General features: G+C 58.1%; 5 protein-coding genes across 7 annotated transcripts; 1 reads left to right on the top strand and 4 right to left on the bottom strand.

Moving 5' to 3' along the window:
* Positions 1 to 3992: 3992 nt before the first annotated feature.
* Positions 3993 to 21902, top strand: ERFL (ETS repressor factor like; the record flags this gene model as incomplete). Its single annotated transcript, XM_081216928.1, has 6 exons — positions 3993 to 4037; positions 17038 to 17117; positions 19949 to 20183; positions 20591 to 20786; positions 20894 to 21011; positions 21457 to 21902. Exons 2-6 carry the CDS (start codon positions 17051 to 17053, stop codon positions 21900 to 21902), a joined length of 1062 nt encoding a protein of 353 aa, XP_081073054.1. The 5' UTR covers positions 3993 to 4037; positions 17038 to 17050.
* A 770-nt stretch (positions 21903 to 22672) lies between these two features.
* Positions 22673 to 41727, bottom strand: ARHGEF1 (Rho guanine nucleotide exchange factor 1). 3 transcript variants are annotated; one of them, XM_081216926.1, is made up of 30 exons: positions 41592 to 41727; positions 37143 to 37185; positions 36962 to 37045; positions 36361 to 36474; positions 33998 to 34096; positions 33690 to 33732; positions 33224 to 33470; positions 32739 to 32768; positions 32361 to 32460; positions 32118 to 32214; positions 32008 to 32043; positions 31635 to 31772; positions 30784 to 30889; positions 29361 to 29528; positions 28943 to 29088; positions 27381 to 27527; positions 26979 to 27061; positions 26622 to 26747; positions 26403 to 26517; positions 26182 to 26282; positions 25964 to 26041; positions 25691 to 25766; positions 25426 to 25593; positions 24815 to 24902; positions 24584 to 24670; positions 24170 to 24237; positions 23991 to 24077; positions 23460 to 23623; positions 23276 to 23378; positions 22673 to 23009 (listed from the first exon to the last, which is right to left on the bottom strand). In XM_081216926.1, exons 2-29 carry the CDS (start codon positions 37170 to 37172, stop codon positions 23295 to 23297), a joined length of 2910 nt encoding a protein of 969 aa, XP_081073052.1. In that variant the 5' UTR covers positions 37173 to 37185; positions 41592 to 41727; the 3' UTR covers positions 22673 to 23009; positions 23276 to 23294. The 3 variants fall into 3 exon arrangements, with proteins under 3 accessions (XP_081073052.1, XP_081073053.1, XP_081073051.1); XM_081216925.1 differs by lacking the exon at positions 22673 to 23009 and adding an exon at positions 23016 to 23149 and having other exon boundaries at positions 41592 to 41702; XM_081216927.1 differs by lacking the exon at positions 29361 to 29528.
* A 1226-nt stretch (positions 41728 to 42953) lies between these two features.
* On the bottom strand, positions 42954 to 46179 carry CD79A (CD79a molecule). Its single transcript, XM_081216350.1, has 5 exons — positions 46090 to 46179; positions 44423 to 44713; positions 44057 to 44175; positions 43431 to 43499; positions 42954 to 43302 (listed from the first exon to the last, which is right to left on the bottom strand). The coding sequence occupies exons 1-5, from the start codon at positions 46163 to 46165 to the stop codon at positions 43189 to 43191; spliced, it is 669 nt and encodes a 222-aa protein (XP_081072476.1). The 5' UTR covers positions 46166 to 46179; the 3' UTR covers positions 42954 to 43188.
* Positions 46180 to 50040: 3861 nt separating this feature from the next.
* Positions 50041 to 57433, bottom strand: RPS19 (ribosomal protein S19). Its single transcript, XM_081217585.1, has 6 exons — positions 57352 to 57433; positions 56814 to 56884; positions 56440 to 56540; positions 51582 to 51765; positions 50984 to 51038; positions 50041 to 50106 (listed from the first exon to the last, which is right to left on the bottom strand). Exons 2-6 carry the CDS (start codon positions 56882 to 56884, stop codon positions 50080 to 50082), a joined length of 438 nt encoding a protein of 145 aa, XP_081073711.1. The 5' UTR covers positions 57352 to 57433; the 3' UTR covers positions 50041 to 50079.
* Positions 57434 to 62244: 4811 nt separating this feature from the next.
* On the bottom strand, positions 62245 to 65985 carry DMRTC2 (DMRT like family C2; the record flags this gene model as incomplete). Its single annotated transcript, XM_081216362.1, has 8 exons — positions 65758 to 65985; positions 65513 to 65670; positions 65154 to 65230; positions 64696 to 64891; positions 64421 to 64547; positions 63558 to 63618; positions 63227 to 63401; positions 62245 to 62291 (listed from the first exon to the last, which is right to left on the bottom strand). Exons 1-8 carry the CDS (start codon positions 65979 to 65981, stop codon positions 62245 to 62247), a joined length of 1065 nt encoding a protein of 354 aa, XP_081072488.1. The 5' UTR covers positions 65982 to 65985.
* Between the last annotated feature and the right edge of the window lie 783 nt (positions 65986 to 66768).

A 66768-nucleotide genomic window follows, 5' to 3' on the forward strand; every position in this document is an offset into this window, starting at 1 on the left:
CACAGACCCTGCCCTCGGGGAGCCTTGAGCCAGGCTGGGTAGGGGGTGAGGTCAGAGTGGGGGGGGGGGTCACACTGCCAGAGGAAGTGCAGAGAGTCTGGGGGGTGTGGTGGACTCTGCTTGTGGGGGTGTCAGAGCTGAAGATCAGCGTCTAACGTGGGAGTGTATACAGCAGGGTAGTATAGCCTACTGCTTGGGAGCATAGACTGCCACCCCCCAACCCACCCCCAATCAACCCACCCCCACCTGGCCAGCTGCCTTGGCTCAGGACCCACCTCCAACACTAACTAGCTGTGTAACAGGGGGCAAGTGATTTCTGTGCCTCAGTTTCCTCATCTGTAAAATGGGGATGACGCTAATAACAGCACCTATCTCGTAGGGTTGTTGTTGAGAGAATTAGTTCATCTATGTATAGAGTTTGGGCCAGTGCCTGCTCAGAGCAAATACCATTGAAGTGACAATTGTCATGGCTATTGTAACTGTGTACAGACCCTATTCAGCCCAACTCCACCCTCCACGCACCCCCCCCCAACTGCCATCCTTGCCTCTTGTGCTCCTGCGGTTCAGGGGGTAACTTGCCCACCTGGAAGTGGGTTAGGGGGATGGATTCTTGTGGCAGGAGGGGGGCGGGTCAGCATATACCCTTCCTGGTTTCACCCTCAGTCACCTTTAGTAGTGTTCAGGCACCTGGAGACCCTTTCAGGGGTGTTACCCGCATTAGCCCTGGAGACCCTTTCAGGGGTGTTACCCGCATTAGCCCTCACAGAGGGGGGGGGTGTGTCCTCGTACTCCCTAGGGGTTTGAAAAGAGTCTAATGGATGTTACAGACCCCAGAGGTGTTCTCTCCCCTTCATGGGTAATAAATTCAGTCCACTGGGTGCTTCAGGCTGGTGAGGGTGACCTCTCTCTCTCTCTCATTTCCAGGGGGCATTAAACACTCTGAGGGCGTTCTCTCTCAGCAGGGTGTTAACTATAGTCTTCTGCTATTGCAGCCTCCCTGGGGATGTTAACTACAGCTTAATGGTCCCCCTCCTGTGAGATGCTTCCTTCAAGTCAAGTAGGTGTTGGTGATACTGCTAACGAGTGAATACACAGCCCTGGTGGGTGTTACACCCCTCCTCGGAAATGTCTTACAACAAAAACTCTGGCTTTTATTGAGCAGCTACTGTTTGCTCACAAGGCAGGGCACACTGATGTCCATCTCAGGAATCCTCCCAACCACCTGGGGCTCAGAGAGGGAACATAGATCATCCAAAGATGCACAGCCCAGAAATCAGGAAGCCGTCTTCTCTGGAAGGGGGTTCTGAGCAGTCAGATGGGTGTTGTACGGCCTATCTGGTCCTGGCCCCTGAGGGCATCAGAGCTCTCCTTGGGGTCCTCCATACCCTCTGATTGGGCATTGTAAGCCGCTCACAGGTATTACCTACACTCTAGGGGTGTTTCTGACACCCTGAGATGCCTTCATCTCTCCTGGAGGCGGGGCTTAAAGATAGGGTGTGAAAGCTATCTTGGCTGATGCTTTCTGCTGTCTTATGGGTGCCACTAACATTCCGAGGATGGGTGCTGGGTACACCGTAATAAATGGCATCTTCCCAGAGGGTGTGCTGTACTGAAGGGGGGAACATACAGTCAGTTGCGTTCTTTCTGCCTAGAAGGTGTTCTTTCTCTTTTCTCAGGTATCCTTTCATGCATTTAATGGTCATAAAATACATTCCAGTTGGTGTTTTTGATGCCCTGACAGTGTTCTAGCTTTCCTGAGGGGTGTTGTCTCTCTCCCAAAGGGCGCCACGTGCAGATGAGGCATCCTACCCCAGAGAGGGTGTTCCAGAACATTCAGAGCCACCCACTCTGAAGGTGCCAGGAAGATGTTCTCCACAGTCTGGTGGGTGTCACAGACACCCCAAGGTGTACTGTCCAGCTGGTGAGCTATCTTCAAGGATGCTGTGTACAGTCCGGGTTGTTCTAGATGCCCAGAGGATGCTGGCTTTCCTGAGGGGGTCTCAAGTTCCGCTTAATGACGGGATAGAGACACCCGGGGCAGGGGCTTCCTGCTGCCTACTTGAGAGTGTTGTTCCATGTAGAGACAAGTGAAGGAGTTCTCATTTTCCAGCCAAATGTTTAGTATTTTCAATATGATTATTTTGAAGTAGTGATGATCAGATCAGGGGTGTTTATTTGGAGCTTGGCATGGTGCCAAGTGATCTCCCATGGTCCTGTTTAACCCTAGCATGTAATTGACATTATCGCCCCATTTTGCAGATGAGAAAACTGAGACTGGGGGATGTTTAGTGACTTGCCCAGGTGAGGAGTGGTGAATAGGGCTGGAGCTGGGGCCTGTCTGAAGCCTTCTTCATCCCTTCAGCACCTTGGTATTGGCACCCGGGGGTCAGTGGGGCTGGGGAGATCTCACAGAGCTGTCCTGGCCACTATTGTCTTGCCCCAGACACTTTCCCCTCTGGAGGCAGGTGACTCCAGGGGCGATCCCCTGAGGAGGTGGCACTGAGGCTTGGGGGTGGAGCCTGACCTTGGGATGGGAGAGAAAAGTGGGGGAGGGAAGCAGCAAGGGGGAGAAGGAGAAGGGGTGAGGTAGGTGCGAGAGAGGGAGAAGAAGAGTGGTTAGTGAGGACCAGGGTCAGGCTGGACTAGGGCATCTGAGTGGGAGCTGAATTCTGGGCTGGGGGCTGCTCTCAGGGCCCTGAGGCCAGTGGCTATTTCCTTGTTATTTCAATGGGAGCGGATCCTGGGATGGGTCCCTTCCCTGTCACTGCAGTTGTGGGTATGTGCTCCTGTGACCGCGTGGGCATGTGAAGGGGAGTGTCAGTGTGCCTGCCCTCGGTTCTGTCTGTGATTGTCTGTGTGTCTGTCCACATGCCCTGGGCTCGTGTGTCAAGAGGGTTTGTGTGTCAGGGGTGGGGTGTAGCTGTATGTCACCATGGATCTGTGTATGTCCATGTGTCCAGTCTGTGGGTCCGTGGATCAGGGAATGGCTGTGAGTCAGGGTAGGTCTGTGTGTGCAGGCTGTGTGTCCATCTGTTGGTGTATATGCTTGTGTGTGTGTGTGTGTCTGCTACGGCTGTGTATCCATGTGCCCATAGGCTGTGTCCTGTGTGTGTGTTTGCACTGTCTGTGTTAGTGTATTCGTGTGTCCCTATGTCCGTGTCTGTGTGTCTGCTACCCAGACTGTGTATGTGCGCGCGAGTCGTGTCCAGGTCCAGTTCTGCGTGTCCAGCAGGGGTCCTGGTCACGTAGTTGCCACCTCCACCTCATGCCCGTCGGTTTGTCCGCGCGTCCTCTTCGGGAGGGGCGGGACGCGGAGGGGAGGGAAAGGGAGAGGAGGGGGGGTCTCCACCTCTCCACCCACCCCCGCCCGCAGCCCCCACTCCCTCAGTCCCGGGATCGAACCTTATTTAGAGTCGCGATTCGACATCTGTTTTCAAATTTGATCAGCTCTGAACTTTATTTTCCGAGTTTGAGGAAAATTATATTCCATCGATCGCGCTCCCGCCCCCTCCCCCGCACCGCCCGCCGCCGCCGCCGCAGCCTCCATATATCTGTGCGCGGAGCCGGGCCGGGCGGCCGCGAGGGCGGGAGGCGCGCGCCGCGCGCTGCGGAGCAGCGGGAGGAGGAGGCGGAAGAGCGGGAGGAGGCACAGGACGCCGGTCGCCCCCGCGCCCCCCGCCCCGGCCCTGCTGCCCCGCGCCTCGCTCGTGGGGCCGCCGCCCGCCCGGAGCTCCGTCCCCAGCTTCCCGCGTCTCTATCTCTCTTTGCGCGTCTCTGTTTCCGGGTCTCTCCAGCTCCCTGTCTCTGCTCCGCCCCCGTCTCTGTCTCTGGCCGTCTCTCGGTGTCCCGGTCTTTCAGTGACTCTCGCTCCCTGCTCGCGCCCCCTCTGGCTCCGTCCCTCCCGGGGCTCCGGGCATCTCCCCACCCCGTCCCCCGCCCCGGTGCCCACTCCCCAGGACGCCGCGGGGGCCATGGCTGCGGGATCCGAACTTTAAACACTTCTCCCCGGACCGGTGCGGATGCGCAAGCCCCGGCAAGTGAGTGAGCGCCGCGGCCGGCGCAGGGGCGGGGATGGGGGGCGGGGATTCCTTCCCGGGGCGGGGGCCGGGCCGCGGGCCGCGCTCCCGAGAGACCTCCGGAGCTGGGCTCCCCGAGCCGGAGGCGGGGAGGCTGGTGGGGCTGCGTCCGACTCCCGGGAGGAGGGAGGGAGAGAGGGCTGGAGGTGCGCCCTCGGGGCAGGGGTCCAGGACCAGGGCGCTGGAGAGTGTGTTGAGAGCGCGGGAGATGCGGCGGTGAGAGCGCGGGCTGGCGGGCCGGCCTGAGGGGGGGTCTGGACTTTTGGGGCGAGAGTCTTGGGTTTAGAGAGCAGGGCTGAGGGCTTGAAATTTGGGACCTGGGGGCTCAGAGCCAAGAGACTGGATATTTGGGATTGAGGGCTGACTGATTGGGGCTGGGGGTCAGGACTAGGGGTGTGGATATTTGGGGCTGGTCTCAGCATGGGGGTTAGATTCAGGGGTGGGGTGGGGCTGGGAGGTCTGGATTTGGAGCTGGAGTTCAGAGCTGAGGATCTGCAAATTTGGCTCTGGATATTTGGGGTCGGGATATTTGGTGTGAGGGGTCCCAGGGGCTGTGGGAAGGACATTTGGGCCAATTCTGGGGTCTGCACACTTCTGGGCTGGGAGTGCAGGCCTGGCCGTGACCTTTGGGGGGGGTGTCCTTCTGGGGACAGGTGGCCTAGTGCCACACACCTCTTCTGTCCCAGTCATTTCACAACTGTCCCAGGACCACGCTGGGCCACCTCTGACATCTCTTTCCCGGCTGGGTCTCTCCTCACTGACTCTCTGTCCCTGTCTCTTCCAGGATCTCTGTGTCCACCTCCAGTTCTCCCAGAATCTGTCCGTCTGTCTCTGTGACTGTCTCTCGCAGCAACTGTCTCTACCTCTTTGGGTCCAACTCCTTAGACTGTCTCTCAGAATCTCTGTGCCTATCTCTGCCTTCCCCTATCTTTCTCAGCATCCCTCTGTCTCTCTGTCTCCACCTCTCTCTGTCTCTCAATATCTCTCTGTCTCTGTCTCTCCCAGTGTCTCTATCTCTGTCTCCCCCTCGCTGGTTTCCGCTCAGATTAAGCCGGGGACCTAATTCCAGGCCCAGGATCGAATTTTCTGGCAACAAAGGGAAATAGCGAATCGATCGGTCGCTCCGGAGATTAAGAGACAAGCGGCGCGCGGATCTATCACGGCTAAACGGCCCCCCCTCCCGCTCCCCCCGCCCGGCCAGCCCGCCGAGGCCCAGACGCGCTCCGCATCGCCAAGCAGCCTCAGGAGCCTCGGCTGCCCGGCAGGCCAAGCCCAGAGCTAACTGCGTGCCCTGCCGCGGGCCAGAGCCCTGGGAGGGGTGGGAGAGCACAGCTGGCCCCTGGGGAGGGGTAATGAGTGAAACGGAGGCAGCACACCACCCCAAAGAGTCATGCTGCACACACCTGTGGCCTCAGGTAACACCCTTCACCCACACCTGTCTATCAACGCACGTGTCACATCCATGTTCCCCCTTTGGACCTCTAGGTAACATTCGTCTTCTTATACCTGTGCCCTCTCCTCCACACCTGTTCCCTTCATCTGCCCCTATAGGTATCACCTGTTTCCTTTCACCTGCCCCCCCCCCCCACCCAGGTAATACTTGTCCCTTGAAACCTGCCTCAAAGGTGCCCATGATATAGCTTACCTGCACCTCCAGGTAACACCTGTTCTCCAAAATTTGCCCTTTCCACCGGAATGCCTGCATCTGTCTCATTTCATACCCCATCCCCTTCCTACCTGCACGTGCACCACCCCACCTGCCCCCTAAAGCTCTAAACACACTTGTTTCTCACACATCTATATTTCTCCATCTCTGTCTCCCCTCAGGCAGTACCTGTTCACTCTCTCTCTCACACACACACACCCTCTCCCTTGCACGTAGGCACTCACACGCGCACCCTCCTCCTCTGTCCTCAGGTAACGCTCCCTCCCACCCTCCCGGCTCTCACCCATACCTCTCCCTTGCGATGCTGGCCTTGCTACCATCACACCGGTCCTTCCAGAAGAGCATCCCACGCACTGTCACTTGAGAACACACCTGCTTCGTGGCACTCTCTCTGCCTGCACCTAACTTCCTCACACTGCATCTCCCATCATTTAACATAACTACACATACTTCCAAAGGCTTCCCCCATACCTGTCATTTCAGGTAACTCATCCCAGACAACAACACATGCGCCCACCCCACGTGTCTCCTAACCACCCCCGCCCCACCCCCGCACCTGATGGCTCACACATGCAATAGCCCCCAGGTATCATGTGTATCCTTCTTCCTCCGGTCTCTCCCCTGCCATGATGTCTCCTACAAGCCCCTGTGCTCTGAAAGCCCCACCAGCCCCACCTGCACACTTGCTGCTGGCCTTGCGTCCGACTCCTCCCTGTCTCTCTGTCTCTCTGTCTCTGCCTCTCTGTGTCTCCCAGTGCACAACTTCACACTTATACATGTTTGGGCAGGGAATCTGTCCTTGGCCACAGGTACCTGCTTCACCTGTATATCTGTCCTTCAGGTACTACCCATCCACCTCTCTTCTCTTCCCACATACCTAATTTCCCATGTTTCTCACTTCCTTTTTCCTTGCCTCACAAGGTCACACCAACATCTCCACACATCTGCCCGTTGCTCACCTGTCTACCTCAGGCATCACCTGCTCCGGTACCGCGTTCAGTCATTTCTTCAGCAAACAAGTACTGAGCCCTCCACATGCCACCTCCTTAATCTCTCTCTGCGTTCTCTCTTCATCCGGGTCTCTGCCATACCCCTGGCCTTCCCACTCCTGCCCCACAGACGTGCACCTGACACCCAACACTGGGTCCCCCTCTAGCCTTCTCCTCCCCCGACATCCACGTAGCCCTCATTCCTTCATAGCTTTCTCAGCTGCTGTGCACCCACCCCACCCCTCTCAACCACCTGCCCACACAACCTGTCACCCCCACCTCTTTAGAGCCTAACCTTCAGACCCCTACCCCCGTCTCCAGCCCGCTCCCCTCTAGTAACACCTGTCCCTTTTCATAGAACCTGTCACCAGCCATCTACCTCCTCAGGGAACACCTTTCTCAGTGAGCATAAATAACACCTGTAGCATTTGTTAAACACACATAACACCTGTTCCCAGCCGAGCACACACCTGCCCGCTGCAGCGTGCAGAAGCCCTTAAGTCAGAGGTTCTCAGACTGCAGCAGGCATCGGGAAGGTCTGGAGCGCTTGTGGACCACAGAGGCCTGGGTCTCACCACAGAGATCCTGGTGCAGCAGGTCTGATGAGGATCCTGAAACTGCATCTCTAACAAGCTCCAGGTGCTGCTGCTACAGCTGCTGCTGCGGCTGGGTCACGGACCACTCACGAGTAGCACCTGCTCCTAACATGTCCCCGCTACTGCTTATTAAACCCGTCTCTGTGACAGGCGGTGTCCTCAGTTCTTCAGATCCATTGTCTCATTTCATCCTCACAAGACCCTTATGAGGCAGGCACTTAACCCTTATTCCCATTTTGCAGAGAAGGAAACTGAACCCAGAGAAATGGAGTCATTTCTGGGCTCAGAAGCTGGTAGATGTTGGAGATTTGCATCCATCTGAGGCCATCTGACTTCAGGCATCCAGTGTCTTCTTCCATAGACACTGTCCACCTTGTCACTTTGGCATCATTTGCTTCCCAATCACCTGCCAGCTTTCCTACACCCCAGCCTCACATTCTCCCTCCACTCCTGCCCTCGGGCATGCCCCACCTCCCTGCTGGCACACCTGTCTCTCTCTGACACTGACTCCCCTGGGCCGAGCTTGTCATCCTCATCCTGGCTCCCACCTGCCCCCGAAACTGCATGGAACCAGCAGCCTCCTGCCAACACACACCTGTCTCCCCAGATACACCTTGGTCTCCGGAACTACTCATCTCGCACTTCTTTCCCAGCTCCTGTTTCCTATCTGCCCACCTGTCTTTTATCCCCTCTCTCCACTCCATCCCTGCTCCGTCTGACCATCTCCCCCCACCTGCCTATCCCTGAATCTGAATCTCTCTGTCTCTCTCTGTCCTGTCTCTTTTTTCCCCCTCCCTGTCTTTGTTCTCTGTATTTCTCCATTTCTGTCTCTTTCAGTGTCTCTGTATCTCTCCCTATCTCTTTATAGTACCCTGACTCTCTGTTTCTCTGTGTCCTGCACTCTCTGTCTCTGTCTCATTCTCTCTCTGTCCCCTCCCTCCTCTTCTGTCTCTGTCCCTTGCCCTCCCCTCTGACAGTGGAAATCTTGGGGGGCTTGAAGTTATACTGACCCACATTTGAGTCCAGGCATCACCACTCACCCCTGTGGGACTTTGGCCAAGTTACTTTCCCTGTCGGAGCCTCAGTTTCCACATCTGTGAAATGGGCATCGTGGCAGTTGCTACCTCCCAGGTTGTGGTAAGGATGGGATGCGGAGGGAAGCAAGAGGACTGGGGGCAGATAGGGGCCAACCTTCCCTCTGTGGGTCCCTCTCTGTTCTTGTCTCTTTCCCAGGGCTGCAGCCCCACCCGGCTGTCAGTGGAAGCGTGTGTGGTGGGGGGAATGGAGAGAGACATGGGCAGAGGCGTCCTGGCCGGCTGAGGCCTGGGCATGGGACCCGGTGTGGGGCTGGGGACAGAGATCGATCCGCCTCGGCGGCAGTGCACGGGCCAGGATTGCATCTTGTCACAATAATTTATTGCTCTCATCCCATCTGATCGATGGCGCTGAATTAGCACCACGCGATGCCCCTGGAGCCCCGAGCCTCCCCCAGCCCAGCCGGACCCTGGCCCTTCTCTGGCCCTTGTGGGATCCCTGAAGCCCAGGCACCCAGCTCCAGCCAGCCCAGGCCCCACACCTGGCTCCAGGCACGGGGGTTCCCGCCCTCCGTCCTGCCCTCCGTCCCCTGCCTCTCTGCCCCTCGCCCCAGGTCTTGCCTCCCCACCTCCATCTCAGCCCCTGGGTCTCTGCCTTTCTGTCCCTTGACCTACCATCTCTCTGTCTCTGTTTCCCTGCCTTGCTCCCTTTAGCCTGAGTTCCATTTTAACAGTATTTCCTGAGCACATAGTTGGTGCCCAGCCCTGTGACAAGGACACACAGCATCCCTGCCCCTTGGCCAGTACCGTCCAGAGGGGCTCTCGTGGTCTCTTGACTCCTGGGACTGGCTGATCACACTTGCCTTCGGTTTCCTGTCCCTCCACCCGCCTCCCCAGCACCACCAAATCGAGGTCATTGCCCCTACACGTCTGTCACTGTCGCTGGTAGAGGGCATGGGGCCAAAAGGTCCAGCCCAGGCAGTGGGGCAGGGCCTGGGGTGTGAGGATGGGACAGGGAGACAGCTGGAGTTGAGGATCAACTTGGTGTTGGGAAGAGGGTGGGATTCAGGATGAGGCAGGGGTTGGAGCTGGGGTTGGGATGGGGCAGGTGGGGGTGAGGAGTGGGGGGAGGGGTGGGTTTTGGAGATGGGGTGGCAGCCAGGAGCTAGGTCAGGCGCCGCGGTGACACTGACCCCCCCCCAGGACCGCAGAAGGGCCAGGGTGGGTGTCGAGGTGGCCGTGAACCCTCACTTGGGCTCTGCCCGGGCCAGCTGAGGGCTTCCCTTCCCTGCGGCTCTCCGCAGCGCTCCCTCAGCCTCTCCTCTGCCTCTGCCCTAATCCCTCAATTTTCCGCATCTCTGCCCCCTCCTCTCCTTCCTCCCTGACCCGGGGTCTCTCCTCCCAGCAGCTCTCTCCCCGTGACCTCCAGCTCTAATTCACTTTGTGAAGCCTGACTCACTCCCCTTTCCTGGGTTTCCCTAACTCCATCTCCCGCCCGTCCCTGTCTCTCTGTCTCTCTCTTTGCTTCTCACGCCCTCTCTGTCTTTGTGGGGCTCTCTCTGGCCTCCCGTCTTTTCTCCGGGTCTCTCCCGTCTCTGTTCCAATCCATTCCCTGCTCCGTGCTGCTTCCCTCTGCTCTGTCTCCCTCTCCCCATCACGCTCTCTCTCTGTCTCTGTCTCTCTCCCTCTGTGGGTGTCTCTCCGTCTCCCTGTCTCCCCCCACTCCTGCGCTTGCTTCCTCCATCTCTCTGGGTCTCCCAGGGGAGGGGGAGGGGTGGGGGAGCAGCCTGGGCTCCGGGTCCATCTGTGGTTGCTGCGCCTCCCTCCCTCTCCCTTCCCCCAGCGCTGTTTGGTAGGCGGGGTGCGTGGCACTGCGGCTCCCACCTCCCCGGGGATGCTCCCTCGCCAGCCCCCCCAATGACACCGTTCCGCACGCTGGCCACAGCCCCAGGGACATCCTTGCAGAGGCTGGGTGGGGCTCAGGGAGAGAGACAGAGACCCACAGAGACACACACCACCCCAGACAGAGATGCCAGCTAGAGGGAGAGACAGGGCGAGGGTGGGTGTGAGGTCTCTGTCCCTCCCTGGCTTCATGCCTCCCAAGCACCCTGTACCCAGTGCCACAGACACACCTTCTCCAGGCTGGAAGCCGGTGCCCCATCTGTCTGAGAAACTACCCCTCTGTCTGTCTTGCACAGTCAGCCTGGGCAGAGGTTCCCCTGTGTGTGTGTGTGTGTGTGTGTGCGCACGCACGTTGTGCATGTGTGCAAGCTATCTGGACTGTGTGTGTCTGTGGTGTGTGACAGTGTGGTGGTGGGGGCTTGGCTGTCTTTTTGTGGGACTGTGTTGCAGCACGTGTAAATGTGACATGTGGAGATGTGTGTGTTCCTGGGCACAGTGACTGTGCGTGCGTGAGAACTTGGGATTGAATTAAGCCACACGTGTTGTGTTTGTGAGCATGTGTGTGACTTGGGTGTGATGCTCAGCTGTCTGGTGTGTGACTGCCCCAAAACTTTGGGGCTGTTGCCATGTCTGGAGTTTCCGAGTCAGGTGGCCACACGGTATGTCTGAGTGACCAGGACAGGACAGCCCACATCTCTGAGGGCCAGGAGATGAGAAGGCTTAATAGCCCAAGGGAGACGGGCTGGAAGGACCGGACCGAGAGTGCCACCCAGGTGGGACCCCAGGAGCCAGGCTGGTGAGTGTGCATGTGAGGAACACGGCAAAGGACTAGCTGTGGACATGGTCACAAAAATCCCCGCAAATCTCTGTATCAAAGATTGGCTGTGTGAGTGTGTGTGGCAATGCCTTTTTGTTAAGGGGGTGCTGTTGTGTGTCTGAGCCTGTGGGCTTGTGTCTGAGTCTGGGATCAGACATGTACGGGTGTGTGTGTGTGTGTGCGTGTGTGTGTGCGTGTGTGTGTGTGTGCGTGCAGTCATTTTGGGAGGCTGGATGTAACGAGCTGGATAAGGAGTATCAGTTCGTGACAATTAAGTGACATACTATGTGTGACCAGCTGTGAAGGGTGTTGAAGGCTGTGTGTGTGTGGTTGTGTAGTCACGTGTGACTGTTGGATGGTATACGTGTATGCTACTGTGTGAACCGATGCCCAGCGATGTGTGGGGCTGAGCCTCTGATGTCGTGTGAGCATCGGCCTGTGTATGGTACACACTGTGTGTGTGTCATGGGTGTCTGTTTCCCGCCCTGTGTTTTGTGTGGGGATGACACTGCGCGCCCTTGAGAGAAGTAGTGAGAGGTGTGTGTGTGTGTGTGTGTGGGTGGGTGTGTACACACAGAGACACCCCTGCCCAGGGTCAGGCCGGAGCATTTGGTGGCTGTGGGCAGGGGTAGGAGAGGGTGACCTGGGGAGCGTGGGGCAAGTCCGTGCAGGAGAGCCCCTGTCACCCTCCTGACCCCGTCCTCCCCAGGACAGCCACGGGAGTCTCATTGGTGCCAGTGATGGGAGGTCCTTGAGCCTAGGTTTGGACGTGGCATGGATGTGGCATAATCTGTACGGACAGGTGTGTGGTGAGCACGTGCTAACATAATGTGTGACGGCAGGCATCCGGCTGTGTGCACCCAGATGGGACACCGTGTGTGTGGTGTGTGAAGCGCGCCTAGTGGTGTGTGTCCAGAGAGAGTGTGTGCATGCACCGGGGTCTGCTGTGTGTCTCTACTGTGTGCACAGGTGTGTCCTACACGGGTGTGTGGTGTAGGGAGGTGTGTGTCCCCAGGGTGGGTGCAGATGGAGTGCTGGTGTGTGTGTGTGTGTGTGTGTCCGGGTGTGATGTGTGTGCCTGTCGGGGTGTGTGCGCGTGTGCGTGCAGGGGGCCAAGGGAGAAGGGTCTTGGGCCGCGTCTCTCTCCTCTTTAGACAGAGCCCCAGAGAAGATATGAAATTTAAAAAAAAAATCAATTTTCATTCCACTTGTGCAGATCGTGTTAAGGGGAGGCGGCGGCGGGGGGGTGCTGGGTGAGGGATGAAGGGGCTGGGGTGAGGGTGTGAGGCCCGAGGCGGCTCCCGAGGCAGCCGGAGCAGCTTAGAGAAATCAAAACAACTGGTTAAACCCCAGCCCAGGGGGCCGGGGTGATGGGGGGGTGGGGAGACAGAGGCAAAGAGAGATGGGAAGAGACAGGGACACCCAGAGACAGAGACAAGAAACAGAGACAGTCAGAGATGGAAGTATTTGGAGATAGAGGCAGACAGAGAGATGGGGCCACCAAGACCCTGAGAGAGAGAGAGACAGAGAGAGGAGAGACACTGACACCCCGCAGGCCTGAGAGAGGCTGGGACCTGTCTCTAGTAAGACAGCGGCAGACGCAGGCCTGGGCCAGTGCGCGCCTCACACACGTGCACACGCAGGGGCAGGGGCTGGCTCGGGACATCCACAGATGGATGGGTGGATGGACAGACAGCTGGACAGACGATGGCAGGAGCAGCAGGACCCCAGGGTGGGGTTATCTCTGAGTGCCCACCCCACCCAGTTGGGCTGTGGGCCTCAGTGTGGCTGTGTGTGTGTGAGGCCGCGTGTGTTTGTGGCCTTGCGGTGGCTGGCTGTGTTGGTGTGCTGTGTGCACCTCTGTCTCCTTGCATGATGGAGCATGTGTGCACGCAGGGTCTCTGGCGCTTGTCTGTGGGACTGTGTGCTCTCCTGTCACTTGTGTGTGACTGACTGGCTTGGCTGTGCTGCCGTGTGTGCCTGGGTGTGTCTCTGTTACTGGGTGGCACTGTGTCAGTGTGTGATTGTAGGTCTCTGTGTCTGTATTTGATTGTGAGCCTTGGTGTATGGTAGTGTACCTATGTTAGTGTGTGTCGGTCTGTGATTTACGATTGTATGTCTTTGTTTCTGTATGGGACTGAATTGCTGTGTGTCTTGTGCATATCTGTGTATAACTGTGTGTCTGTCTCTGGGTTGATGTCTATGACCATGATGATATGTGTGTGACTATTTTGACACGCATGTCCGTCTCTTGTGTGAAACATGGTGGTGTGTGTGCCTGGGTTGCTGTGTGGGTCTATGTGATGTGTGTCAGTTGCGACAGTCTTGATGTGTATGAGTTTGTGGACATGTGCATCACACATCTTTGTGCTGCGTGTTGTGTGTGCCAGTGTGGCGTGTGTCACTTTGCTGAGCTGTGGCAGTGTGGTGCGTGTGCCTGGGTTGGCGTGTGGGTCTGTGTAGCTGCTTGGCAGGGAGAGGAGGAAGGCAGCTCTCGCCCACCCAGCCCCTCCACACTGCTGCGCGCACATGCACACGCACACGCACACACACATATTCGGTGCCATGGCTGCGGGCGGTGGAGATGGGGGGCGGGGGGTATGGAGGAAGCAAAATAAAATTAAAAATTAAAGCTTGCCCGGAGTCCCCATCCGCCCCGCGCGGACTGACTGGGAGGGTCGGGGTTGCGGCAGCTCCCCCTCCGCAGCCACTGGGGCTGTGTGTCTGTCTGTCTGTCCGGCGTCCTGCCAGGCCCCTGCCAGGGCCGCAGCCCAGGCCCCGCAGGCCCTGCTCCCCCCATCGGTCGATCTGCGATCAATGGGGCCAGGGGGGCGCCAGGGGCAGGGCGAGATCAAAGGGGCCCCAAGAGACGGATGCTGGGACAGAAACAGAGATTCGGAGACGGGGAGACAGAGACAGAGAGACATGGAGACAGGGATGTTGGGAGGAGAGATGTGGAGACCCAGAGACATAAAAACAGGGTGGTGTGGAGACGCAGAGACGTGAGGACCCAGGGACGGAGAGACATGGGGACCCAGAGATGCGGCGCTGCACCCCGGACAGTCAGGGCAAGGGGACAGAACCAGAGGGGGTGGGGGCCGGTCCCCGTGGGCCTGACAGGACACGGGCGGGGGACAGAGACGGGAGAAGAGGCAGGCAGAGACCTCGAGATGGCAGAGATGCGAGCGAGAGAGAGATGAGGGGGAGCGTGGGAGCAGGGCCCGGAGCGCCGATCCCACGGCTCCTCGTTATAACGTGTCCGGAGGAGGCGGCGGGGAGTTGAAAGCGTCGGGAAGAGAAATCAAAACCAACACGGAAATGAGAGGGGCCAACAGGGGGTGGGGGTGGGGGGGTGCGGAGGCAGGAGGGAGGGGGGCCCGGAGAGGCAGGGAGAGCTGGGGAGGTGGGAGAGAGGTGGACCGGGCGAGGTGCGGGGAGTCGGGGGATAGAGGGAGATGGGGAGGGAGGTGGGGGCAGAAAGACGGAGAGAGTTAGAGAGGGGAGAGGAGGGGGAGAAGAGACAGATGGTGCAGAGACAGCGAGAGATGCAGGACCTGGGGAGACGGGGAAAGAGACGAGAGGAGGGATGGGGGACAGGGAGGGACAGACCTGGAAAGAGATGGGGGAGCAGACGTGGAAGACAGAGAAGTAGGAAAAGGCTGAATGATGGAGGGAGAGAGACAGAGAGAGACAGACAGGGGGAGAGAGCTGGGTGGAGAAAGATGGGGAGAGACACCCCAGGTTGAGGGAGACAAGGAAGGAGGGAGGAGAGAGATAGAAAAATGGAAAAGAGATAGTGGGAGGAGACGGAGGGAAAAGAGAGACAGAGGGAGAGACAGGGAGGGAGATAAACAGAGGAAGTTGGGGAGCTGGGGTGAGATGGGGGTGTGGGAGTGAGGGCGGAGGGGCTGCCCCCAGGGGGGGTCTGAGTGCTGGAGGGAGCGAGGGGGAGAAGCCTCAGTAGACACGGGGCTGGGGGCTGGGGTGAGGGTGGCTGTGGGAGACTGGACAGGTCTGAGGGCAAGTGGGCTGACAAGTCTCCTCTGGTGTCCAAGGGGTGGGGTGGGGCTTATGGGGAACAGTGTGTGGGGGTTTCTGAGGTGTGTGGGATCTTCTGAGCAGCCGGGCGTGTGACAGGGATGGTGTGTTTAAGAGTGTGTGACGGGGAGGGGCGCGTGGGTATCCGAGGGGCTTGTGTCTAAAGGAGGGAGGCTGAGGACAGCGTGCCCTCTGAGAGGTGGGGTCTGGCGGGGTGGAGTGGTGAGAGGCAGAAGGGTCTGGGGGTTGGGGTGTCTGGGATGGGCCTCTGGCAGGAGCAGAGGTCTGAGGGTGTGGGTGACCCAGGGTGAGGTCTGGGTGCTGGGGTATCTGAGGCAGAGGGCTGACAGAAAGGGGAAAGGGTCTGAGAGACAGGGATGGGCAGGGGTGGAGTGTCTCAGGAGAATTAAGTGACTGAGGAGAGGGGTGTCCGAGGCAGTGGGGATCTGAAAGGGGGGACCTGTTGCGGTGGGGGGGAGCCAGATCCAAGAGGTGTCTGAGGGGGGCTGTCTGGTGGGGAGGCAGGTCTAAGGGGAAGGGGTGTCTGGGGGTGGGGGCAGGTCTAGGGGGAAGGGGTGTCTGGGGGTGGAGGGAGGTCTAAGGGGAAGGGGTGTCTGCGGGGGAGGGAGGTCTAAGGGGAAGGGGTGTGGGGGGGAGGGAGGTCTAAAGGGAAGGGGTGTCTAGTGGGGAGGCAGGTCTAAGGGGAAGGGGTGTCTGGGGGGGAGGGAGGTCTAAGGGGAAGGGGTGTCTGCGGGGGAGGGAGGTCTAAGGGGAAGGGGTGTCTGCGGGGGAGGGAGGTCTAAGGGGAAGGGGTGTCTGCGGGGGAGGGAGGTCTAAGGGGAAGGGGTGTCTGGGGGTGGAGGCAGGTCTAAGGGGAAGGGGTGTCTGCGGGGGAGGGAGGTCTAAGGGGAAGGGGTGTCTATGGGGGAGGCAGGTCTAAGGGGAAGGGGTGTCTGGGGGGAGGGAGGTCTAAGGGGAAGGGGTGTCTGGGGGTGGAGGGAGGTCTAAGGGGAAGGGGTGTCTGGGGGTGGAGGGAGGTCTAAGGGGAAGGGGTGTCTGGGGGTGGAGGGAGGTCTAAGGGGAAGGGGTGTCTAGTGGGGAGGCAGGTCTAAGGGGAAGGGGTGTCTGGCGGGGGCTGCCTGCCTGCCGGGGAAGCAGGCCCAAGTGGTGGGGGTCTGAGGGGAGCAGCAGGTTGAAGGAGGGGCCTCTGCAGGAGCACTTATGCGGGCGCTGGGGGCCCGCTCTGCGGGGTGGTGAGGCGGAGGGCAGGGCGGGCAGGGGCTGGGCCTGCCCCCTCCCAGCCTGTCGTCGGGACGGCCGCCCGCCCGCCCGGTGCTGGCCAGCTCTGGGCTGACAGATGAGAGCTCCGGGCAGCTCGGGAGGTGGATGCGGAAGCCCGGGGGTCAGCCGGGAGGGCCGGGGTGGGGCGAGGAGGTTGGCAGTGGGAGAGACTTGGGGCAGCCACAGAGAGAGACAGAGGGAGACCCAGAGACGCAGAGACGGACCCTGAGAGGTCTGGCGAGAGGCGAGGGATGGAGAGACCGCGGCAGAGACGGTGCGGGGCGGGCGGGCGGCGAGAGCCGGCGAGTGTGAGTGAGTGAGTGAGTGGTGAGGACGCGGAGGGAGGCTGGGAGCCCCGGGTTAGTGATGGGGTGCAGAGGAGGGGAGGCTGCCGGGAGGACTGGCTGGGAGGGAAGGACGGCGCACAGGGCCGGGAGAGGGACCGGGAACCCGGGGGACCAGCAGGCAGAGGGGTGCCCGCTGGAGGAGGCAGGTGGGGCGGGATGTAGGGGGCGAGGGCAGCGGGCACCAGGCTGGCTGGGACCTGGGTGGAGGGGCAGTGCCAGCCCCCATGACCCCTGTCTCTCCCGCCTGCTCCATCCCGTCCTCATCCGTCTGTCTGTCTGGCCTCTCTGCAGGGCCAGCTCCAACATGGACTGTAGCTGTGTCTCCGACCTTCTCTTCGCCCCGCCTGCCCTGCCAGCTCTCTGGACCCCTGGTAACTGGCCTGGACCTCCCCCACCCCTTCCCTAGCCCTCGGGCCTTCCCAGCAAGCCGGCCCGGCCTTTCTGCATCTCTCACTGTCTTCCTTCCACCTCCCCGGGTCTTAGTCAGAGTCACCTGAATCCAACCCCTTCATGAAAAACTTGGCTAAAAACTTCACAGCTAGATGTCCCTGCCACCTGCCTGCTGGGACACGATCGTCTTTTGGAGGGCAGGTGAGGTGTGGAGGTTGGAGAGGGACAAGGAGCCTGGGACCTGAGGACCTGGGGTCTCGGCCGGCTGCAGTCTGCTCCCACCCAGGACCTGTGGTCAAAGAGAAGCAGGGAGACTGGAGAGACGGGCACGGATGGGGCAGGGACGGGGATGAGAGGGGGCACTAGGCTAGGCGCTGGTGGACAAGTGGACAGACTGGATGACCCAGGCAGGGGGACGTGGAGACGTGGCCAAACCAGCCGGAGACTGGAGACTGGGAAAGAGGACGGATTGCTTGGAAGTGGATCACCAGAGAGGGGATGTGGGCGCGCCCCACAATGAGAGAGAGTTAGAGAGAGAGGAAGAGGGGAGACTTGGTGCCTGGTTATTTGGGGTCTTGGAGTGTGTCTCTGTGTCACCCTTCAGTGTTTCCAGAAGAAGGGGTCACACTGGAAAAGTGTGCGTTCGTCTCTGTGTTGAGCTGGTGTGCCTGCTTGTCTGTGTACCTGCGAGGCTACCCGAGTGTCTCCGGGCTGGGCGTGTTGTGTGTCTTTGGGACTTTGAGTGGCTACATTTCAGTGTTGGGGGTGTCTGCCAGCTCGCCGCCATGTGTGTTCCTGCTTTGGTGGCTGAAAAACCTTTGACTGCGCGGTGTGTGGCATTCCGAACCGAATGGACGGCTAATCTTGGTGCATTTTGGGCTGCGGGGCTGGGTGATCCCCAGGCCTCTGTGTTGGGGTGTGTGGAGGTGGTTCTTGCATCTGTGTGTCACTGAGTGTAGCTGGATATTGGGGGCTGTGTGTCTTGATGTGTGTGTGTCTGTGTGCCGAGGTTACAGGCCCTCCCTCTCGTGTGTGTGCACGTCAGCATGTACAGCACATCCCAGGACGTGGGTTGGACAGGTAGTGTTTCCGGGCTGTGCTGTGTCTATGTGTGTGGCCAGTTGTGCGTTGTCATCTTTGGGGTCGTGTGGGTGTGTCTGTGATACAGCCGCTTCCCCCCGGGAGGTGTTCTGGGTGTGGAATGGGCCAGAGGTCGCGTGTTGATTGAGCCCTGTCTTCTTAGGTGAGAAAGACCCCAGATGGAGTTGAGAGAAAAATTCTCCCTTCGGGGAGGAAACTGCCTGGCCTTCTCCAGCCTCAGGCAGGGAGGCAGTATTTCCCATTTCTAGATACCAGGCAGCCTTGATGCGACCCTGCCCCTCCTTGCCTCCAGTCCCTGAAATTCTGATAAGCCAGAGAGGGCAAGGAACTGCCCAGGGCCACACAGCAAGTGGATACAGATGGTCTGCCGGCTCAGAGTCCCCTCCCTCACCAGCCTCCTTCCCTTTCTTGCGTGGTTCTCAGCTTCTTATAGGCTAATTCTGCCTCCTGTTTTCATGCCTGGTTCTGGGGTCTCTGAGGAGGGGGAAGGGGACAGAGGACGTGGCGTAGGAGAAGCAGGACCCAGGGCCTGGGGCCTTGTGGATGGGAGGTGAGATTTAGGGGTAGGCAAGCCCCTTCTGTCTCCACCTAGCATCTGGGTGTCTGGACATGGGGCGCAGGACGCCCACCTGAGCGTGAGACATACAGCACTGAGCTGTGGGTGTTAAGAGTTGGGTGCCTGTGGGGCTGGGGGTTGGGAGGCTGTTCCACTGTCATGGTGTCACCCAGGGTGTGCCTGTCAGGTTGACACATGCGTCTTGATGCTGCACTCACTGTCTCCACCACAGTGTTTCATTTGGGCCTTTGGGGTCCTGCATGTCTCTCATCACGGTCCTGCTGTTAGTGGATCCCAGTGCTGAGGGGCCTGAGATGTGCTGTTGCGTGTGTTGGGATGGGTGTGCAATGCTCCGTATCCGGTGTGTCTGCCTTGGTGGCACATGGTGGGTGGTGTGTCATGCCCCAGCAGGAGTGTGGCACTCTGGTGCATCTGTGTCCCATGGTACAGCTGGGGGTCCCTCGAGGGTGAGTGGACGTCTGTGAGATAGGCTGTGTGCTGTGGTCATCCGCAGACACTCACTGCTCTCAGACCAATGTAGCATGGATGCAGGGAGGGGACACAGGGACGTGAAAGATATAAATTCACGGACAGGTGCAGAGACACACATGTATACAGGCCCAGCCTGGACATGCCAGGGTGAGGTCAGCTGGAGCGGTAGGGGGAGGGAAGTTCAGGGAGAGATGGACAGGAGACAGGGAGGGGGGACAGCAGGAATCAGGGTCTCTCAGACCAGAGCCCTCCGGGGGCAGGGCCAGCCTGGGGGGCTGTGGGGAGAATGCTGTGGAGGGCGTGCCCTTCCCTGCAAGCCCCTCCCAGTTCACCCCCACAGTCAAGAATGCAGGAAACTGGTTCCTCCCTCCCACCCTCTGCCCAAGTTGTGCAAAGGTAGGGGACCAGGCTGGAACTGCCAACCCAGTGTCCCTGGACGCCGAGTTCTCTCCCTCTATTTGGACAGTTTGGGGACTAGACACCAATTGGGACGTGAAGAGCGGCAATCCGGTCCCTAAACATGCCTGAGGCTGGGTGACTGCTCATCAGAGGCCAGGAGTCAGGGGAGAGCTGGATGCGCCCTGGTTCCTGAATCCAAGGAGGACCCAGAGCCCCAGACTTGGCGCCCTGACCCGGGGCCACACCCCTGCCTCCTGTCCCCAGGGTTTGCCTTCCCAGATTGGGCCTACAAGCCGGAGTCGTCCCCCGGCTCGAGGCAGATCCAGCTGTGGCACTTTATCCTGGAGCTGCTGCAGAAGGAGGAGTACCAGGGTGTCATCGCCTGGCAGGGGGACTACGGGGAATTCGTCATCAAGGACCCCGACGAGGTGGCTCGGCTCTGGGGCATCCGCAAGTGCAAGCCCCACATGAATTATGACAAGCTGAGCCGGGCCCTGCGGTGAGGAGGGGCTGGGGGCTGGGACCCCCACTCCCACCTCCCCGCTCTCCCCTCACTGTCCCTCTGGGCCCCTGCCCCCTGGGGGTTTCCCTCAACTTCCTGGGGCAGAATCCTGTGGGATCCCAGCACACAGGGCTCTGCACGTGTAGCTACTGTAAGTACCTACTTGTGAGTGAAAGGAAGGCACGAAGGAAGGACCGGAGCCCTGGGCTTTGGAGCCACACGGGCCAGGATCCCAGCCCCTGCCTCACCCCTTCCTTGCCCTGTGACCTTGGCCAAAGGATTTCTGCGAGCCTCAGTTTCCCCAAGTTGTTGTGCTCTGCACTGGGCACAGAGCACGTGTTAGGGGCTCTGCCTTCACCTCCCTGGGTCCCGCCCCCAGCATCAGCATCCTCCTCTGCCCACAGCTACTACTACAACAAGCGGATTCTCCACAAGACCAAAGGGAAGAGGTTCACCTACAAGTTCAACTTCAGCAAAGTCGTGCTTGTCAACTACCCACTGTTGGACGTGGCAACAGCCACCACGGGCTCTCCACTCTTGCTGACCCCTGGTCCCTTTGGGGGAGCCCCTGGGCCAGATGCTCCTCCCCTCACCCCCGAGGTGAGTTAGGATCCTGGGATCCCAGAGCAAGGTGCTTAGTGCCATGAACCCCCTGGGGAGGGGGCAACCAGTCTGAGTGGCACCCACTCCCTCCCCTCCCTCTCCAGACCCTGCAGACCCTGTTCTCTGCCCCACGCCTGGGAGAGCCGGGGGCCCGGGCGCCCTTGTTCACCCCCGAGACAGACAAACTGCGTCTGGACAGCCCTTTCCAGTTCCTGGGCTCTGGTAAGGGCCTGGGGTCCAGGCGTGCTGGGGAGGGCTGTGTGAGGGCAAAGATCGGGGAGGAGACAGGATGCAGGAAGGAGGCTCCGGGCGAGGGGGGTGTGTGTATGTGTGTGTGTATACACGTGTCGAGGCTCTATGTGTGTGTGCACGCGCGTGTGTTTAAAAGTCGGAGGATGCGAGGTGAGGCAGGGAGGAGGGAAGCTGGAGAGGGGGACAGGCCGAGAGAAGGGTTTTCTGGGGGCGCTAAATGAATGGGAGACAGGTGGGGAGGTAGAGATGGGGGGAAGCCACGTGAGGGTGGGGAGATCCCGTGTCGGAGGACAATGGGAGAATTGGGTGGAATATGGCAGGGAGGTGGCACCCTTTACTAAGGCCCCAGCAGGCAGCCCCGATAGTGGGGCAGAGAGGCCAGCCTGAACGCCACCCCGTTCCCCCGCCCCACCAGGTGCCACCGGCTATTCCAAGCCCCCCGGCCTGCTGGGTCCCTTTGGCCGCGCCTTCCCGGAGCACCCCTGGAACGTCAGCCCGTACCTCACTGGCCCCTTCCCCAAGCTGCCCCCACCTCTCTACCCCCCGTTCTACCCCAACCCTCTGGCCAGTTCCCTGGGCCACCTGCCCTCAGCAGGGGCAGGGGGAAGCCCCACCGCTGCGCCCCTGCTGGCTGCCACCGCGGAGGGCCTGGGCCCCGAGCGCCCCTCCGGCCTGGCAGCAGCCCCTCGCCTGGCACTGCCGAGGGCTGGGGGCCCAGAGGCCACGCTGGCGGGGAAGGAGGACAGCGACTCGGAGCTGGAGATTACCGACGTCAGCGGCTGCAGCTCTGACAGCGAGGGCGATGAGGGCCTCCCCGTGCCCCCCAAGGCCAAGGCGGGCAAAGGGGGTGTCGGCAGCTGAGCCGGCGTGGGGTGATGGATTCTGCCAGGGCGGGGACCAGGGTGGCCGCTCGCACAGCCTCTTCCGTTGTCTGGTCTGCGCTCGATGTCCTGCCTGAGGCCGGGGACCAGCCTTCGGCCCCTCCCACGCCCAGGCCCACGGCAGCCCCAGTCTTCTTCCCCAGCCCCAGACTGGGGGGTCTCACCTCCCCCTCCAGAGAGGGGAAGGGACACGATGGCCTCCAGCCTCCTCCCCAGGCTCCAGTTTGAGGGGGTCCCCGCCTGGCCCACTCCCAAAGTGCAATACGGCGCCCGGCCTTCCCTGCCCACCTGCCCCTGTGCTGTGACCTACGTGTTCGTGCGGCCGTCTCCCCCTGTGCCGGCCCCAGTCCTGATGCCCCCGCCTCCATCACAGGCCCCCTGGGGACAGGGAGCTCAGAGCAATAACCCCGCCCCCAGCCCCCACCCAGGAGGGCCTCCCGCCCCATGACCCCCACCAGCGACCTCCAGAGAGTTTACTACAAAAATAAAAGAACAGAAAGAAGTGTGAGATGCAGGGTGCCCAGCGTCGTCGTGGGTGACCAGGGGGCTCGGGGGTGGGAGCTGGAAGGGGTGTTGGGGGGTGCCTGGGGAGCCACTGTCAAGACACAGGGACGAATGAATGAACAACTGGAGAAAGGCAAATGGCACAGAGGCGACGGGGTAGGACAGACGCAGGAGGTGACGCCAGACAGTTGTGGAGGGTTCCAGACACCACACCCGGGCCCTTGCCCGCCCTCACAAACACAGACCTCTCCTTAGATAATATATATTAAAAAATAAACCTCCAATTCAGGGTATAAAAACAGAGCAAAGGCACTTGGGGGTGGGGGCTGGCCCCCCCCCGGGCAATACTGAGATGGCCCAGGAATGGGGGCCAGATGGTGCCCCCATGGAATGAAGCCCTGAGTCCCCCAAGCAGGAGGGAGAGAAGGCCGAGGCCAGTGGGAGGTTCGGGGGGCAGTGATCCCAGCTGGGCCCCCCTAGGCGTGGCCCTGGCAGCCTGGCTCCCTCTCCTCAGGCCCTTGGGGTTGGAGATGCTGCGGCAGCTGTGCAGTGGCGGGTGGCCCTCTCCGTCTTGCGAAAAGGCCTGGGGGGAGGGGGAGATGTAGGAGAAGAAGGGAGATGGAGATGGGAAGAGAGATGGAGAGAAAGAGGAGAGAGATGGAGGGAGAAACAGGGAGAAAGGGAGGGTGGGGAAGGAGCACAAAAGAGCCAGAGCAACAGAAACTGACAGAGACAGACAGATGGAGGCAGGAGGCAGGGTGGGGAGAGACGGATGGGGCGAGTACCTGAGGAAGCCACTCTGGTCCCCCCTCTCCAGGCGATGCCTGGCTCCCGCAGTCCCCCACTCACCTGCCTGGGGCAGGGGGCCTCAGGTACAGCCAGACTGGGGGACAGTGTTCTCCCCGAGCGGAGACAGGAGGAGTCTCAGGCGGCAAAACTCCTCCTCCACCTCCTGGTTGGGGATCCTCAGTGAGAAGGGTCCCTCCACTGAGCCAGCCCCCTTCCTCCCCACCCACCCCCCCAAGGCCACCACCTCCAGCTGTTTAATGGTCTCCTCCAGGCTGAGCAGCTCCTCCCGAATTTCCTGGGGCTGTGCTGGGTTTGGGGGGCCGCCCTCTGGGACTCCATCGCCTTCGAGCAGAGGCCCCACCCCGCCGTCTTCCTCCGAGGGAAGCAGGAGCTGCTTCAGGGACAGCACTGGACAGGGGCAAAGGGACAAAGTCAGAGGCAGGGCTCGGGCTGGGATGGGTGGGAAGTGAGGGGTGGGAAAGAGGCCAGGGGCCTGCGGGTGGGAGTGAGCTCCCGGTTGGCCAGACCTGCAGAAGGGGCTGGGGGCTTCTGCACCCCAGGTGAGGGGGTGCAGAGGTGAGGCTGGGGCTAGGGTGGAGGCGGGGCGGAGGGCACCGAGGACGGAGATGGGTCCAGGGAGAGGCTAAACTGAGGGTTAAGGAAGGGACGGGGCCGCGAAAGGAAGAGGGACTTGGGGCCACCAAGGACAGTGGTGCAGGGTCGGGGCCGCACTGTTCCCGCTGGCGGCAGCCCTGCAGGGGTGGGGCTGAGCTACCTTTCTGAAGGGCCTTGGCGGCGAGCTGGCCCTCAGGGCCTGGTCTGCAGAAGGGCAGGAGGGCGCTGAAGATTCTCTCCATCCGGCCTGGGTCGGGGGGAGCAGGCAGGGGACTCAGATCCTGCTGGGCTTCCTGTGGACACCCCACCCCCACTTGGCACCCCTCCATGTAGGCTCACCGTCAGCCGGGGGCATCTCTCGGCCACCGTTGCCGTTCTCAGAGCTGCTGAGCAGGGGTTCACGGGTGCTGGGGGGAGCAAGTGCTGGGTGACCCCGCAGCCCTGGCCCTGGTGGGCAGCAGGGGCAGGGAGACAGAGAACTAGAGGTGGGGAGGCAGGGAGGTCCGGAGACAGAGACAGAGGTCAAGGCTGGGAGACAGAGAGGCCCGGCTGGTGGAAGACACAGAGGCCTGGATAGGAGACGGATGGATGGTGGTGGGGTTGGCGCACGCGTGTACACACCTTCACAGGCACGCGCGTGTGCACACACACACGGACACACACATGCACGTGGAGACTGGGCTGGAGCTCAGGTTCTGGGGGCACACAGGGAAGCTGCCCCCTGCCCTCCACTTGCCTCCCTGGCCCCCTCACCTGCTGGGGCTGGGCCGGTGTTTGGGTCGGGAGGTGCGGGCAGGGACCTTCAGGGATCCGGCGGTCTCAGTGATGAGGGCACACCAGCTGGGGAGACAGGGCAGCCCCTGGGCAGTCAGAGCCCCCAGACCCTGTGCCAGGACCTCCCACCCACCCAACCCCTGTCCCCAGAGATCCGGGGGCCTGGGCCTCCTCCCCCTCCACCCGCTCTTGGAACCCAGAGCTGCTCACTTCTTCCGCTCCGACACGGTCTGGGCCACCAGCTCGTATATCTGGGCCTCCTGGTCCCAGGTAAAAATGACATAGAAGGCTTTGTGATCTGCAGGGGGGGGGAGAGGTGAGGCTCAAAGCCAGGGCCATCGATGCCAACATGCACCTGGGGAAGGCCCCCATCATGGTGGTACCTTGTGGCTCCCACGACTCAAATCACACACACAACCCCGCCCCCGGTGCCTCCCTCCGGAACCCTCCCTCACCTAATCAGGAAACAGCCCCCAGTCTGGCTCTACCTATGAGACCCCCGGAACCACTCCCACCACCACGGCCCCTCACTGGGCTCTGAGCTCCCACCCCTGCTGCCTACAACCCCCAAGAGGCAGCCAGGGTGTCTTTTCAAAATACCAGTTAGAACTGGCTGCTCATCTGTGCAAAAACCTGGGGCAGTTCCCCAGCTCACTCAATAAGATCCACAACCGGCCTGGGGCCCCGGCCGTGCCCAGCCCAGGGCCCCCCTCTCACAGCCTCGGCCTTGGGCTACCAGGTCTCCCCTTGGCCAGAACGAGCTTGCAGGGCTCTTTGGAGGGCTCCTCCCCGCCTCGGGGCCAGCTGTGCCTGGGCCTCACCGGTGGCCACCTCTCGGGTCATGGCGGAGGTGAGCCGCAGCACCGGCCGCAGCATGGTCTTGCCGTCGGGTGTGGGCGTCAGCGTCCGGCTGTGCGATTTGAGCAACAGCCGCTCATCCTGGCGCTGGAGCAGCAGCAGCAGGTCGTCCAGCAGCAGGACGTGGACCTCTGCAGGGGGGCGAGGCCCGTGCTCAGCACCCTCACTTGACAGCCCTGTCCCGCGGCCCCCCCCCCCCCCCCCCCCGCTCACAGCCCTGGCGCTCACCCACAGCCTTGTCCTTAGTCACCCGCCACGTCAGCGGGCCCTCATGGACCAGCTTCTTCTTGGTGATGTCCAGGTTCTGGAGGCAGGAAGGGGTGATGGTCAGTGAAGGTGAGGGCAGGGCAGGGGAAGGTGGGGGTGACCATGGGGTCAGCAGGGGCTGCCCCGCTGGGAATGAGAAGGGGGTCACTTCCCCAGCTTTGCTTCTGCCTCATAAGTGTAGGGCGGGGAGGAGGGGAGGAGAGGGGAGGGCAGGTGGGGCGGGGGCGGGGCCACCTTGAACTCGCTCAGCATGGGGTCGCTGCTCTGCCGCAGGTGGGACAAATCCAGGCGCCTCTGATAATCCTTGAGCCGCTGGGGCAGGGAAGGGAAGGGAGTGTCACTGTGACAAGCCAAGAGTTGGGGCCGACCCACAGTGACCCCGAGGGGGACAAGCCAGGGGTCCTGCACACGCGCGCCCCACTGCCCCGGCCCGGGGCCCCGCCCAGGCTTACCAGCAGGTCCTCCATGTCGCGCACGGCTTGATTGACGTGGTGTAGAATCTCCCTGCAGCACTCAGCCGCCAGCTCCACTTTCTCCCGTTCCGCAGGCTCTTCTGCAGGCAAGGGGGAGACCAGCCCCGGTAAACCCCAACCCTGGAAGCTCCCAGTCCCTAGGCCAAGGTTAGAGACAAGAGAGCGGAGGCCCAGCAGCGTGGGGCAGGGCCTGCGGCTACCTGTGTTCTGCCCGATGCTCTGCAGAAGCAGCGGGTACTTGGTCAGACGCTGCATCTCCGTGGGGATCATGTCCTTCAGCTGCAGGCGGCGGCACCTGGGGCGGCTCTCGGCCTCCTGCGGGGACGGTGGTGCTGAGGCGGCTCTGCTGCGGCTGGCCTTGGGGACCCGGACGCCGGCCCCCCTCCCCTGGGACCCTGGGGCCCAGACCCCCGCCTCACCTGCACAAAGGCACAGAACCGAGGCTCCTTGCGCTGTTTGGCTTTGAGCTGCTCTAAGGCGAACGACTGGCGGCTGCAGAAGCGGGAGGAGATTTTCTGGAACCAGGAGCCCTCGGTACCATCAAACTACAGCAAGATTCAGGCCAGGGAGGGTGTCTCAGGTGGGATTGGGGGGAGCGGGGCCTCACATGGGGATGGCAGCCTAGACAGGAGGACAGGTTAGGGGCCCAGACCCCTGGGTCTTGAAAGGGTTGAAAGCTTGAGACCTCGTCTCCTGGGGCCTGCATTTCAGGTCCCCAGCCAGGAGGAGGGGGCGGGGTGAGGGGAAGGGGGTGGCCCTAGGCTGGGCACCCTCACCTGGGCCAGCAGCACATCTCCGATCTCCTCAATGAGGTAGCCACTGTCCTGTCTCCGCTTCATCAGACGATCAAGGAACAGAGCTGCGGGGGGCAGAGAGGAAAAGGGGTGCTGTCAGGGCCCGTGAGACTGGATGCAGAGCTGGTCGGGAGCTGGTGGGGGGGTCGGGCTGCAGGGGGGTGTGTCTGATCCATGGGGCCGGTGGGCCTGTCCCCCCCCCTCACTCCCCACCACATGCTTGTTGATGATGTGTCCCTAGAATGTGAGCTCTGGGGTTCTGGGGTGGGGTCGTCCCCAGAGCTGGAACAGTGGCTGCCCGTGAGACCAGGCTCCAGGGTTTGTCGTTGAGGCAACGAAGGAGAGAGCTGGCAGTGGGACGTAGGGCCACAGCCCTGCACTCACAATGCACCTCGATGAGCTCGTCCAGGCTGGGGAAGATGTTCTGTAGCTCCTCCAGGGAGAAGAAGCCCCCATCCGCCATGGGCTGGTAGAAGAGGTCATATAGCACCCGGAGCATGCGCACGTGGGCCGCCTCTGTCACCAGCAGCTCTGCAGGGCCACCGGGCAGGAGGCATGGTTGGGGAGCGTGCAAACTATGGGGGGGGCACTCTCAGAGGCAGGCTGGGGAATGAGGAGGAGGGGACGGGACAGGGATGATTCTCTCTGGGTGGAGTCACTTGCCCCTGAAATAGCCACTGAGAATTCCTCAGCCCCACTGCCTTTCTGTTTTGGCTGGGGCAGCCAGCCAAGGTGACCAATGGTCCCAGTTTGCCCCGCACCATGGTTTTCCCGGGACATGGGACAGTCCCAGGCAAACCGAGACAAGTTGGTCTCCTCACTGCCTGCAGCTGTGTTTTATGTCTAACCGTCCAGCAAGTTTTCTCAGGCTCAGTTTCTGGCACAATGACCCCCTCTCTGCACAGGCTGATGGTCTGAGTTACAGGGGCCCCCAAAGTCCCCGGAGACTAAATGTACCATTTTGTGTGTTACGTATGTATATTTTTCTGGTGAGAGAAACCGCTATGCTGTCCGACATGGTAGCCACGAGCCACACACAGCTCTTCAAATATTGCTTAATTAAAATGAAATGCAATGCAAAATTCAGTTCTTAGTTGTACTCACCACACTTTAGGCACTCAACAGCCCTTATATGGCTGGTGGTTACCATGTTGGAAAGCACAGATATTGCATGTTACCATCATTCCAGAAAGTTCTATCGGATAGCACTGCTGATGTTTTGATCACACCCTCAGAAGGATCTGTGACCCAAAAAGCATTTATCTACTGCCCTAAAAATTCTGAATGAGAACCCTTCTTACTATTAAGTAATCTGTAAATTAACTTCCAAATGAGCTTCCAAAAGTACTGTACATTTGCCAAACTCCCCTCAACACACAAATGAGTTGAAATCACAGCACAGAATCGAGACAAAAATGATACTCCCATCATCTGTCTGCTCAGAAGTAAGCGCTGCTAACGTATTGATTATCTTCCCAAACTTTTCTGGGTGGGAATCTTTTTCTCCCCTGAGCGCTGAAGATCAGTCTTAACAGCAGCTGCATCCACATGCTCTTGCCCTGGGTCCAGCACTGCTGAACATTTCACACTCATCATCTCATCTTCATCTCCGTGACAGTCTCTTGAGGTAGGAACCATCACTGCCCACATTTCCCAAATGAGGAAACACAGGCTTACGCTAGAAATACAATTTTATAGACCGTTTCTGGCTCCTAACATCAACACTGCCCTGCACTACAAAAAATTCTTTGGAAATGTCACTTCAGCCATGGCCGCATTCCCGTTCCGTGGAATATTCCACAATTTACTCAACAAACGGTGCTCTGTCAGAAGTGGGCTGCCTTCAAGCTCTGCCCGGTGTAAGTAACACCGAGACGGACATCTCCCTGCGTCTGTCTGACTTTGCTGGAGCTGGGCTGTGTCCTCGGCCGCAGTGGGTGACTCACCGCTGATGACCTCCTGCCGCTTCACCTGGCTCTTGGGAAGGCTGTGCAGGGTGCCCGGGGGGACGAGCTCCCGCCAGCCGGGGGGCTCTTCTGGTTCCAGCTCTAGTCCCGATCGGCCCGGCTCCCCCTCATCTCCAGGCTCGGGGCTGTGGGACAGAGGCCTCATTAGGGCCCCAGAGCAGGGCATCCCAGAGAGGAGCCTTCAACTCTTTATAGTGTCCAACCCCATCCCCTAGGGCTGCAGACCAGCCCCCAGATCTGGAAAGAAGCCTCTTACCCCTCTCCTGTGACCACTGGAGGCCCTCAGTGACCTCAGCATCTGACACCCAGTTCTTGGTGATTCTGGCAAAGACCCCCCACCCCGGCCTCCCTGACTCTCCAGGCTGCCTCAGTGGATGGGGGGTGAGGAGTGACGTACGTGGCTCGTCGGGCAGGGCCAAGCACGGCCGTGGCGGAGCTGGGGTCCATGTCCACGTCGCTCCGGGAGCGGCCCCCACCCCGGCCCTTAGCCCCGAGGCTGCCCCGGGAAGGCCGGCGGCGGTCACTCACCCGCAGGCTCTCCGAGCGCCCCAGACGCCCCGACAGCCTGGACCCCGAGGCCAAGGACAGAGTCAGACAGAGGCCAGGACAGAGATGAGGAGAGACCAAGACAGGGACAGAGACGGGGAGAGACCAGGACAGAGACAGATAGGGACAGATGGGGAGAGACCAGGACAGAGACGGGGAGAGACCAAGACGGGGACAGAGACAGGGAGAGACCGGGACAGGGACAGATGGGGAGAGACCAGGACAGGGAGAGACAAGGAAAGACCAGGACAGGGACAGAGACAGGGAGAGACCAGGACAGAGATCAAACATGCAACAGAAGAGAGGAGAGAGTCAGATGGACCAGTGTGACTTTGGGGTGCTGGGGCAGTGAGGGGGGTGGCCAGAAGGGATACTGAAATTGGTGGAGGAGGGGAGGGGAACCCAGTATGGAGCACAAAACTGACCCCTCCCTTCCCTGAGGCAGGGGGATGGGGACAGAGGCAGGAGTTGAGGGAGGGAAGGGGGATTTCAATACTTAGCTCTTTGGCTTGAGGGTGGCGTGCCCACCCACCCCTCACAGGGGTGAAGGGGAGGGGGTGGCCCATGGGGAGAGGGGGGTGCTGGGAGAAATGGGGGAGGGGCTAGCCCTCCCCCCACCCAGGGCCCAGGCACCCACCTCTTCCACCTTCTGGGGAGAGAGGGGCACAGGGTCAGAGGTGGACCCGGATGGAACCCAACTCACCTCCCCCACCCGCCAAAGGGTCCCCAAAGCAGCGGCACAAGGACAGGCAGGGGGCAGAGCCTGCCCCCCAACTGTGAGGGGGACAGGGCCCCCAGGCACAGAGCACAGAGGGCTGGGGGATGGAGGGAAGGGGCACTGGGAGGCAGGAGCAAGGCAGCTGGGCTGGAGGCTTAAAAGAGAAGGCGGAAGAGATGGAAAAGTGCAGGGCGGAGGGCGGGGGCAGAGGGAGAGGATCCAGGAGGGGCTGAGGGGAGGGAAAGCAGAGGAAGAGGGAGTGGGAGGAAAGGAGAGAAAGAGAGGGGGGAGGGGGAGAGAGAAAATCAGTGAAAAAGGAAGGTGAGGAAGAAGAGAAGGAAAAAGGGAGGAAGAAGGAAGGAAAGGGGCGATGAGGAAAGACAGAGCGGAAGAAAAAGGGAGAAGACGGAGAGAGGGAGGGGCAGGGCAGAGTGGAGACGGCTTGGCTCAGGGACAGGCAGGTGCAGGTGGCAGTGCGACCCCAACACACACCCTCCCTGAACTGGATAAGCCCGGTCCTGCGCCCGGCACCTCCCCTGCACCCGGCCCTGGGCACCTCTCCGTGTCAGCACCCTCCTCTGTGCTCTCCAGGGGCGCTGCAGGCTCCAGGCTGGCCGGGCCCTGCGGGGGCGGGTCCCCCAGCTCCGGGAGGGCATCAACACCTGTGGGGATAATGGGAGTGGGGAAAGCAAGGCTGGCTGGAAGGTCCCTGCCACGGAGAGACCCACACCCTGGGGGCCTCCGTTCCTCTAAAGCCATCCAGTGCCTGGCCGACACCAAGTGGCTGCTCTATACTTCAGTGGGAGACGGACAGATGGAAAGACCTCTGAGAACAGGGCCATGGGCAGGTGGGGCTCAGTGGGTGAAGATGCTGCAAAACTAGGGTGCCAGCCTCGCACTCGGGGAGGAGACTGGATGCCTCCACATCCATGCATTCTCCCGACACCCAACTGGGACTTGTGGGAAGAGAATGTACCCGTTTAGAGGTGAGGGGAGTGAGGTTCGAAGAGTGGGGAGTGACTTCCAAGATCTAACACAAGTCAAGCGCAGAGCCAGGATCTGAACCCAGGCCTGGCCAAGTAGCAGTCTGAGATCCAGTGGGCTGAGGGCCACCCAAGGAGTGTGAGACCTTAATTTCATGGAGCAGCCCGGCTCACCATCTAAGGGGAGCTGACTGGTAATGTACTCAGAGAGTGTTCTGGGAAATGAAGCCGTGGGGGCTGATGGGAAACGTAGTCCAGGGACGTGGGGAAACCTGTCACCAGAATAGAGGTGCGAGCTTGCGAAGAAAGCCGTGGAAAGGGTAAACCGAGGGAAGGGGTTGGTTATCAATAACCCTGGTGACCAGGAGCAGGGAGGGCAGAGAACCAAGGGGCTGTTTTGCTGTGGGGCCCAGGAAACTCTCACCTGGTTCCCGGTCAGGGCTGTCCCCAGACAGAGGGTGTAGAGAAACTCCGGGGGTGTCCTGCCCAGGAGTTCCGACATTCCGGTCCCGGGAGGGCACCCCCAGACCTCCCTTACGTTCTGTAAGGCCTGGCTTCTCACCTGGGGAGGCAGTGAAGGACAAAGGGGAATATGAGAGTCCAGCGACTCTAATTCACAAAGGCCTGGGGATCCAAGATGCTGGCTCCGCCCCATCCTCCCCATCACCCAGGAGACCCCTCCTCCACCCTCAGAGCCAGGAGTCCCAGCCCCTCGCCCCTCCTCCCTCAGACCTAGTAGGTCCCCTGCCCTCCTCTCTCAGTTCCCAGGATGGATGCTCTAGCTTCAGGACTATTACCATCAGCCTCAACTTTGAGGTGTCGAAAATCTGGGGCTGAAACGAGAGATGGGACCATGAGGTGGGGCAGCATGGGGAAGTCGGGGCGGGGCTGAGGCTGGGCACCTCACCCTGGGGCTCTCCCCGGTTCCAGCGGGCGGCATCCAGGAGGCTGCTCAGTCCTTTCTTGGTCTTGGTCGGCTCTTCTGACCGCCGGTTCCCCATCACCTATGGAAGGTGGGGGGAGGAGGGGGCTGGGCATTTCTGTGCCGATGCCAACAAAGAGGGATCAGACCCCAGCGGTGCAGAGTCTCGAGGCTCCCTGGGGGGTCTCTGGGGAGGTAAGGGCCAGGTTTGGGCGCTCAGGGAAGCACCTTTTTCCGGAAGAAATTCCTCCCCGACTTCTTGTCCCCACTCTTGGTCCGTACCCCGAGGTGGCGCATGTACAGGGTGATGGCACTGACCACAGCAGCACTGTGGGGAGGGGACGGTGAGGACGCACAGACACACACACTGCCACGCACACTCCCACGGATGCAGGTACCCTGCTACCCTCACAGCTTCCCCTCCGCTCGTTCCCACACCAGCCCCATGACCACTTCCTGCTGAGTATCTGAGGAAACGGGGGAGAGAGAGGGTTTCCGAGGATGGAGCCAGAGATGTTGCTCAACGCCCAGGCCCCTGGGCAGGCAGGCCCTCCTCCCTCGGGCCCAGAAAACCAAACTCCCCGCCGGCCTCTCTCCTTCCATCACCTCTTTTCCTCATCGTTAGAGATGGTGTGTCTGTAAGAAGAAGAAAGAAGTTTGTGACAAATTTGCTAAGCCTGGGGTCCCTGACCACCCAGCACAATTGTCCAGGTTGCTGTCCCCTTCAAAGCTGGGACAGGGAGAGAGGAGAGGCAGACGGCGGGGGGTGGGGGGTGCTGACGCATCTGGGAAAGACAATCACTGAAGGACAGACTCTCACCCGGGGTCGTGAGAGTTGCAAGGACAGGACCCAAAGCCCAGGCCTGAATGCGAGACCGTGGACAAGACCCGGAAACTAGGAGGGACCCCAAAGCTGGGAAGGGAAGGTGCAAAACCAGATGGACTAAAATGCCAGGGCTGGGCCCCATTAGTCAGGGGAGGAACCCAAACGCTGGGAAATAAACGCTGCAGCTGCAGAGGGAGCCTGCAAGCGGAAGGAACGCGGCAGCAGAGGGCGCCCTCTGGGCTGCGGAGGGGCTGGTCCCACTCACTGCATCTCCTCCAGGTGGGTCAGCTGCCGCTCGGCCAGGTGCCGCTCCCGGGCCTCATAGCTGGCGCGGTCCCGCCCGACCCAGGCCCCCAGCTGGATCAGCTCCTGCTCCCAGGGCGTCATGCCCATGAGCTTCTTGGAGCGGAAGTCCTCCAGCTGCCGGCTGACGGCTGCCTGCTGGGCCTGCACCACCTCCTGCACGAACTGCCGCTGGACGTCCTCGGAGAGGAGATCGGGCCGCGTGCGGTCTGCGGGGACAGGGGCCAGTTCCCTGGGCTGTGACTCCCCACCCACCCTTCGACTCTGACAGCTATGCTTCCTTGGGCTGTGGCGGCCATGAAGAAGGAAGAACAATCCCCTGTCCTGGGAGCATGAGAGTGCGGCCTCCCCACCCCCGCTCCCCGGGGGGCTCCTGGTCCCTGCTAGAGAACACTTCCTCATCCCCAAATCCCCTCTCCTCTCCTTACCAAGTTCAAAGGCCACGGTGGGAGGGACGGACACCCGCAGAATCTGCTCAGGGGAGAGAATGGAGTCAAGGGGAGGACTGGGCAGTGAAGGGGGCAGTGTTGGGATCAACGGGATGGCGGCCCAAGTACCAGTGGGTACGATGCTCTGAGGGGAGGGAGCAGTGGAGGGGGGGCCGGGCTGGCACAGGGTCTCCCCAGACCAGGCCGCCCTTCACGTTGCCCTCAGCAGGCGGGAGGTTGGGAGGAGCAGGCTGGCTGTCCAGGGCGAAGGGGACGGGGGATGGGGCCCCCTCGAAGGTGTCTCTCACCGCACACTTATCCAGGAAGCTGTGGCAGAAGTCGCCGAAGGCCTTCTTGGCCTCCTTGGGGCCCAGTGAGCCCAGCATGTCCGCGTGCAGGCAGCAGAGCTGGGAGAGACAAAGCGTGACCCATCCTCCTCCCACCCCACCCAAACCGCACTGCCCCTTGGAACGCCTCGGGGCGCAAACCCTCTGCGAAGGGCTCCCTGATGTCCCCCATCCCCGTACCAGGCCCCCGCCTGCCTCCCCAGGCCACCACGGCTTTCGTTAATTTTCTCTCCTGTGAAATGGCTCTTTGGTCTGTCTTCTCTGCTGCTGCGGCTCCTACCGCCTCCCCCAGCTACAGTAAGCAGGCTTGGTGTGTACCTGACGCTGTGCAAACTCTTTAGCCGCATTAACCTGTTCAGTCACGGGGAGGACTATTGTTATCCCATTTTACAGATGAGAAAACAGCTAGTAAGTGACAAAGTTGGGACTGAATCTCAGGCAGCCTGTCTCTACTGCTCCCCATTGCCTAGCAATACCGTGAGTTACTTGAGGGCGTGTGTGTGTGTCTGTGGCGGGGGGGATGCTCGGATTCATCTGTGTCCCAGACAGGGCCTAGTACACAGCGGCACGGGGCACATAGACAGGAAGACAAGTGGCACTCAACTCACTCACTCATTCATCAAGCGCTCCTTGAGGTCGCCTACGTGGCAGCCCTATGCTGGGTGACACTGGCAATGCTGTGGGGCCTCCAACCTGTCCTGGCTCCTGGGGGACTCTCATCAGGTAAGGGACATGGTCTCAGTGTGCTAAGGACTCGCCCCAGTAATCTATGCTTGGCCCCTCCCCATGCCCCCATAAAGCAAAACTCCATCAGAGACCAACAGGAAGCAGCCCAAGGGACCACGACTATCTCCTGGTCCCTCCCCCAGCCAAGGAGGTGAGGAAACAGCATGAGGACAAATCTCAAAATGCCGAAGGCCATCTGGGTCCCCTGGCCCTGGCCAGGCCTCAGTTTCCACATCTGTAAAGGGACACGGCAGGGCTTCCCTGGTGGCGCAGTGGCTGAGAACCTGCCTGCTAATGCAGGGGACACGGGTTCGAGCCCTGGTCTGGGAGGATCCCACATGCCGCAGAGCAGCTAGGCCCGTGAGCCACAACTACTGAGCCTGCGTGTCTGGAGCCTGTGCTCCACAACGAAAGAGGCCACAGCAGTGAGAGGCCAGCGCAACGCGATGAAGACGGGCCCGCACTTGCCACAACTAGAGAAAGCTCTCGCACAGAAACGAAGACCCAACACAGCAAAAATAAATAAATAACTTACTAAACTCCTACCCCCAACATCTCCTTTAAAAAAAAAAAAGAAAAAAAAAAAGGGACACAGCAGTCAGCACAATCCCTGGGCTAAATTCCAGGAGTTCAAGTTCTAGAAACCCTCAGGCTCAGCAGGTGGACTCCCTTGCCCAGAGGGCCAGAGCCTCCATGCACCAGGGGAGGGGGTAGCCACTTTTCTGGCAATTTCCTGATTGCCTGCCAGTTTCTGAAGCTTTGGTGTCCGTTGATACACTCTTCTCTCTGCGCCCTCCAGGCCTCCCTCCCTGCCACTCCCATCAGTCTCCTTGTTTTCTGGAGGGATCTACCACGCATTTCCAGTACAGAGCAGTGCCCTAGGCTAAGCCCAGCTCCCAGCCTGCGCTGGGCTGCACGGGGTCTTCTTGGGATGGGTGGGACCCTGGTCCACAGAGCCCCCTCCAGCCAGTGTTGTAGCTTCTTCCTCCCCAAGTCACCTGCTGGGTTCTCTAGACTCTGCAGGTGTCTCCCAGATGGCATGGCTCCACATGCACACCTCCCCGGTATTTTCTGCCCGATAACAAGTTTTCCGGGTCATCCGTTACATTCTCTCTGCCTCGTGGGCTGCTTGTAGCAGTTTCCTTGTTTCTGGACCAGAGCCTACTGTGCCGCCTAGACCCGAGGAGGCTAACGGTTTTCTCCCAACCACCAGTTCTGAAGGACTGACTGGTGGCACATGCAGAGAATTTGATTTCCAGAGTCTGTGAAAAGGCGCTGTCACTGATGGGTGATGCTGCTGTGGGCACGGAAGGGGGCCAGGGGCATGGTTTCCGCCAGGCTGCTGGATTCTCCGTTGCTCTGCCAGACTCTGCCGTGCCTACTCTCCCGGGCTGTGCCCACTGCTCAGAAATTTACACGGGGCACCTGCAACCTTGTCTGCATCCCGTGGTGGGCTTCCTGGCTCTCAAGCTGTGCGCTCTGGATCCCGCCTGGCTCATCCTCGCTGGTCTAACGCACTGAGCACCATGGCTGGTCCCAGCCTCGCCCCGCCCCGCCCCGCCCCGCCCCTCCCCGTGCCTGCCCAGCCCCGCCCTCACCAGGGGTCCTGGCTCAAACTGCATGGCCACGTGCTGCAGGAGGGCCATGAGGTGGGCCGGGCGCCGCTTCACCTGATCCAGGCTCTGGAACTGGTTGCTTTGCTCCTCGGGGTTCTGGGGGCAGGGATGGGAGTGAGCCAGTGGGGAGCAGAGGAGGGGCTTGGGGCTTGACCCTCCCTCTTCCCTGGCACTTCCCGATGGATCCAAGCTGGCAGGTGGGGCGCTGATGGTGTCTCTGCTGTGATGGTGGCAAGTCAGGGGTTGGGGAGAATGGATGAGATTTAACGTTACAATGGTGGGTGAAGAGGACAGGAATCAGGAGAGATGGATGAGGATCTGTGCTGTAATTCGGAGGCGGGGGCAGCAATAAAAACTGGGGTTAAACAGGGTGAGAGTCTGTGCTGTAATGGGGGGGCATTGAGGAAGGAGGTACCAGGAAAATTAAAGAAAGAGAGATGGGCAGTGAGAGGAGGCTGAGTGACAGCGTCTGAAGACAGAGAACAGGACCTAAGGTGGGAGAGGGGACACTGAGGACGGGACTTGAGGGCTGGGGCCCCAGGGAGCCTGGGACAGAAGCTTTCCCACCCCACCTCCCTCTCACCGTCTTCAGCTCATTCTCAAAATCCTCGTCCTCAGCCCCGATGATGCTGATGGGAACCAGGCCAGGCCGGGGGGGCCCTGGGGCCTGTGGAAGGGGAGGGATGGCTTCAGCCCACAGTGCTCCCCACCTCACAGCCCCCCAGTCCCCTCACCCCTTGGCTCCCTCCGCTCTCTCCACTCACCGCCCCTCGGGCGACGTCTTCGGCCTCCATGGGCTCTGCAGGGCTGGGGGAAGAGGAGGGGCCGCGGTTAGAGGGGTGGGAGAGGGCGGCCCAGGGCGGTTACTCACAGATTCCTGGCCCAGGTGCCAAGGTGAGTAAACAGCCTCCGCCCCCATCCCGGCCTCCACAGCTCAATGGGGCCTCTGTGTGGCGACAAAGAGCCCTTCAGAGGCCAGCCAGGGCAGGGAGCCCAAGGACAGGGAGCCTTGTGGGTGGGTGGGTGGGGGGGGAAGCGGGAGCCCAGGAGCCTGGGTCCGTGAGAGAGCTGTGGTCGTGACAGCCTGCGATTTTGGGTCCCCGAAGGAGGAGGGGCTGGGGGCTGGGTCCTAGGAGGCAGGGCCGGCAGGGTGGAAAGGGCAGAGGTGGAAAGGCTAAAGGGGAGCTGGGAGGGAGATAACCGGGGCCTGGGGGCTCTGCTCTGACCTGTGACAGGCTTGGGGCAGGATGCTGCCTCTGAACCCACCAGCCCTGCTTCCTGCGACAGGAAATCACAAGGGCAAATCCCCCAACCCCCAACTCTCTCCACACGAGAAAACCAAACTCTGAACCCTCCTCCCTCAGGACCAAGGGTCCTCGACCCCACCTCTTCCCCTCAGGGACCTGGCATCTTTCCGGCTTCCATCCCAGAAAACAAGGGACGGGCCTCAGAGAGCTCATCCCAAGGGGTGTCTATCTCTCTCACCCTATGTCCACCTGTCCGGTCTGTCTGTGTGTCTGCCGGCTCGCCTCTCCCCAGCTGCCTCTCCATTGAATCTGCCTCATGCCTTTGACTCTCTGCTCCGTTTCTTCATTTTCTCTCGCCTTTCCTTCGGACCTGTTCATTTTCCCACTGTCCCTGCCTCCCCTCCGCTAGGTCCCACCCCTGCTTCTCTTGCTCCGTCTTCCCCTCAGCCTCTGCCTGTCTCCCCACATCTGGTTCCTGCAGCCACTGTCCCCGCACCTGTCTGCGTCACTGTCTCTCTCCCTCCCATCTCTCGCCGTCTCTCCCATCTTGTCTCCCTTAGAATCTCCACTTCTCCCCGCGTCTTCCCACTGACATCTTCTGGGTCCTTAATTAGTCTGACTAATGCCACTCGAGCCCGTGTCAGGTGGGAAGGCGTTGTGGAAACAGGGGTGGGGTGGACCAGTGCGGGGGGGTTCTCCCCACAGCCCAAAGCTATTTATAACCCTAGTCGCTGGAGACCCACCCCTCTCCCTCTTCCACAGGCCTCCTCCCTAGCACTCAATAAATGGCAGCTGGGATTTTGATTATGATCATTAAACAATGATGCTTTCTGGAGTGTCCAAATGCCATCCTATGGGTTCACCCAAGCAGGCCTCATTTTTATTCTTTTCCATAAAGTGTATTTGTTCAACATCCAAGCTTGGGCGACTTAAGATCTGAGCATTGTTAAATGTTCACATAAATAAATTTGCAAAACAAGGCAGAAAAATAATAGTAATTTATTATGAGAGCTGAACTTACACCACACTTACAGTGTGCTAGGCACTGCTCTAAGTGCTTCTCACAGAGTAAATCACTGAACCCTCAAAACCACAAGCACCCCATGCTATTATTACTCCCATCTGAGATAGAAAACCTTCACCGGGGACTTCCCTGGTGGTCCAGCGGTTAAGACTCCGTGCTCCCAATGCAGGGGGCCTGGGTTCGGTCCCTGGTCAGGGAACTAGATCCCGCATGCTGCAACTAAGACCTGGCACAGCCAAATAAATAAATATTTAAAAAAGAAGAAAGAAAGAAAAAGAAAACCTTCACCAGGCCATCAGCTGCAACTTCTGGGCTGGAAAGCATACCATGGACATGGAGGGTCCCTGCTCATCCCACTCAGGGGTGGAAAAGTTTGACAGAGGCAGGGAAGGTTCCAAAAGGGCAAAGGCGAGGAGACACACGTTATCTGAGCAAATGCTTACGTGCCAGGCAGGCCCCGGAACATGCACTTCATGTGTATTATCTCTTTTATTCCTCATCACAATGATAGGAAATAACAGTTAACACTTGATGTACACTAAGTGCCATTAACTACGTGCCAGGAACAGTATTAATGCTTGATAGATATTAATCCTCTCAGTGACCCTGTGAAATCAGTCTTCTTCTTATTATCCCCATTTTACAGAGGAGGAAACTGCAGCACAGCGCATAAGAGGCAGAGCCAGGATTCTGACCCAGGCAGTCTGGCTCCAGAATTTATGCATTTAACTCCCAGAATGTACGGCTTTGGAACATGGGGAATCCCCACCCCGACCTTAGGAAACTGAAATCTGAACCAAAGCTGAGACACATCTGGTTTCCCTATGGTGTCTGGATGTCAGGGGTATGTGGGCACTGTGGCCTGGGCAGGAGTGCAGATTGGACTCAGCTGCCCCACAGAGGCCTGGGGCTCAGAGAGGATTGGGGAGGGGCGTGGTTGCTTAGAAGATGGGGCGTGGTCCCACAAAGGCTAGAGAATGATGGGTTGAAGCGGTCAGATGGATCTAAAGGCAACTGACAAGCCCTGGGGTCCAGCAGAGGGGGTGTTATGTGCATGGGGCTGTGGAGATGAGGGCAGGTTCAGAAGGTCCTTAAGGGTGGGGGTCCTGGAGGAAAGCGGGCATGTGTGAGGGCTACATGGGTGCCTGGGTTCTATGCAGGGCTCAGGGTCTATAAGATATTGAGTGCATGAGCCTGGCCTCCAAGAACCTCTAGGAGCCTTAAAGAACCTAAAATACAGAGTAGTCAAGGTGAGCCCTTGGAATGCATAAGGACTCAGATTCTATCTGACATATGGTGGGTCTACAAGGATCCTTGGATCACACAGGATCATAAGTCCTTAAGGGAAAGAAGCCAGTTTACGGGATCTCTGGAGACTTAAAAGGGGACCAGAATTCTACAGGGGAGTGTGGTGGTCCCCGAGACCCAGGATCTACAGGGCCCCGGATTCTAGCGGATGCTATTGATCTATGGAAACCCCCCATCTGTAAGGAGCCGGACCTCCATGGGGCGGGGGGGCGGGCAGCAGGAACCTAGAGGGTCTGTAGGACCTTGTAATTTACATGGAGCGTGGCGGGTCTACACGAGCCCCAAATCATATGTAGGACGTGGCGGGTGTACACGGCCCCAAATCCTACAGGGAACGTGGCAGTGTGCATGGTCAGGGATGCTGGGGAGGACGTGTGGAGTCAGGGTGTGACGCCCGCCGGGGGCCGCGTCCCTCACCTGCTCCGGGTCGGAGGAGAAGCACCGCTGCTGCCAGAACCGAAGCCTCCGCGCGCCGGCTCCGGGCTCCCCCACCCCCGCCTCCGAGTCGCTCTAGCCACCCCAGAGTCCACCTTTGCTTCCAGCTCCACTCCTCCCGCCAGCCGCTCTAGCCCGCTCCTGCCAGGCTCCAGCCCAGGAGACTCTACTCCTCCTGCCGGCCGCTCTAGCTCTCCACTGAGCCACGCTGGCCAGACAGGGCCGCTCTGGCCTGCCTTGGAGGACTGGCGTTTCCGTATCTCGACTGCCCCGTCACTCTCCTGGGCCCCGCCCCCTGCCCCCTGCCCCCCGCCCCCAGGCCAGAGGTGGGGATGGTTCCAGCCCCCAGACCAGTGCTCAATCCGAGAACACCGAGTCGCCCCGGCCCTTAGCCCCCAGACTGGGATCCCCACCCTATCTTTCCGCCCTAACTTGGGACCCTTTGAATTCCCAACGCTCGTACATTAATTCTCCCCGCACTGCCTCCCACCCCGCCTCACACTTTCCGCTGGGGCCGCAAAGCAAAAATCCTGGGTTTGAGCATACCGTCCCATCTGACATGCAGTGGAACCTGGAAAAAGTAATTAACTCTCCCTGGGCCTCAGTCTTCCCATCTGTACAATGGGAAAAGATCTCCAGTTCTGCAACCCATCTCCCAGGGTATAACTCATGACCCAGAAAAAGACCTTTCCAAAAAATGCTTTCAGACGCGTTCTGCAACTTTCAGCTTCACAACGGCCTATGACCCTGTTACTGTCGTTTTTCCTTTTGGGTGGCTCTAAACCATGCGGGGTTGGAGGACGGCGCTTGGCTGAAAGCACCTGCGAGTTCAAATCCCAACTCTACTCGGTCTCACGATGTATGTGACCTGGGACGAGTCGGTTTTACTCCCTGGGCCTCAGTTTCCCCACCTGTGCAATGGGAGTGATCATCCGTCCTCCGCCAGACAGTTGGGAAGCCTTGACCCCCGGCTCGCAGCCCTCATCTCACCTACTGGGCACTGAGCAAGTATTACTTCTCCTCTCTTTGTCCCCTTTGACAGATGGAAAAACTGAGGCCCAGGGAGGGGCGCCTGCTGGCTCAGCGGGGCCGGGAGGAGGCCCCTTCACTGCCGGCAGCGCCCAGCCCCCTCCCTCCTCCTCCCCACTTCCCCTAGCAGCCGAGGGGAGAGAGGCCGGGCGGGGCCAGGGACGATGTACCTGGTGTCCGCGCGGGGAGGTGACCGGCGGGGCGCCCGAGGTCGGGCTCGGCGATCCCGGGCCCGGTGTCCCGGCTCCCGCTTCCTGGCTCTGGCGGGGCAGGAAGTTGGGGCGTTTTTCCGGAGGCCCCCGCCCCGCCGCCCCTCCCCGCTTCCTGCCCGCGCCCCGGGCCCGCCCGGCACCTCCTCCTCCTTCCCCTTCTCGCCGCCAGCCCCGCCCCTCCTTTCCCCCACTCCGCCCGGGACCCGCCCGACCTCTGCCGGCTTAGTCCGTCTGACCGTCCGCAGGACGCGGGTTCCACTTTTCTCATATATCTCTGGCGTCGGCCATCACCTCTCTGGCGAGGCTGGGGGCCCTGCGTCCGCCTCAGTCTGCGCAGCAGCCGCCCCTGCTTTCCGTCTCTGTGTGTCTCTTGGTCTTCCTCTCTCTCTTTTTTTTTTTTTTTTGCCTCTGTGTGTTTCTGTCCGTGTTCCTCTCTTTGTGTCTGTCTCTCTTTTTCCGTTGAGGTCTTTGCCTCCCGCTCCTGGGCCCCTGCTTCTCCCCGTTGTCTTTTCAACTCTTTGTCACTTTCTCCCTCAGAGCCTTCTCTCCCCAGCTCTGGGTCTGGATCTTTCTGCATCGCCATCAGTCATTTCCCCAACTGTTGCTCTCCCTGGAGTCTCAGGGGTCAGCCTCTCGATGTCCAGTTTTCTATGGACCCTTCTTTCCTTCCTGTCTCTTCCTGCTGTTTCTGTCTCTCTCTGATGCCCTTTCTCCTCAGTGTCTTTCGATTCACTTGCTCTCTCTCCATCATTATCCTTGTCTCGATTTCCCTCCCCTCTCTAGCTCAGAAACTCTGTATCTCTGTCCCTCTCTGTCAACCGCCTCTGGATTTCCCCACCGTCCCCAGTTTAGGGCCACAGACTCTCCAAATCCCACTTCTACAAGTCCACTCCCAGAGAACAGGTGTGGCCATGGTCAGAATTTGGTACCAGTCTCACCAGACAGTCCACTGGGTCTTTGGGACTTAAATATGCATAAATGAATATGGTTACCTGGGTCCCCTCTGTGTCCCCCTCTGCTCAGGCACATGGCCTGGGTTGGGGCCCTTCCCAAGACACTTCCTGGTTCTTTCAGGGGACAGCCAAGACTGGCTACCTGGTCCCAGGTGTGGGGAGTGGTCAGGAGCTGGGGGAGGAGGGGGCTGAGGTCCTGGACTTCTGGGTCCCACAGGAGGAGGGGGAGTGGTCCCCATGAGATCCGTGACTCCTGCGAAGGTCTGCAGTTGGGAAGGATTTATTATCACTAAGTGGCCATGACAGAGCAGGGAGGGGGGAGGTGACACTAATGAGGCTGCTACAATCAGCTCCCCTAGAAGCAGCGACTAAGGGCTCATTACCCGCTGGATGGGGGGGAGCCTGGGAAAGGCAGTAAGGGGAGGATTGAGTTAGGGTGTGGGGAGGGGATGAGGACGGTCTAGAGGGAAGAAGAGTGGACACTCCCAAGGGGGAAGTTGAGTCAGGATACTCCCAGGAAAGATTGTGAAAAGAGAGCGGGTTCCAAGGAAGTGGGGTGAGACACGGTTTGGGTGCCCAGCTGGTGGGGCAGCCCGGCTGGGTCACGGCTTCTCTAGCTGAACGTCTCCGATGTGGAGGCTGCCCACATCCTGGTAGGTGCCCTGGAGGCCCCGGGAGATGTCCTCATACATGGAGCAGTCATCGAGGTTCAGGCCCTGGGGTGGAAACGGGGTGGTGAACCTCAGGGCCCGGACGCCTGGGTCCCTGCTCCCCAGCCAACCTCAGGGAGGGACCCCGTAGGAGCCCCGCCCACAGACACGCACCTACCCCACCTTCCACTCACCTCATAAAGATTTTCATCTTCATAGTCATCCTGGACATCTGCCCCGAATTTCATGTTCTGCCACCGTTTCTGTTGGGGGATTGGGAGCCTCCGTGAATGGGGGGCGAGAATGTGTTTTCAGACCCTCATGGAGGCCAGGAGGTGCTTTACCAGAAAGGGTAAGGGACATGCCCAGAGCCACATGTCCTGTAAGTGGCAGGTCTCTCTGGGTCCAAGCCAGTGCCCTTCGGGCTGGCGCCACTGCCTGTTCTTCTCCACGAATAAAAACGACAATAATAGTAAATGGCTGTAGTTGCCCCACGGCCTAAAGAGAGACTGGTGCTGGCCAGAGACTCTGGGAGGACACCAGCCCCCATCTTCCCTGGCCTTGGCTACATCTGGAGGCTACGGCACTCCTGGGTAGAGGGGGAGATTTGGACATCTCTGTGGGGGGCGGGGAATGTGAGGACAACCCTGAGGGGAGACTGAGCCAGGACGCCCCTCCGGGCCCAGCGCCACGTAAAATGCTTTCATTATATTAAATTCCTGACGCCCTCACAGCCCCTACGAGGTGGGTGCTGCCATTCTGTCAAGTTTTAGGCGGGACCCTCAGACCCAGGAGGCCGCTGGTCCCCGGCGTGGCTCACCCTGAAGAGCAGCAGTGTCCCGGGCACCACGGCGCAGATCAGCAGGATGATGCCCTCGGCTGTGATGATGTTGTTCTTCGTGCCCTCCCCCATGTCCAGGAAGGGCCTGGGGAGTGGCTCTGTGAGGAGGGAGAGCCGCTCAGAGCCCAGCACCTCAAGTCCTCCCCTGGCCTCCTGGCCACACCCCCATCGAGGCCCAAGACCACTGAAGTCCCCACCTTTCAGGTGAGAAAATCAATCAGCCACTGTGTGTGAGCCGGGGAGCGAGGATGCCCAAGATGCAGGAGCTCAGGCACTGGCTCCATCCCCCGCCCCGTCACAGGTGAGGAAGCCGGTGGCCCCAGCTGTGGAGCGATGTGCACTCACCACGCACGCGGAGGTAGGTCCCACAGGAGCACTGGACCTTCTGGCCTTCCTTGACTTGGCACATGTACATGCCCCTGTGGCTCTTGTTCACCTGCTGGATGATCAGCTCGCCCTTGGGGCCCGGGCCTGAGAGCTTCATAGGGGGCCACGTGGAGTTGCCTTGGAGGATGCGCCACCATGTGATGTTGGGGTTGCTTCCATTGTGTCTGCACAGGAGGCGGACGTCGTCCCCAATGCTCACTGTCACCGATGGTGGGCCCCAGTCCACCCACAGGGCCTGGCACCTGGGGCCTGCGGAGAGGCGAATGCGTGAGGGACCGTGGATGGAGACACAGGCCCAGCCCGGCCCCTGCCGCTACAGCGCTCCTGGCTGTGTGTGTGCATGTGTGTGTGGTGGGGGTGTGTGCAGAAGAGTGTGAGTGACACACTGCTGGGGGGATCCCCACTCGCCTCTCCAGAGCCACCTCCTGCCACCCTCTCCATACCTGCTCCGAGCTTCGGCCCCCCTGAGCTCACTGGCACTTGGATAGTCGGGTCCCTAGTGCTAGCAGTGCCCCTGGCCAGGCAGCTCCTTCTAGAATCAGTTTGGGTATCACCTCCTCCTGCAGGCCCTCCTAGATTATTTTCTCACCCCAGCCCCAGCCTGGCCATACACCTGGCGCTTTATATATTGTGTATAACTGTCACAGAACCCTTAGACGTCGGTTCTCTCATTATCCCATTTTACAAGTGTGACAGCTGAGGCCCAGGGCGGCAGGAGTGGCTCAGGCGTTCGAACCCTGGCCCCCTGGCCCTGGGCCCCTTCCTGCTGGTTTGTGAGCCTGTCCTGCCCTGTGACCCTGGGCCCGCCCCTCGTCCTCCGTTTGCGTAACTTTGTGTGTGTCAGGCTGGGGGCCAGGGGTGAGTTCAGTGTTTGGGCTGGGCTGGGCGTTAGGGGAGGGCCTCAGCTAGGTGGTTGGTGGGAGGGGGCTGGGTGGCCCAGGCTGGGGAAGCCCCAGTTCTTGTGACACTATCCCCCGCCCCCGGCCCCCTTGCTGCCCTCGGGCCAGTCCACATGGCTGTCTGTGGCGGGAGGAGGAGAGAGGTGGCGGCAGAGGCAGCAACCTGAGGGTCACGGACTCCAAACTCAGCTCCCAGTGGAAATTTGGGGTGACTGGCCACCTCTCTCAACTCCTCCGTCAAACGGGGTGGTCACAGCCCTGCCAGCTGGCATTGCGTGGGAGAGGAAGGGGGAAGGTCACCGGCTCCCCCAGCACCGAGAAGGGGTTCCCTACGTAGGGGATGGTGACTGGGATTCAAGGCAGAGAAGGAGAAAGCTTTTTCTCCCCTGAAGCTGAGCACTACCCACAGTCCCCTCCCTGCCCCCAGCTCTGGAGCTCAGTCAAGGGCAACTTTAGTTCCTTATTTTGATCTGGGGGGACGAGGGGGTGCGGAAGGTGTCTCTCACCGTGCCTCCCCCACGGGGGATGCCCCATCAACTTCGCTGAGCCCCCCTCCAGCCTCCCGTTGGCCTGCTTGGGACAGTCAAGCAGATGCAGTTTCTACGGGGTCTTTTCTAGCCCCCCTCCTGCCAGCTCCTCTCCCGTCCCCACTGCCTGGGCCCTCTCAACAGTCTCCCAGTTTCCCCCCCCCGCGCCCCCCCCAGCACCTGCCTGTTGACCACGTACCCAGGCCAGCAGCGAAGATCAAGAGGAGAAAGATGGTGGCACGCGGGGTTCGGAGGGCTCGGGGACCCTCAGGCATCTTCTCCCAGTGGGTTGTTTTGTCTGGGTGGCAGCGGCCCTGGGGTACCAGATCCCACCTCGGCCGAGCCCCAAACCCCGCCCCACTTCCTGCCCAGCCCTTCGGAGATGGGCTCCACTGGCCCCACTGCTGGGCCCTTTGGCTGTCAGGCTGGGGACAGCCCCTGCCGGGAGGCTTCAGGCTGTGAGTGGAGAGGAACTGCTCCCTGCACCTGTGACCGCCACAACTCCCCCGAGACCAGGCTGCTTGGGTAGGGGGAAGAGGTTGGTTTAAGGCCTGGCTCATCACTGGAAAGGAAGCCCGAGGGAGCCAGAGTCTGGGGTGCCTGCTGCACACAGGTGGTCAGGGGACACGGGTGGCTCCGAGCCTGGTCTTTGCCTCTCACTGGCCTTGGGCAAAACTTGTCCCCTCTCTGAGCCTCCGTGTCGTCCCTCCTTGGGGTTGGAAAAGAGGATTTAAAGAGGTTGTGCATGCACAGCACTGAACACAGGGCCTGGCACGTAGTAGGTGCTCAGTAAGTGTTAGTTACTATAAATGCTCATGAGGAATACACGAGGCAGGCCCACCAGCTCCGTGACTAGGTGGTGGCTTCCCTTTCCAAGATTTGGCATTTTTAATTCAAGAGATGAGGATAAAAATATCTCCCTGATGTTGTGACTTAAGTTGATGTTCCCGACACCCAAAGGGGCACAATGGGCTCTTTCTTGGTGTTCTTTCATTTCAGCCTCTCCACAAGTGGGCAAGGTAGGCCACCCCCCATGTTACAGTGGAGGAAGCTGAGGCCATCACAGAGAGGGAACACCATCACTGTTACTTGACCAGTTTATACAGTCTGGTGGTGGAGCAGGGATTCCAAGTCACTTATGTGTGACCAGCTTCCTTTGAGCATTATTGGAGGTCAAGTGGGAGGAAAATGAGGCCTGAGGGGATGACATGAGGTTGTTTAGATGTTTGTGAGTGGTTAGGGGACCATCTCATACACACGCACGCACACACAGACACACATAAGGAGACACCATGAAAAAATTCATGGCAGGGAGATTTTTGGTAGCAAAAACTGGGAAACAGACAAAGAGCCCATTTACAGGAGAAGGGATGCATAAATTGAGGTATAGTCAGTCAATGGAGTAGCACACAGCAGGAGAAGAGGCCGAGCTTTGCTTGTCAATATGGCTGCATCTCAGAAATAACAAGAAAATGAGAAGAAATGTACTATGACAGGATCCGGCTGGCTTGTTTTCAAAAGGCAAAACAACAGCGTGTGCGGTTAGGGACACGTGTCTACAGTAAAGGTGTAAACGCACGCAGGGGAGTGATACCCCACTCCTGAGAGGGGTTACCTCTGGGGGAAGCAAGGAGTTTGCGACTGGGAAGGGTACACAGATGGCTTTGTCTGTCTTAGTTTTATGTCTTGTTTTACTTTTTAAGCTGGGTGGCGGGTTCATGGGTCTTATTTATTTATTTATTTATTTATGGCTGTGTTGGGTCTTCATTGCTGTGCGCGGGCTTTCTCTAGTTGCGGCGAGCGGGGGCTACTCTTCATTGCGGTGCGCGGGCTTCTCATTGCGGTGGCTTCTCTTGTTGCGGAGCACGGGCTCTAGGCGTGCGGGCTACAGTAGATGTGGCTCGTGGGCTCTAGAGCACAGGCTCAGTAGTTGTGGCTCACGGGCTTAGTTGCTCCGCGGCATGTGGGATCTTCCTGGACCAGGGCTCGAACCCGTGTCCCCTGCATTGGCAGGCGGATTCTTAACCACTGCGCCACCAGGGAAGTCCCACGGGTCTTTGTGACACCATTATGTATAGGTACCGTTTTGCTTGAAGTATTTTGTAATTTTTTAAAAAGGTGCAACGGTCACCCACACAGAACATGGGCCTCAAGAGTTCACACCTCCTGGGTTTGAATCTCAGCTCTGGTCATCTGAACCTTAGTTTCTCCTCCGGCAATCTGGGCATAACCTCCCTGTGAGGCTGTAAGAATATCACGGTGTGCTTAGCACAGTTCCTAGGACACAGTTCCTCTTCTCTGGCCCTCGGGCCTTCCCTCCTTCCCTCCAGGGACCCAGGTGTTCTGTTGGGTCCCTCTCTGTACAGCAGGTCGTTAGCCCCTCTGTACTAAAGTTCTTCCTGTAACCCCCATGTAGGAAGAAGTCTGGATCCAGATGCTGCAGCCCTTAGGAATTCACCTCCTTCAGCATCCTTCCTGGCTGAGCCGGTTTCCAGGCCCTCGACTGCCCCCCAGTGGCTGGAGGGGCGCAGCCGCCGCATTGCAGGCCCTCTCAGGCTTGCAGGCCTGTCTGGGCAATTCCACCTCCCGCTTACCCAGCACCGGCGTATCTGGCACTGTGTGAGCAAACCAGACGCTTGGCATTGCATTCCCAGGACGACTCTGGGAAATATCTTCATCCTCAATCAGCAAAAGAGGAAACTTAGGCCCCAAACAAGGAGTGACTGGCTCAAGGCCATGCCCAGGAGTGTAACCCTTTGGGCCTCATTTTCCGCACTTCTAAGGGACAGTGCCCTGTAGTGGCTAGAGCCCAGGTCCAAACGCTGGCTTTGCCACCTCCTGGCTGTGGGACATCAGGCAAATTACCCAACGTGTGACTTATCTTCCCCATCTCCAAACTCCGCTTTTTGGCACCTACTTTACGGAGTATTAAATGATTTATTTATAAAGCACCTTGCACGTGGTAGGCTCTAGTCCAGTGTTTATTCAGATCAGATCTTCCAGCCCTGACAACTTCCAGGCTGGGGGGAAATGACACCTTCATTCCCTACCGGGTGTAGGGGACTCTTCGGTTTGATATTCTTTCCATTTTGAACATCTTGGTCCATCAGGTGTGCTGCTTTGAGCCAAGATTCGCATCTCCCTGAATCCCTCAGGGAGGAGTAAGCAGCTTTACAGGCAGAAGCAGAAGGCTGAGGGTAGGTTGCTCAAGGTCGCGTAGAATTTTGGGCAGCGTTGGAATTTGAACCCAAGTCATTTGGAGTTCACAGCCAGGCTTGGCACTGGAAGGAAATAGGTTTGATCTGAGGAGTAACTTGGGATGGGGGAACCTCAGGGGTCTTGGCCTAGCCAGCTCAGGCTCAGCATCTTAGTTTTCCCCAAATGCGTGGTGGGCCAGGTCTCACGGGGTGCTAAGGGGACCCTCCCAAAGCTTAGCACCTGCCTACTGGAAGCCCTTTGTATCTCCCACCTGGACCTGAAGGCCAATCACTGGTGGAGCTCCTGTCCCATTGCAGAACTGTGGTGGGGGGGCGACACCACCACCTGGGAACTTGGCCTCTATGCAGGGTCCATGCCCCTCCCTTTCGGAGGGAAGTAGCAGCCCCCTGCCAGCTGGGTCCCTGCTGCAGCTTCAGCACTGCATCCCAATTCTTGGGGCAGGTACAGCTAGCTCCATCTTATAGCAGGGCCCAGGCCAGAGATCCCCAAAGTGTAGGTCAGGAAAAGGACGTGTATACTAGGCAGGTCACCTTGGGCTGGAGGCACACAAAGGACCACCCCGAGTGGTGGCTTTCCTTGTCCACCTCCTTCCAGAGAAGCAGCACCTGAGCCCCAGGGCCCTCGTTTTGTTCCAGCAGGGTCCAAGGCTCCACGTGGGGTCACTGCTTGAACTTTCAGTTTCTTTTTCTGAGAACCGCAAAGGCAAGGTGTCGGAGAGCAGGGAGGGCCCCTGGGACTTGCACCACCATCTCGCCCACTTGGGGCAGAACAAGTGTGAACCTGGAAGGCCAGGCCTCAGGTTTCCGAGGCTGTTGAGTACCACAGCCATCCAGGAAAGGCCCTGGCCCCTCTTTCTTAATGGAAGTACAATGCAGTGCAGTGCTCCTTCCTCTTGCCCGGCCACCCCCCAATCAAGAGACCCAGACCAGGATTACGAATGAGGCAATTTATTAACCCAGCATCATTTGTTCTAATGCTTCTTGTTGGCAGCTGCCACCTGTGGGAAAAGATGGACAAATAGTTAAGATCAGTTGTGGGGTCTGTGTTTAAGCACTTCACAGTCGCTCCCCAGCAGCCATGGGACGCCAGGCGCCCTGATTTGTGATTTACATGTGTTCAACTCATCCGATCCTCCCAATCTTGGGTACCTTCCCATTTTACGGAAGGATAAAACTGGGACTCTCAAGGAAAGAGCGCGTTGTCGTGTGTTTCCAACATCTGCCCATTACTCCACACTGCTGTCTGTGCCAGGCCCTGCTCTGCCCTGGAAGAGGCCACCCCCAATCCCCAGAGGGCTGACACCTCCAATCTCTTCTGACACTTAAGTGACTCAATAGTCCAAGACTCCTAGGAGGTCCGAGTCAATAGGAAAGACAACAATGGGTTCATGCCACACCCTGGGGGCCTCTGTTGCTGTAGCTCATGGAATCCTCACCACCACCCTCCGAGGTAGGCAAAGGCAGATCACTACAGACAGGGAGACTGGCTCCAGGTGAAGGGACTCTGGCCCAGGGTGTCTATAGTCAGTCAGCATCTGGATGGAGACCTGGGTTCTGAGGCACCCCAATACTCAATAAGCACGAAGACTAAGGAAGAAACACTGCAGTCAGAGTCAGAAGGCTGACCCGGGAAGAGGGAGTCATGTGTGTGGAAGCGTGCCCTGCGGCAGAAGCAAGCCCGGCGAGCTGCACCCTGGGCCTCCCTTCACCCAGGCACCTGCATTTTCAACCAGCCCCCACAGGAAGTCTGTCAGAAACGTTCTTTCTCCTGCACCCTCCCCCCCTGGGCTGTGCCCTCCAGGGGAGGAAACTCCCATCTGACAAAACCCAGGCTCCAGAAACACCCAGGCGGTGACTGAGGTACCCAGCCCTCACCTGTCCAGCGATTCTGTCCAGATCTCTCTGTCCCTGAGGTGTTAGTTTGCGGCCCCTGTGGGAGAGAAGGGTCATGTAGCCCCAGGTGAGGGCAGGCTCCCACCAGCGTCCCTGATCCCTGCCAGGCCTCTCCTGGACGCGAGCCAGGCTTTCCAAGAAGGCACCTGGCCACAGGACCACATGACACCAGCCAAGTCCCACTGAGGTCCCCAGTCGGCTGCATTCCAACAAGCTGGAGGCTGGAGTGGGAGCTCCCCCGGGAGCTGATGGGGTGCCGTTTGTGCAAGCATTAGATCAAAAGCCCCGAAAAATCAATTGGGAAAAGCTAACGAGCAGGCTAATGAAAGCGGACAGTCACTAAATTACCTTCCTGGAGCCTGGAGTAGTTAGCCAGAGAGGTCGGGGGGAGGCCCCGCGCTGTGCGCTACTCTGAAGAATCCCCTGCCTGCCTGGGGGGCAGGTGCAGCTGTGCAGGACAGACCTGGCACCTCACTGCGTGGGCGGAGGGGGACAGGCCTTGATAACTTCATCACAGGGGATCTGGCCCAAGGCTCCTCCGCCCACCCAGCTCTCCCTGCCCCCCCGCCCCCCCGCTTACCCATCTTGGTCCTTTTCCACCATTTTCAGCCCCTCCAGGGCCTGGAGGACCCGCCGGGCCACGCTCTTGGAGCCTCTGCTGAAGTGGCTGGGCATGACACCATTCCTCTGACGCCCCCCGTAGATCTTGGTCATGGAACCAACCCCAGCGCCGCCCCGGAGGTACAGGTGCCGTGCTGTGGAAGCTGGATGGGAGGCAAGGGAGACTTGAGAACCCTTCTCAGGCAAAGAAGATGCTTCTCCACAGCTGCGGCAGCCTTAGGAAAGGGCCTTGCTCAAGGTCACAAATCTAGTTGTGTGCGGCCGCAGATTCTCACCTCACAGTGTTACGGTGAGGGAAACGTGAGAACGCACACCAAGCCCCAGCACCTGACCCCCCGCCCAGTTCAGGAGACTGGCGCGCACAGGTAGCGGAGGGACCGCCGTAGCCACGTGACCAGGCAGGCAACCCGCCCCCCAGGGGCCTGCTTAGCTGTTGGTGCACAGCTATGCTGCGAGATGGACCTGAGGTTCTGTGGGGAGAGCCCAGCAAATGTTTAAGCCGTGACTGTCCCCCTCCATCTGCCTGGGAGCTCCAAAGGGCAGCAGAGCCGGAGGAGAGACCTGCTGATCCTCCCACACCCCAGCCCTGGAGAGCCTGGGTAATGGCGGTGGCAGGGCTGACGTCCTATGCAGTGGATGTTCCCAACCTGGAAGGGGCGTCACCCACTCTGTGGACTGGGATTCTGGTCCCTCGACTGGCTTGGGCAAGTCCCTCACCCACCCTGGCCAGCCTCCTTGGAAATCCTCTTCTGTTCAACGGGAACACTTGCCTGCCAGGCCCGATGCCATCTGCTTTTCACTCCCTCCTATGAGGCAGTAACATGGCCTTAGGAGCCCGACACTGTGGCCCTGGCAAGTCACCTACCCTCACCTGAGAACCGGGACGAACAGTACCTCGTTGAGCGCTACTGTGAAGATTCCACGAATGCGCCAGGTGCTACTTTCCTTTATGGAAAAGGTTAACCTCCACAGAGTAGTACGCCGGGGCTCATGCCACAAGCTCCGTAGGGACCGCCCCTCAGACGGTTCTGCTTTTCTACCTCCGGGGGCCACTGAGGTCTGAAGAACCGGGGGCCCAGATGCTGGCCATCACACAGCCCTGCCTGGCTGAAAGCTCAAAGGTAGGGATTCAGGTCACCGCAAAGACCAGCACGTGAGATTCCCCTTAGTCCTGAAGATGAACGGGGGAGCCAAGGATTCATTCCTTCAATAATGACTTGCTGCCAAGAGTCACGGGGCACTGGGCCATCTTCATGACCCTCCAGTGTCATGAGCTGGGGGGGAGGAGTAGGTGGAACTGACCAGGTGAGGGAGGCTCCTCCTTCCCTCCAGCTGCCACTCCCAGAGCAGTTCCTGCACACAACTTGTTCTCAGCCTCTCTCCTGCCCTCTAAGACCATCTCCGGATACAGCCACAGGCTTCAGGGGCCAAGGGCACAGCACAAACCATCGTCACTCCTCCAGGACCACTGAGCAGCCTCTCCCCGGTACCACTGCCTTTGGCCTCTGCTCACTTTAAAACCACTTTCCTTGGTTCTTTTTGTCCTCACCCCACCCCCTAGATCGGGGCTCTGACCCTCTTCCAGGCACCAAGCAGCCCACTCACTGCCAGGATCAAGAGAGTCACCTGTTACAAGCCACCCGCCACAATCTTTCTGCCAGGAGTGACCTCATGGAAAACTCGCCTTTAAGACCAGTGCAAATGGCCAATGGCTACCACCATCCCTCCTGCACCCATCTGGTCATGCCCTGGCTCTAGGTGGAGACCTGCTCTCCCACTTGGGCTGTGGAAGGCGTAGGAGCCTCACAAAGGGGTAAGATGAACACTCCTAATTTCATGAACACCCAGAAGAGGCTGCACACTAGAAATGAATCTTGCTGAACCAGGACTAGCGCTCAGCCCAATCTCAGCACGGAAAGGGGCGAGCTGTCTGGTAGATGGGGTTTGAACCCCAACATTGCTCCCTGTCAGCTGCGACGGAGTCCACCCCCTTCAAGTGGTCTGCGCCATGGTACTAAGGGGGACAACTTACTTCAACCCTGAGCAGTGACTGGCAGAGAACAAACTCCAATAAAGCTCAACCTTAGTTTCTCCCAGGGGGAGTTTCACATCTTTCTTAATGACGCATAAAATTATCTGGTGCAGAGAATTCCCTGGTGGTCCAGTGGTTAGGACTCTACCCTTTCACTGCAGGAGCCCGGGTTCAATCCCTGGTTGGGGAACTAAGATCTTGCAAGCTGAGCAGCACGGCGCACGCGCGCCTAGGCGCGCGTGCACACGCACACGCACACACACACGCGCGCACGCACTCAGGCACCCCAATCCAACAGCTGCTCGCTCACCGCTGGGCACCTACTGAAACACACACTGTATTCTTATTCTTACCCGCCCCGCAAGCAGACCCCTCTGAGAACGGAGGTCAAGAAGCCTGTCTAGGGCCACACTGCCCCGCTCCCTTCAGAGCCCTGCAGTGGTCTCTCCCCTCGACACTGCTCCTCCCCTAGAGCACTCCCCCCTCTCCTGAAACAGGCTCTCTCTATCTCTACACCCCACCCCTCACACACACTGCCCCCTACACCACTGCCTGGTGACTGCTCGCCCCTACAGATCTGCACCTCGTGCGGACCACCCTCAAGAAGGCCCTGCCATCTACCTCTGCCCTCTGGATCCCCCATACCTGAGGTCAATAGCTGTCCACACCGTGCTGGCTCTTATGTGTCTCCAGAATGACCCCCACTGTCCTGCTGCCTTCACTGCCAGACCTCAGCCTCCCAGGACAGGTCGCTATCCCACTGTGCTTTAGGCCCAAACCCCTGAGGAGGCAAAACAGGCCAAGCTCCCACGATCCAGAGGAGGAAAAGCAAATATGGCAGACTGTGGTTTTGGAGTCAGCCTGCCACGCCCTCCCACGGTCGTTGTCACCGGTCCGTATCTCACTTTCCTCCTGGGTTAATGACTATCTCCTATGACTCCACTTGTCCAGAGTATGGACTGACCAAACTAAGCAGGAGCACTCTAGACTCCAACAGAGGTCGGCAGACTTTTCCTGTAAGGGGTCAGATAGTAGACCACGTAGCCTGTGGCAACTGCAACTCTTGCCTGTCATGATTTTATACAAACAGGCATGGCTGTACCCCAACAACGCGCACACAACACACCCTGGTCTAGAATCCTTACACTGTGCCACCAGGGCAGCTGGGGAACTGAAGTCAAAAGCGAGCGTTGGAACCCCAAAGGGAGAGCGGCAGGGCAGGCAGAGGACGCACGCCCAGCGTGATGTGTTGGGGAAGGTGCACAGTGGGCAGAAAGGGGCCACAGCAACTGTAAAGATGACCAGCAGGCTCCACTCGGTGTGTGTTACCCAGGGTCCTTTCCCCATTTCCCCTTAGTCTCTCCCCACCTAGAAAAATAAAGTACAAAATGCTGCCAAGGGGACAGTGCTGCCCCCACCTCCAATCACAAGAGTCGGGTAGACTGTGGCATCAGGAACCGACAGACAGCAAGCACGTTAACCTCCCTGATATCAACTGCAAATCGGCAACCACCAGACCTACTTTGTTAGGTACAGGTTATACAAAATATGCATATTCACCTGATCAAATGGGAAAAGCTATTAGATTCTTTCTCCTCATCTTAGATCCAAAGTTGCCTTGCTTGACCTATCGGCTCTTGGGGCATCACCGAAGAGCAGTCAGGACCAGGCATGCCTTGCTTCCCAAGATGGGTGGATGACAGACGCAGTGGTGGTCTCATCCAGGCCCCACCACCACTGACTGTGTCCAGGGAGGTCAAGTCACCTCCCCTTCTCCAGACCCATTTTTCTTTATAAAAACATACAAGTGAGTAGACAGATATGCTACCCACCCCACTCATCTCACAGATTTGACCTTTTAGTCCTCAGGGGTCAGAGGCTGTGGCTGAGCATGCTGGCCCCTATGCCCGGTCTAGGGCCTGAACCATTGGCCCACCCATCTACAAAATACTTCATGCTCTGAGGTGCTGGGCACCTTATACCAAGGCCAACTCTTCTCAAGGTCATTCTGGAGTTTTGTCCAAACTCTGCTTCCCACCTACAGACAAGCTCTGATCAGGACAGAGTCCCCACTTCACAGAGGACGGCTGAAGACAGGAGAGGCCGAGAGTCTTTAGTGAAGGCCCTGTGCAGAGGCTGCCACTTTGGCACAATCCTGCCTTGAACCCCATCCCCTACTCCCAAGGTAAGCCTCCATGGGGGTGACTGGAGAAACTTGAAACATTAAAGACAGATGAGGCAATACTAGTACTACCACTGTGCAGTCAGGGGCTATACTTAAAATCAGTCCGTCAAAATCATTACTAAAGGATTAATAAGAAGATGAGAAAAGGGACCAGTACAGGGTGACCATAAGGTTTTCTTCAGGGCACTTGAGGCTTGCCAAGATCTAGAGCAATGAGTGACCTGGTCAGATCTCCGACCCCTTAGTTACGAACAACTCATTTAACAAGACAGTCTAGTGCGATGATCTGAACAATAAAACAGTCCCACAGACGTTAAAAGGACAATGCCTCTCTCTAAAATGAACCACGTCCAGGCAAAATATGAACACTCCACTCATTTGTCCCTGGGTCTCCCACAAGACTCAGAGGAAAGCACAGGTCCTCACGTGAATCTCTTACAAATGAAGAAACAGATTCAGAGTACAAGATTATTGAATGTCACAAAAAACATGCAGTGATAGAGCCAAAGGTTTCTCTCTTGTTATTTCTGGGGGCAATTAAGAGCTCACAAAGGGGACAACCAGCCCCCCACGCCCCAGCCAAAGGCCCCAGTTCCTCACCAGCTCGTGTGTAGAACCAATTCTCATCGTAGGGAGCGAGCTCTTTATGCTTGGCCAGCTTGACAGTGTCCACCCATTCAGGGACTTTCAGCTTCCCGGACCTGGGACCAAGACAGCGAGAAAGGCACAATTCAGGAGTCTCCACAAACTCCATCCCAATTCCCTCCCCTCAACACAACTGCAGATCAAGAAGAGCCCAATGTGTCCTAAAATACAAAGAGACTGAAACTCAAACACAACTCAGGCCTCCTGTAGAAAGGATGGACCCCACAGAGTCCTCCAACAAGCCTCCCCAGACTGAAAGCCTGCGGGCGCTGAGGGATCAGGCAAAAGCGACAGCCTCCACCCACTCGGACCGCAGTCCCCACACTCACTTTTTGAGGAAGGCTGCCAGGGCTCTGACGAACTCCTGCTGGTTCACGTCCTTTACAGTAACTCCAGGCATCTGCGGGAAAGGTCGAGCATGTGAACACAGGATCGATGGAGACGACTGACAAGGGTCGGGGGTCAGCCCCAACGCGATCTAAACCGCCGCACGCTCCTTACTTCCGAAGGCCCTACTTCAATTCCCGGCTTTAAAGACCCCTGCGCCTGTGGGTCCTACAGAACTCATTGACGCCCACGGTCTCTCCGGATCGCACGAACACTGCCTGCCCCCGTTTGTGAAGACGCTGTATGACCCCAACCCCTGATTCTGGGGTCCCCCGCACTCCCCGTTGCCCACCAGGCCCAGCCTCGGTTCCCGGAGCGCTCGGACCAGACATGCCCGGGCCTGCAGCTCGCACGTGGCCGCGACTCCAGGGGGCGGGGCGGCCCCGCGCGAGTACCCCGGAGCTCCCAGGCACACGTTCCGGACTAGGGAATCGGGCCCCGACACCCCGCACCCGGTTCGGACCGGAGCACTCAGCTTACCGTGCGGCCTCCGAGCTGCCAGCCAGGGAAAAGGGAGCAACGGGGTTTCCCGGGCGCACAAGTCGGGCGTTGGTTATCGCGAGAGTTCCGAGAACTCGCGAGAACGGGGTTAGGAAAAGAGCGGCCGCGCCTCTCTCAGGGCAAATGTGGCTTCCCCTCCGTGAATGTGGGAGGGTGTGGCGTGAGGGCGGAGGCTTGTTTCCTCCCCACCCTTCCTTCTCCTGCAGCGTGAGAGAGTGAGGAGCTCTCGTCTTGAGTTGGAGGGAATCTAGCTTTGTTTGCGTTGATCGTGCATGGAACAAACAAAGGCGGAGACTGTATCTCCTGGCGGAAGTTATGGGTGGGCAGGAAATAAAGAGACCTGGCTACTCCTGGCGCCACCAGGGGGACGACCACTTTTCCGGGTGGAAGTGGCTTTTCTGGCCGGAAGTGGGGCTAGTAAGGGCGGAACTGTGACCGGGAGCGCAGGAGAAGGGCAGCGAAGAAATGTGGCCACCACCTGCCGTTCCTCAACCAGCAGTACTCGCGAGAGCGGAAGGGGACGGAAGCCGCACCCTTCTTAGGGCGGAAATTGCTTCACCACGGCCCAGGAAAGCGGAGTGGGAATGAGGCACTGGAGGCGGGGAGCAGATAAGGGCAGGGGCAAAGGGGCAGAGGCGGGACCTTCCGAGAAGCTCAGCTCTGCCTCCTAGCGCCTGAGTCTCTTCGCAGGTCGTGCACACATATTAATTCTATCAACAAATACTTTTTGTGTGCCTACTCTGTGCAAGGCACAGGTAAACATTATGTAGTATTACATGCATTATCTAGTTTAATCCTTCTAAGGTCCAACACCCAAGAACACAAAGAACACACCTGTGGTTTGATAAAGTTGCTAACTTGCTGCAAGGAGAAAACTTTTTTTTTTTTTTTTTTTTCTGTACGCGGGCCTCTCTTGTGACCTCTCCCGTTGCGGAACACAGGCTCCGGACGCGCAAATCCAGCGGCCATGGCTTACGGGCCCAGCCGCTCCGCGGCATGTGGGATCCTCCCGGACCGGAGCACGAACCCGTGTCCCCTGCATCAGCAGGCGGACTCTCAACCACTGCGCCACCAGGGAAGCCCAAGGAGAAAATATTTAAATGTGAATCCTAATGTAAACGATACTGTGTCAGTGTAGATTCAGACAATGCAACAAATGAACCACTCTGGTGTGGGATGCTGGTAGTGGGGGAGGCTGTGGGAGGGCCGGGGCACTATGGGAACTCTTACTTTCTGCTCAATTTTGCTGTGAACTTAAAAACTACTCAAAAGAAAAAAAAAACCTCTTAAAAAGTGGTTCGAGGGTAGGAAGTTGTTTATGTTGTGATGAGGGGAGAGGCCACGTTAGAGTACATTAACTCTGTAGGAAAAAAAAATTCCTAAGGAATCAAGACAGCGTGGTTTACTTAGTCATCTATTCTGAGAACCCAGAGAGGAGTTGCATGCAGGCCCTGCCCTCTGAGAGTACTTACTCTTGGAGGGGAAGACATAGTTGGACAGAGATAGGCACAGCTCAGGGTGATCAGGCCTGCAAACTGCGGACCAAGGGCCCCTAAGGAATGTGAGGAAATCTACCTAAGGGGCTTATCAGAGACATTAAGTCAGATGAAAAGGATGAGGGTCTATGCAGGGCATGGGTTATAGGACTATGTGTCTATACTGGTGGCTGCAGAGCCAGCTACACAATGGGACAGGGATACAGAACGAGGCCTACATGGTCCAGGCAATGAGGGTCTGAGTAGAGAAACTGGATGGGGATGGGTGGTATGATGTTGATTCTACATTGCTCAGGGAGTGTGGTCTGGAGTGGAACAGGTTCACATAGGGCTGACATGAAAGGAAGCATGGATTCCCAAAGGGCAGAATGTAAAATGAGCTCCTGAAGTGAAACATGGGTGTCTGTGGGGGAGGAGACTTGTTCGGAGAGAGGAGCAGGATGGTGCTTCACATTTGGAACCTCATTGGTTATTTCTGCAGAACATCAGGATGGTACACGAAGGAAGCTTAGAAGAGGGATGATTTACTCAATACCCTATTGGACCTGGGTGACACCTTTCCTCACCTGGCAGTGGGTAATGGGAAAGGGAGTGACACATGAAACAGTGCTCTCAGTCTATTGGCTTTAATCTCCAAAGGCTGGTCAGAGGCCAAGGGCCCGCTGGCTCCCCACAACCACAGGTGAAGGATGCTGCAGCCACAGAGGAGCGTGAGCAATTCGTAAATGTGCCCTTTTCCCCACAGCTGACCTCTGCAGAGCCTCCACCCTTCTCCCTCAGGCACCAATGGGGAAGCCCTGACAATTTGATAGACAAAGTAGGCCTAGCCAGTAGTGTAAAAAGCCCTGCCAGGTCTGACAAGAAGGGGAGATGGGCTGCAGAGGCATGGTCTGTGAGGAGTGGCCTGCCCCCGGCTCCCTCCTCCAGTCTCCATCACTTTTTTTTCCCCTCCCTTTTCTCATGTCATCCTTTAACGTCAAATTACACTTTCTCTTTTACTCTTCCCAGCTGTGTGAGCTTGGTGTACTGGGGACCTTTGGTCAGCCCTGAGTGGCAGGGTCTTAGCCACGTTGCATGTTGCAACACTTCCCTCCCCCCTTGACTATGTGGGCTTGGTTTTCCGTCACTGGGATAGCATGGCACAGCAAGGTTTAGGCAGGTCTATTAAGGGGCAATCACACATCTAAGTTAAAACAAGGTCAGGGAAGGAAGGTGTGAAGCAGACTTTGGTCTTTGGTTATCTTGCACTGGGTCCTGGGAAGTGTTGCAGATTTGTTGCTCTGTAATCTGTTAGAGTTAGAAGCAGCTCACTTTCTCAAGGCCCCAAACCAGAAAATAGCAAGTTGTAATTGGATGCCATCACCATCAATTGTCTTGAATAAAAAGAGGTGTAGGTAACATTAGGAAAAAGAATCAGTGATCAGGCACGTCCCTTGAACTTTCTGTTTGGCCCTGCTAAGAGTAGGGATGGGGATGGGGGTCTCCAAGCCTTCCTATCTTTGGAATAGCTCACCAGGTCTTCACGTGCTTGGAACAGTTCAAGGAGGAGGACTTGAGAGCAGAGGACTAAGAAACAAACGTGAGTAAAAGACATTGTTACTTACTGCTGTATCTGGAGTAGAAAAATAAAGGCTTTTTGAAAAACCCTTGGGACTTGTGTCTGTCTCCTGGAGTCCTGAAGTTTTCACTCTATGTATTATAAAAATTACCTATTGATTGATTTGGGGCCTGGCAAGGAAGGAACCTTTCTCCAATATTTGCCTACAAATTTTCCCTAAAATACTTGGACAAGTCACTTTATCTGTCTAAGGTGTTCCTTTATTTGTAAAATTGGAGTAATCATGCATAGCTTACAGAGTTGCTGTGAGGATCTATGTGAATTGCATACAGTGTGTACTCAATAAATGATAATAACTGTCACTAACGTTTTATAGGTCCTTCAGAACTTAGATACATGAATCTCTCTAGTTCAGGAAAAACCCTTGATAACGACTAACTTGATTCTTCCTGTCCTGATTGGTCTCAGTCTCCTTGTTTGAAAAATGTTACGTTAGATTAGCATTAAGTTGACATTCCATTGACTAAAGCTGGCCTGAAGATATGTCTTGTTTGACCTACATAGGATTTAAAGAAGAAAACTGAGCCAACATTTGAAAATTAAAATGTTTTAAAAAGAAATCTAGTTTTCCAGCTTCTCTTGAAAAATCAGAAGATATGGCAATCCGGAGCCCACATTCCTGCCTGGCAACAATCCACTAGGGCCAAAAGGAAGCTGCCTCCTTAGGTAGGGCATGCATTCTCAGTTTTCTAGGGCTCCTCTGGCCTTCTTTACTCATTTATATGATCTGCTTGGCCTTGTAGGTATTTCCACTTGTGCCCCTCTGGGCAGCTGGAAACTGTCCATGCTTGGCACAGAGCAGTCACTTAATTATTATTATAATTATTATTTATTTATTTTTGCGGTACGCAGGCCTCTCACTGTTGTGGCCTCTCCCGTTGCGGAGCACAGGCTCCGGGCGCACAGGGTCAGCGGCCACGGCTCACGGGCCCAGCCGCTCCGCGGCATGTGGGATCTTCCCGGACCAGGGCACGAACCCATGTCCCCTGCACTGGCAGGCGGACTCTCAACCACTGTGCCACCAGGGAAGCCCATCACTTAATTATTGAGTCAGTGAATCACCTACTGTGTCTGCCTACCACTCTTTCTTATCTGGCCATAAAAAGAAATCCAAGTTTGTAGTTATTTGTGGTAGTTACTGAATAACTGATTTTCACTTTGAGAAGTGAATTGAACAAGTCCTTTCTGTCAGTCAGGATAGACTAGGTTAGGCTGCAGTAGCAAACAATCCCCACATCTCAGTGGCTTAAAACAATACAGGTTTATTTTTTGCTTACTCACACAAACCTAGACACAAAATGAAAATTCCCTCCTGTTTTCACATGCATGGAGACAGACATGAGCGCACAGGTATATACAGAATCACACATCAAATAAATACCCTGGAACATGAACTCATGCAAAAATCTATTTAGATACTGGTTAACTTAAACTGCACAACTTTCTCTTTGTTGGGGATCTTAAAAGGTCCCAGGATCAGAGGAAGGTAAAAGAATATCCACCTTCAGCCAAGGAAATGGCCATGCTACAAAAGGAGCCAAAAGCTAACAAAGCACCTGAAAGCTTTAAAAAAAAGACTGAAGCTTGTACTACATTAAATTCCATGCACAAATCTGTTAAGTAAAATACCAAATATGCAATGCCTGCAGGCTGTTGCCCCCCAACCCCAGTGAGGCCTCCACCTCTGGGCTTCTAGCTCAGGAGGGAGATGGACCCCATATGACCAATATGCAGAGCCACGGAGGGGGCTGGACTGGGTCAGAGAGAGGGGACAACAGGCTGGAATCCTCTTTCTTCAGCAGGAGCTACAGACAGGAAGGAAGCGGGCAGGACCAGGTCACATCTATTTCCCCTCCCAGCAAACCCTCTCTTTTTACCCCATCTAATCCAGGCCCATCTTTGTTCACCTGGACTATAGCAAACACTTCCTCCTCACTGATTTTCCCACTTCTAGTCTTGCCTCATCCAATCCCTCCATGACAGCCACCATACTTGTCTTTCTAAAGCTCAGGGATTCAGAATATGTCCCTTACTCAGAAACATTCCCTTGCTGCCCTTCATGGACAGGTGCTTGTCCAGATGCCCCAGCCTGGCATGCCAGACCTCCATGATCAGAAGCCCCTCCATACTCATCTGCTTCTGTTCCAGCAGTCCCTCCAGTCCCACACAGCATGTCCAATCCACCGTTTCGGACAGGAGAAATCTCAGCCTTCCCTCTCTGTCCCCGTAAGTGTTTCTCATGCCTCAAGATTCCTCTAGTTCTCTCCAGGTTTGTCACTGAGCTTTCTGAAGGCATCCAGGTTTCCCAAATAGAACGGAAGCCCCTTGAAGGCAGTTATCAAATCTCCTTCCAGGCCCTTGTTACCTCTTCAGCCCCTCTCCAGACTTCAGCAGGCAGTTTGGGTCCAGAGAAAAAGCCTTGGGCTGGAGTCAGGAGAACAGGCTTTGCCACTGTCTTGCTATATGCCCTCAGGCAAGTCCCTACCTCTCTCAGGGCCTCACTTTCCTTGACATCAGGGCACTGGACATTTGCTTTTGAGTACAAAAAGGATAAAACAGATTCACTGAATAACTCTCAACTGTAATCCCAGGGGCTAGGTTGAAAAGCTTGGGGCCGGGGCCTGGGCCTGGGATCTTGAACTTGTGACTTCCTGATCTACTTGGTTAGTCCCTGCTTACTCCAGTACCTCCACTTCTCAGTCATGCCTATCCCATCCTCTCCTTTTAAGGAACAGGTTACCTGGTGGGCCACAGGGGTGGAGCAGGGAAATCCTGGCATGGTTGGAAGGACCAGAAGGGGTCAGGCGGGGAGCCTGAAACGCATCTTTCAGTCCCATAAGAGCCTCAGCTGCCTCTAGCTGCAGCTGCCATTCTGAGAGGTCAGAAGTCCAGGCCAGGTGAGAGGCTCTGAGGGCCTGCAAAGGAAAGGGAGAGAAGCAGACTGGGAATCCTCACTTCTGCCCACCCTCCAGGTGCTCCCTCTGCCCCTGGTTACTTCATTATCCCCTACTCGTCCCTTCCCCAAGCTCAACTTCCTCCCAGGGTCCTGGATCCCACTTCTTCCCCAGGACCTGTGGCTGCAGCAGAAGGGGGTCTGGGGTGCCACAGGGCTGAAGCATCAGAGTCGAGCACCTGGAAATAAGGAGAAAAGATGCCAGGGGGATTAAATATGGACAGACAGGTACACGTGGAAACAGGGGCAGGATTTTGCTATGTTCTGATCTGGGAATCTGAGTGCCTGCTGGGTCATTAGGCTTTGTGGCCTTGAGCAAGTCCCTTCCTCTGTCATGGCCTGCTTTGTTTTCTGTAAAATGAAAATTATCTGTCAGCTTCTTCCTACCAGGGCTACTGTGAGGATTATGGGAAATAATTGGTGTCAGCTAAAAAAAAAAACAACTGACAAAACATCTAGAGGGATTGAGGTGACTGTTCCTGCCCTACCAGAGTCTGGTTTCCTTCCCTCCTAGTTCCCCAATCGCCATGGAACTTGAGGAGCAGCTTGGCCCACCTTTAGGAAGCTTTCTCTAATGGCCTCTGGCCTCTCTCCTAGGCCTCAGAGGCTCTTAGCATCATGTCGTTCCCCCCTCCCGCCCCCCCCCCCTTCGGCAGGCAGTTCAACCCTATCTTACCTGTTTAAGCGGATTTAATAGCCACTATTTGTTTAAGGCCAGGGCTTGTGCTAGGTATATCCCATATATTATTGCTAATTCTCATTATTACCAAGAAGTAGTAGTGTCTCCGATTTACTGACAGAAGAACAGGCTCAGAGAGGTAAAGACACTTGTACCAAGGTTCACAGCTGGGCAGTGGCAGAGCCAGGAGAGCTCTGCCGCACCCACGAGTCTGAGGCCGTTTCTTCTTCTTTATCATCTACTATGGTATCCAGCACAGGCTTGGGCACATCATAAACACATATCTTTTTCTCCCTACTCACGTGTGGGGCAGGCTAGAGGGCCCTTGGGATTCTCCAGAAAGAGGAGCCATCAGTACTGGGCGAGATCCTGAGCAGGCTGGGAGGGGTCCACGAGTGGGCAGCCAGAGGGCAGTGCCACGGTCAAAGCCTAATGAGGGTAAGAGAATGCAGAGCGTATGCAGAGGTCACGGCTTGTCTTCCCTCTTCCTACCCTGTATCTTTTTCCTCTTGTCTTTCTGATACAGTGGTACCTAGTCATTCACATATCTCTTAAATTAATGTTGAATTCATCTTACCAGGGAAAGGATGCAGAGGGACAGCAGGTTCTTGGCATAGCAAGCGGCACACCACTGGGGTTGGTACGGGAAGGCCTGGAGGCAGCCAGTGTCCAGTGGCCCAAGGGCCTGGAGGCACTGGAGTCCAGGGCAAAGGCAAGGCTTCTGGGAGCCTTGCTGGGAGACAGCTGAGCAGCAGAGGCCCCTGGGAGTTCTCCTGCAGGGGGCATAGGTTGGAGTCAGGTACAAGGCTGGAGAAGGAATGGGTATGTTCCAGATGTAGGTAGGACCCCAAAACTTTAGAGCTTGAAGGGCCATAAAATCCCAGTCCCTCATTTTGTCCATGGAATAGAAGTGATTTGCCCAAGATGACACAGCAATTCAGGGCTGGACCTAGAACCCAGGTGCTGAAGGCATAGAGGAAGGGATCTGGGCAGGGGCTTAGACAGGAGTCCCCTCAGGGCCCAGTTTTTCCTTACCTTCTCAGGGGGTGTCAGTGCCAGTGGGACTGCCCTACGGGGAGTCTGAGGCTGGGGTGCAATATTCTCCTTTCCAGCTGTGAGAGACCAGGGAGAGCTTTGGTGAGCTCTTTCTCCTGAGGGCCATCCCACTCCAACCCCAAACTGAATTAGCTCCCTCTGTCCCATTTCTTCCCACAGACCTCACCGCATCCTCCCAACACTTCACCACATTTTATAGCTGGGGAGGCTGAGGCCCAGAGAATAGAAACACCCTGCCCCAGGTCACACAGCAATTCAGGGGCAGGACTGGGACTCTTTTTCCTACGTAGGCTTTCCCTGCCCACACTCCTGCCCTGGCCCTGGCCAGAGACACTCACGGTGGACCCCTGGCCGAGTGACTCCCTTCTTGACACGGCTGGGAGCTCTGGGAGGAGCTGCCCCTGTCCTCATCAGTCCCTGAGCCAGGTGCCGCTTCAGCTGCGCCTCCTCCTTCCTACGCAGGGCCACCTGGGCAGCCATGACCCTTCGGCGCTCCCTAAAGAGGGGGGTGGCGAGTCAGAAGTCGAGTCAGCCGCCTTTTAGATGAGGCCCACCCTCTCCCTTCCCTGGATCTCATACTCACAAGATGAGGACACATTTGTGACACTTGCAAGCCTGAAAGAGGCAGAGGCGCTTGTGGCCCTTGAACTGGGCAGTGACACCGTGACTGCGGCAGCGGGCGCAGGTCGGAGAGCGACTGACAGCTGTCCTGGGGATGAGCTCCATGCCCTGGGGGGCTCTAGTCTCATCCCCTGTGGCAGCGTCTGAGGGGCAGTGCTGGACAGCAGGCATTTCATCGGGTTCCATGTATCTAGGGGCAGAAGTGGAGGGTCAGGGCGGACAGGCGGGCCCTCTCCTGACCAGCCCTCTTGCCCCTGGGAGGCCACGCCTGAAGGATTTTTCCATTTCGCCCACTCCTGGACTCAGCTGTCACCCTTGAGTCTCCCCTGGCTTCCTCCTTCTTCACTTTCCTCAGGCATCATCCTTCCCAAGAACCTCTTTCCTTTCTCATGTATCTTTCTTTTTTCTTCTTTTTTTTTTTTCTTTTTGCGGTACGCGGGCCTCTCACTGCCGTGGCCTCTCCCGTTGCGGAGCACAGGCTCCGGACGCGCAGGCTCAGCGGCCATGGCTCACGGGCCCAGCTGCTCCGCGGCATGTGGGATCCTCCCGGACCGGGGCACGAACCCACGTCCCCCATATCAGCAGGCGGACGCTCAACCACTGCACCACCAGGGAAGCTCTCTCATGTATCTTTCGATCCAAACATTATTCTCCGCTCACGTGTTCCTTTCCAGGCAGAAACCCCAGTTTGGGGCACATTCGCGCACTCTCACGCCCCCTGCAGCAGTTCTTACACCCGCCTTCCACCAACACCCCATTCCCACAGTTTCCCTGGCATCCTCTTCAACAGTTATCATCCTTCCCTCCTGCATTTATCCAATTCCCACACATAACGTTTATGCTTCCCTTTCAACTCTTAGCCTCACGTATGCCCTGCAATTCAATTTCCCCCCCGCAGCCCTTTTAATCAGACCACTCCCTTGCACCTCAGTACCTACATCCTTCTCATGGCTCCCTTGCCTCACTTTCAAGA

Source organism: Mesoplodon bidens (assembly GCF_964165515.1).
Source record: "Mesoplodon bidens genome assembly, chromosome: 18".
NCBI lineage: Eukaryota > Metazoa > Chordata > Mammalia > Artiodactyla > Ziphiidae > Mesoplodon > Mesoplodon bidens.

Excerpts from the sequence above, each read along its gene's own strand:
- ARHGEF1 (XM_081216926.1), bottom strand. The coding sequence starts at position 37,172 with ATGGAGGCCGAAGACGTCGCCCGAGGGGCG. Across the intron at positions 27,062-27,380 it reads CGAGCTCATCGAGGTGCATT|CTCTGTTCCTTGATCGTCTG; the intron begins GTGAGTGCAGGG and ends TGCCCCCCGCAG. Across the intron at positions 23,624-23,990 it reads CGCCAAGGCCCTTCAGAAAG|TGCTGTCCCTGAAGCAGCTC; the intron begins GTAGCTCAGCCC and ends GCCCCTGTCCAG.
- CD79A (XM_081216350.1), bottom strand. The coding sequence starts at position 46,165 with ATGCCTGAGGGTCCCCGAGCCCTCCGAACCCCGCGTGCCACCATCTTT. Across the intron at positions 44,176-44,422 it reads GACCTACCTCCGCGTGCGTG|AGCCACTCCCCAGGCCCTTC; the intron begins GTGAGTGCACAT and ends CCCTCCTCACAG. Across the intron at positions 43,303-43,430 it reads AAGATGAAAATCTTTATGAG|GGCCTGAACCTCGATGACTG; the intron begins GTGAGTGGAAGG and ends TTTCCACCCCAG.
- RPS19 (XM_081217585.1), bottom strand. The coding sequence starts at position 56,884 with ATGCCTGGAGTTACTGTAAAGGACGTGAACCAGCAGGAGTTCGTCAGA. Across the intron at positions 56,541-56,813 it reads CTGGCAGCCTTCCTCAAAAA|GTCCGGGAAGCTGAAAGTCC; the intron begins GTGAGTGTGGGG and ends TCTTGGTCCCAG. Across the intron at positions 51,766-56,439 it reads TTGGTTCTACACACGAGCTG|CTTCCACAGCACGGCACCTG; the intron begins GTGAGGAACTGG and ends CCTCCCATCCAG.